Consider the following 72,089-nt stretch of genomic DNA (forward strand, 5'->3'; position numbering starts at 1 on the left):
TTTCTATGAGAGTACCAGATGTTTACAATTATTTTTCCTTGTGCTTGTAAAGGAATTCTCAATTAAAAATGTAATTATTTCAGGGAAAATCCCACTTGATGGTAATAAAACCTTTTTGGGTAAACCAAAATCTATTAAATCATTTATATAAAAGTTGAACATCTGAAGGAAGATGAGCTTCATAAGCTGTCACCTGTGTTCCTAGAATATGATACTGTAAGGCTGTAAGGAAAGAAAACAGAAGTATGAAGTATTCTGTAAATTCTTGTATCTCATGTTCTCTGTCTTAGCATACTAGGCATACTAGCAAATTTTATAATATTTTTATTAGAGAATAGATGAGAGCCTCCTCTCAGCACCTTCCCTCTCTCTGCTCCTTCCCCCACCACATACACAAAAAGAAAGTTACAATTGAAAGTCTCTACTGCCATTTATTGAGGTTACAAAAGAGGAGGTTGGGCAATGAGGTGCTGGGGCCTGTTTATACTGGTTTGTGAGAGCCTATTGTGCACATTTCTTCCCAACTCGGTCCAGTGACATCAGATTGGAAGCCTGAAATTGGGCCATGATAGAAGCATTTACACCACAGAAATCAGCAAATGCTACAAATCAGGACCCAACCCCACGGAGATCGGAGATCAGGTGGGTAAACATTTCCAAGCACACCATGTCTCTGCACATATTCCAGGGGTTTCCAACCACAGAATTTTAAGTTGGATTGTCTTCAAACTTTGGATTGTTCAAGTCACCATAAGAAACATTAGAGGGAAATATACGCCTTTACATATTCTTCAAATAGATGCTTAATTAACCAATCTAATGTTCCTTAGAGGCCAAGAGCAAGACTTAACTTTAATCAAGAGACTTCAGAGAAGTAATCAGGACAATGAAATAATTTAATTTAATTTACAGAGGCCCTGGCACAAATATATGTGAATGTCAGATAGTGAATACATGGAAAAGCTTTATTTTTATTTATTATGTATTAACTACCAATTATTTTCATGTATAAAACTTCATCACTGCTGTGTTTAATCTCCATGTGGTTCATCTTCTTATAAAACAGGTGAGTATTTAAAAAATGTTTACAAACATTTTACTCTAATGGGGTCAGACATTCTATCATTTAGTGATTGGATTTATGAAATCACTATGAAATTTTTCTCTTTCTCATGAAGAGTTCATACATTTATGACTGTCATTCAAGGTTTGAAAATGAAGGCATACACATTATGTTACCTTGCTAATGTGTGTTGACACCATCGCGTTACCCATATATCCAGACACACTAAAACATGGCTGGTCAATGATTTCTTCCCTTCTCTTCCAACAGAAAAGCAGTGTAAGGGAATGTCTCCTTTCCCATATAAAAGAATCATCGATTTGCTAAGAGCAGATTACAATTCAGTGGAGACCGGTTCAAACATTATTATGCCCAGAAAAATAAGACATGTTTACAGCACTTCTTAGTTTTCAGGCCAGTGCTCTATGTATGGTTTATAAAGTGACTATATAACCCACAAATAAAGTGTTCACTTTAGTGATAATAAACAGGGTCCCATGACTTGTGATTTTAGCAGTTTTTAATCTTTTTCCTTTTAATCTACAATGTTATTGCAATATAGATAAGATTTTATTATATATGTCAATACATTTAGTCTGATGAGGGACTTATGTCATCTGCAAACTCAAACAAACCAAATTGAAGGAATTTATTTTGTTAAAATACTCCTCTAATTCTATCTTGCTCTTAACACGATCCTTGTCTAAGAGATGTGCATAATTCTTTTCTAATATTATTTTATTGTCCTATTCATTTTTCTGACAATGCTGGTGTCTGTACATGTTTAGTTGAGGAAATAATTACAAATCAGAAGAATCTGAGGGCTGAGGAAAACAGGTGTGGAAATACTGGAAAAAGTGAAACTAGTTTTCCTGAATTATCCATTTTGACTGCCTATATGGTTTAAATTCACAGAAAAACAGCTCAAATCTCTAATTTTTTAATCTCATATTTGCTTAGCTCAAAACTGAATTGTAAAAACAGATGAAAAGTGACTTTGACTAAAATGCTTTTTACTTGTTTAATGAGGTGAAAATGTGGTGTTTATTATCATTTCTCAAAAACTATCCATCCGTAGTCACTGCCAAGGTCAGAAATTGTTCAATTAATCCAGCATCTTTTATTGAAAGGACTATACACTTCTCACAGTACAGCAGTGCCAATTTTTTAATAAATTAGATTTTCATAAATGTATAGATCTGTTTCTGGACGTGCTATTCTAGTTTATTATACTATTTTTCTATTCATGCTTCAGTAATGTTCTGTCTTAATTACTATACCTTTATAAATCTTGCTTTCTGGTAGTGCAATTTTTCTTTTTCAACATTGTCTTGATTATTCTTGGTTCTTTGAGTTTCTATATACATCACAGAATAAATTTTCCATTTTCCCAAAGAGGAAAATCTCTGTTGGATTTTAATTGGGACTGTAATAAATTTAAAGATCAATTGGGAAAGGATTGACATAATTTCAAAATTAGATTGAAAGACTGATTCTATGATGTATAGGAATGCAAAGGACCAAGAAGAATCCAGACAATGTTGACAAAGAAGAACTTACAGTACCAAATAGGAGTTTGAAGGACTTATTCCATGTCAGTTATTTTGTTTTTGCTCTTTTTATGGTAATCCATCTTATATTTTTTTCCCCTGGGACTTTAAATTTTTTTCTTTTTGTCTTTGGTCTTTAACAGTTGTAACATTGTGTGAATATGTAAAGATTTCCTTTATTTATCCTACTTGAGGTTCCTAGGTCCTGTTGAATCTGCAGTTTTATGCCAGTCTTGCAAAATTCTTAGTCATTGTCTTTTAAGTATTGTTTCTCCTCCATTATTGCTCTCCTTGCCTTGGACACTTCAATTAGATATTCTTTATTTTTATTGATGATGCTACCCATGTCCTGTATCATTTCTTTTTTCTTTTTTTTTTTTCTATGTTGGTGGCTTTAGTCTAGATATTTTTTTGATATATCTTCCAATTCACTAGTTCTCTAACTGTTAAGACCATCTATTGAAATTTTCATGTAGATTATTGATTTTTTTTCAGCTCTGGACATTCTGGAAGGAACAAGTAAATTAAAATGAAGACATAATAATGTTACGAGTTTCAATATAACAATTTAGTTTAAAAAGTAATTGCAAATATATATATGATGAATATGAGAATATCTTCATGAAAAACATAAATCCAAGCAAAAAGATATTGTTTTACCCCAACAGAATCATTGCAAATTTGGTTTTCATAGAACTCTCCTTTATGTTAAATTCCACAGGTCTAAGAGATCACACACTGCATTTCATAAAAAAAAAAACAAAAATTAGTATCACTGTGATTTGATAGCTTAAGTTCAGTTAAGTTCATGGATTATGGGGGAAGGCTGTCAAAATTATTATTACATTAATGTTTTATGGTCACTTGAAAGTATGCTCCTACGGTAGGAGCATGAAATTTTTGTCTTCTGTATACCTACATATTTTAATTTTTTATAGTGAAGCTTTGTTTTTAATATGCAAAGTTATTTTTAATTCAATATAAAATAAAAATACTCTTCAATTGTAACAAACTGAAGTTATGGGCCATTTAAATTAAGAGTAGACAATGCTCTTTGAAAAGACACTTAATTATACCAGAAGTTCTTTCTGAACCACTATATCTTCAAAGATATTTCTTTGAATCCCCAAAATATAATATATAAAAACAAAAACTTATCTTGCTATTTGAGGTTTCAGAAGAATCACTTTCTTTGGCACATTTAAGAGGGGCAATGTGAATTCTTATGTCAACAAAATATAAGATAATTTTAAATGATTATGATGGTTTAGTGGTAAAAGATAACTTTAGCCACATTATACAGTTAAAAAAAAAAAAAAAACGCTTAATAGGAACATTAAAAAGTGTAACCTTAAAAAAAAAAAAAAAGAAATCTGAAGGATTGTTACCACCACACATACTGCCACAGATAAAAAATATTCTCTTGGAAGCTGAGATGATAGAGAATTGTAGTCTTTGTAAGTAAGAGCACTCTGAGATAGTATAATTCATCCACTTTTATTGCATACCTTGCTACAATGTGCTATTTTATTCTAAATTAATTTTTAAATCATTATCATATTTTATTTCATGATTGAATGCTCCAATATTTTATCTACAAGGCTATTTTCACCACTTGTCTGGATTAATTTTTTTATCTGAAAACAGAGTCCCTCTAGTCTTCTGATTTAAATTTATTATTGCTACCAATGTCCTTGATGGCTGGAGTAAGTTTGGCCTTGCCAAAAAACAGACAGACAAACACACACAAAACCCCAAACACAAAACTTGGCCACCAAAGGAAGAGATGATAAAGCAGCCTTCTTCTATATATTGAAAAACTATTTTAAAAATCTGTAGTTATGAGGTCCATAAAAGATGTAAAATGTATTCTGAAATTTTCCATTTAGAAAATCTCTGGAAACCAAAACTTTATTATAAGTTACTATAATGTTTAAACTTAATAGGTTTTACTCTGAGGAAAAAAATTGCAGTTTGATAATAGAAATTTATAAAACCACTCAATAAGTCTCCTTGCTTTATTCTCTGACACTGTTGCTAAAACTTTCAACAGCTTAAATTTTGTTTTAACTCTTCCTTGTAAAAAAAATATGAGAATATGAAAACTGGGATATCATAACTGTCTATATTTAATTTATTTTTTTAAGGATTAAAATATTTGAACATAAAATCTTGTGTGTTTTTCAGGAGTTGTTTAAAACAAGGTCCACAAATTTGGGTTTGTATTTAACTCTATATTATATTTTTAAATATCTGGTTATAAGAAATTCATGTAATAAGCATACATTTTAAAACCTGTAGTTTTATTCACCTAATAATAAGTAAATATTTTATGTACTGAAGTTATCTCTTTACACACAAAAGGATCAATAGTCTTCAACTTAAATGAATATAAGAATAGGCCAGGGAGTTAATTAAAAATAAAATTCTCCATCCCAACCCCCAATATTCTAATTCAGTACATCTGGAATAAGACTTAGAAACTGTATGTTTAATAAATACTTCAATATGTCTCATGCAGGAACTCTGCAAATCATACTTGGTGATATACTAATCAAAATATTTTTGCCAAAGCTTTTAGATCTTAATATTTTTACCAATGTGAAAATGATCAATCAGCAAATTTATTATTTAAATTTAAATATTTGTGTTTAATGTTGTAATCTATTTTTCTATTAAAATCCCAGCCTTGATATCAGACCCTGGTAATCATGAACTTATTTGAGAATAACTGGAAACCTGAATAAAACATAAATTATCAGTATGACCACATTGGATGCTACCCAGACAGTAATGATATGAGGGGTCAAGATCTCAAGGGAAAGGAAGAACACAAAGACTAACATTTTGCAGACCTTTTACTCTAAAGTTGGTGGCTGAGAGGCTGAGCATCCAAGCAGAATTTTCAGTGTTATTATGGATCATGATGGGAGTGGGGAAATTGGAGTTCCAGGCCCATAGAAGCAAAAGCCTTGGTGAATACCTCTGGCTTTCATTTGAAAACCGCAAAGGTCTACCTCTGAGGAACCAGAAATGGAACGGCCCTTATTAAAGACTGAAACACAGCTTCACATTAATTTTTTTCCCTATTTGGATGAGAGTGTTTTACCTCCATCCTAAAAGTTAATCATCTCTGGGCAAAGATAACACCCAGAACATCAAAATAGCTCTACACACTTCCATATGCAATATATAGCATTGAAAATAATAGCATAGCATGCATGAAGATAATGATTGGCCTACAACTGTGAGGATAAAAAGACTCCACAATAGATACAGATACTGGAATTATCATAGACATTAAAATAACTATGCTTAGTATGTATAATACATGTAATGGCAAGATGGAAAATTTCAGCAGAAAACTAACAATTATTGAAAATGGAAAATTTAGAACTGGAAAATCCAACAACTAAAATTTAGAACAAGAAAAAAGTATTTACTTGCTTAGATATTGCTAAAGAAACAATTAGAGAATGGAAAAGGAGTCATAAGAAAATATCCAGACCAAAGCCTGGAGAGAAAAGCATGTAAGAGGCATAAGGGACATTCTGACAAATGATGACATGTATATAATTGCCTTACCAGAAGGAAAGGATAGAGAAATTGGGATGGATGCCATATTGAAAATATAATGACTGAAGAATTTTCCAAATCTGACAAGAGGTACCAAGCTAATGGATTAAGATTACTACAAATTTCATTAAGGTAAGTAAAAATAAAACCATGCTTAGGAAAACCAAAGTAAAACTTCTGAAAAACAGGGCAAATTATTAAAAGCTACAGAGAAAAAAAAGGCACATTGCTTTCAAAAAAAAAAAAAACAACAAAAATAACTGCTAAATGACCAACAGAAGTAATGGAAGTTCAAAGAACACAGAATTATATCTTCAAAGTGTGGAAAGAAAAGTAACTACCAAAATAAAATTCTATAATCAAGGACACTGTTCTCTGGAAATGGATGCAAAAGATGTTTTCAGACAAAAACTAATAAATTTTATTACTTGCCAACACATATAAAAAAGGGAGGTCTTCAGAGAGAAGGAAATTTATCTTGGAATACAAAGTAAATCAATTCATAGGTGCATATATGCGCGCACACATCAATACTGGAGGGAATAAAGAGAAATAATCTGTGGGTAAATATAAATTAAAATGAATTATTTAGATAAAATATTTCTAAGGGGTTTAAAATATGTATGACATTAAAACAACCTTAGCAAAAAGGTAAGACTAGGGCAAATGGGGTTAAAGTGCTAAGGTACTTGTATGCTCTGAGAGAAGTAGTAGAAGTACTAATTTATATGAGACTAACAAGTCAGGAATGCATTTGGTAATCATTAGATTTATAAGAATTATAATGATAACACTATTCAAAGAGAAAATTGTATACTAAAAAAAAAAAAGAAAGCTAATCCAAACAAGCAAGAAAGGAGGAGGGAAAACAGAAGATGGAAAGAATAGAAAACAAGTAAAAAATGACAAATTTAAGTATAACTGTAATTAAATTGAATGTAAACATATCAGAGTCTCACATTAAACACAGCTTTCCTAAACTATGTAATAAAAACACAAATATATATTGCTTACAAAAGACATGTCTTTAATATGAGGGAATAGAAGAGTTGAAAGCAGTAAAATGAAGGATGAATGTAGTTATAGTAGCTAAGGTAGTATCACACTAACTGGACTTTAAGGTAAGAAGCATTACATGATGTGTGTGTGTGTGTGTGTGTGTGTATGTGTTTATGTGACATATTAAAACTTATGGGAAACTATTCCAATTGTTTTAGACATTTATGCCTGCCTTTTATACAAAACTTACAACGTAAAATGTACGATGCTTGTTTTGTCCCAGGTGATTTTTTTCCCTTTGTTATATAATGCTAGACATATGCTGACTTGAACAGAATAAATCCAGTCCTATTGCTTGCTTTCCCCTCATGTAAATTTCAGTTAACCATATATTTACTGAGTGCCTATTATGTGTAAGGAGTTGTTATGATCCCTGCCCTAGTAGATTTACTATGTAGGGGACAGAAGATTGTTTCTGTTGATAAATGTATTCCCTTGATTCTTTCTATTCTTGCAATACAAAGTGAGAGGTGGAGACATCTAAAGATATCTACAACTATCTATATTTACAAACATGTATATATAGTATATATTTTTATGTTATATCCCTATATTTCTATCTGTCTCTATCATTATCAGTCTCTTTATTATGTTTAATGATACAACATATAATGATTAATAATAATAATACAATCCAGGCCAAACTGGATTTAAGTCACAGCCCTAAAACTTACTGTGTGTTTTGTGATCAGTTTCCTAATATTTTTTGTCAATTATTTTTTTCATTTGTTCATTCATTTGGTAAATACTTAATGTATGCCTACTATGTTCCAGAGTTTAGTGTCTGTTTTAAAGAACACTGCCTTCCCCATTGTATGTTGTGAGGATTATAATTAGAATATTTTAACTACCTTTCACAGTGACTGGTATATAATAGTACTCAACAAATATATGCTGACTAAAAGAATATATCAAAGCAGAAGTAACAGACTTCTAATGGGAATCTCTTTTCACCTCATATGTTTTCATCTGTCTTATAAAGAAATCTCGATGTTATATACGTTACTGTGGCCTAAATTTAATTTTCACAATATAATTTTAAAGAAATTGGCAATAGTTAATAATTTCATTTTACACATGAAAACAAAAAGTAATGCAAAGGGAGCTGACAGGTTCATGATGCTTGCCCCAAATCTTATAACTTTCTCATAGTCAAATTTTTTTTTGTTTGTTTGTTTTTGTTTTAGGCAAGATTCTTGACATGTTCTTATGAAAGTTTATCTATCCTGTGTAACATTCTTAAAAATTCAGGACAAAATTCATATTAAACCAAGGCTAGGCTGTCCAGCATCTAGATTGCAATGATTCATGTGATTATTTGACTACTGGAATTCTGTGTAATGAAAATTCTTAGTTAAATACAAAAGAAAATTTTAGTGTTTGCTAAGTATGTATAAATATTTCACATCAGAATAGCAAAAGTTTATAATAGATTCTAAAATAATGAATTTTAGGAATGAATAAAATTGATTTCATTCCGAAAACCTTTTATAAGAAAACCATATGAATACCCTTCCTATCATAAAGTGCCCTTATAAGTGTAAGGTAAAAATAAATTAATAATGAGGAGTACTGAGACTTAAAAAAAAATCCTTCTATTTCTCTTAGAAACTTTGCTTACTTGGAATCCCCTTGCCAGCACCCTCCAGTAACAGAATACTGCATCTGCACTTTTATTCATCTTTAACTCATAAATAGAGAATTACCTTCATTTTCTTGGCAGGAATGGTTTTTTGACTTTAAATTGCAACATGTTTTTTAATAATAAAGTTTTAGAAAAGTTTTAGCTACCCTGCATTTTTTCATTCACATATTCATCCTTTTTTTTCAATATTGGGAAGTACATGATAATTTGTGGCTAAGAATCTCAGAGTCTGTTGGGGGCTGGCGTCTGGATAGAGTTGAGTACTAGAGTTCATATCCAAGAGAAAGTGCTGAGTCTTTGATAATCAGGACAAGAAGACCTCAACTCCTAAGAAACTTCTGTGTGTCTATATATCTAGTTTTAAAATCAATGGAAGAAATTTAAGGGCTGATGAAAACAGATTCAAAATTTTGCAACATACTGAAAACTTTCTGTACTGATCTGTATTTGAAAAGGCATTAACAGAAAGCAAAACTGAGCAGCTTGCCTGGCTGTTTGGTGTTCTCCAGGTTCCAGTTTCCCATTTTTTTTTCCCCAAGAATTATAGAATATGCATTATAGTGCTAGTTTGCTGATGAACTTTTTGTTTGTCTGATTGACGGTACTTGACCACCTAAATATCATGGTCTAGGTGCTGGTCATATAATATCACCAAGGCGTAACCAGTTCCGACACAGAGTAGATATCCAATAAAATGTGTTGAGTGGTGTATTGATTTGGAATTCAGTATAATTAACACTCAAGAACAAGGGCTTTTTTACTTAAATTATATGAACCCATGTCCATAGCTAAATTTTAGGAGGTTTGTGAACCCCTTGAAATGTATACAGAAATTTCTATGTGTTTACAAGTATGTTTGTGGCCAGGAGGGCAAAAGTCCTTAGAATGTATTGAAGATGATCTTTTGGGGCATGTGAAAATATTAGAAATTCTTTGTATATTTATTTTATCCCTCATAAATTTCCATTCTGGGGGTACATTTTATTATTTATCCTTTCTAAAATTCTATAATTCTAGCCATCCTGAGGAAAGCATCTGAAGCAATATGCACTCACTAAATTAAACAAACCAAAGCACAAATTGTACAAATAATAACGGTGTGATTACATACCTCTGATAAATAAGGTTTGTAGACACCATGCCATACATCCAAACAAAACTGAATGAAAGCATTTAAAAAATAATACTGATACTTTTCTACATATTTGGGCATCTAACATTTTGATAAAACACATAGTAGTCTGACTGGAAATTTTTATGGTATGTTAGCATCATGCTCACTTGAGATCTAAGTGCATTTGCCTGGGAGTAATAAGCAGTAGGAATATTAGCTAGCTATTACCAGGAAAATCATTTCCACTTCATCAGTATGAGAGATAATATTTTAACTATATTTGTCCAACACTGAAATGGTCATTCATAAATACATCTCACAGGTCAGATCAATCAGCTTTTCAGGAGATTTGGTAGGTAATTTCTTCTTGTTGGATGACCATAATGCATTAATAAATACGACTTAGATTTTTTCTTCGTTTTCAATAACTAGTAAGTCATTTTTGCTATCATATCCTGTGGTCTGTGGTCCAGCATCCACCAAATGCTTGTGATGATGCCTGGAATTTGCCATGCTTTATGAACCTATTCATTAACTTTTCTTGCCAGGATTTGTGTAATCATCTCTGGTCTCCTCCAACATGATTCCGGTTTCCTCTATTTTCTAAATAAATGTGGAAACACACATGCAAAAAACTCACTGTAAATGTAATTATCCAAGATATAAATTCAGTTTAACCATAATTTGATGAGGTCTTTCTACCCACTACCTTAGAGAATTCTATTTATTTAAACATTTTTCAAATCATGTTTTTACGTTTGTATCATCTGAATAACTGGAAATTACACTAGGTAGGCTACTTCTACTGTGTCATGATCAGTTCTGTTTAGAGGAAGTGTCTCCAAATTACAAGGAATGCATTAAAGAACTTCCCACTCACAGTGAAGCTATCCTGACCTCCCAGTGCTCAAGACAGTCGGAAAGGCACTCAGTGCAGCACGTTCTTCCTCTGCCTTGTGAGCGATCCTGGGGCTTTCCCCATATGGCCCTGAATGGTGTGCTGTGCTTTCCCCAGGGGACTGAGTATAATAAATCTTTAATACTCATCCTGTCTCTCTCTCTTGATCTGCTTTGGGCGTTTCTACACACAGGGTAGTATGAGCAAAACATGGGCCAAGATATAAAATATTTCTAACACTCCGGAGGACTCCCTCATACCCTTTCCTAGTCAATATTGTTCACCATCCACCCCCTGAACACTCTTGTAACCACTATTTTAATTTTTCTCACCATAGGTTAGATTTGCTTCTTCCTGAAATTCATGTAAATGGAATCACAAAATACACCCTTTTGTGTCTGCCTTCTTTCCGTTAACATATTTTCTGTGAGATTCTCCAAAACAGCATTATCTTAACGTATAACAAATAATGCATTTTTTTGTAAGATGCATTTGCTGCTGGAAAAGGAGAGGACTAAGTACCAAGGCCAACACTCTGTTACCTTTGCCATAACCAGACTAAGAAACACCATGTGATTGTGCAATTCTTCCACCATTTTGTTTTTATCTGTTTGAATTACTCCAAAATCTTCACTGGACAAAGCACAGAGAGAACTTTTTAAATATTGCCATGTATATGATCCACATAATGCTTCTATGTATTTTTTTAAGATTATAATTATCACAAAGTACAAAATTAAAAATTTTAACAGATCGTTTCTAGGACTATGAAATCTGTGGACCCCAATTTGGGATATGACTTAAGAGGAGGAATTATCTAAGGTCTAATCATATAAGCCTTGACAGATATCTGAGTAAATGCCTGCCCAGATGGGCTTTAATTGGGAAGCTCTTTTGGGAAAAGAGAAGTAAAACATCTCTTTTACTACTTCACAACTTATCTGAAGGCTGGTGCTGATAGTAGAAGACATTTGTGTTTTAGCTAATGGGTTTTCTTTTTCAGCTTACTTGGACAAAATTTGAGTTTATTTATTAATGCTGACAATACTTGCAAGTTCTTCAGAAACTGCATCTGTGTTCAGCTCAGTATTTCAGAGAAAGTTGCAATGGGGGCACTGCAAATAACTAGAACAATACCCATAATGTCAGGATAATGTTCTTCTTTTGTAACCAAGTGAATTGATAAAAAGGATTGACATTAGCCCAGCTTTGCTCTCAGGAGGACTGTTAGGAAGGCTATGTAATGAAATTGGGGACAATAAAAGGACCCTGTCATGCCATTTGTAAAATACTTTATAGGAGCACTTGAAATTAAATGCATTCTTTATAGCTATGCTTATATTGTAGTTTTATTCAGGTAGTTATTTTGAGATCTTTGGGGAAGAGAGTTCTTACAGGCATAGAGAAAGTTCTAAAAGTGAGGTGAAAGTAGAAATAAATAAATGGTGGTGCTGAAACTATTCCATCATTCTAGAAAGCTCCAATAGAGCCAATAGGCCAATGATTAATAATTTGTCAGTTAGAAAATAATCATTTCCTGTATTTATTTGTATAACCATACTCTTTTCATCAGAAAGAAAACAGAGGGGTTTTAAAAAATCAGACTATTGGAGGAAAGTACCTGTGCATAAAACACATTCTAGTGTTTTTCAACACTGGTTACAATAATTTCATCACTTACTGGAAAGTTCTAATGTACCATAAATCATAAAAACCAGATGGATAGTTTTTATTACTTTAATCCCAAATGGACATTGTGGTGGCTTGGAGTTGTATACCCCAGATAAACATGTTCTCAAACTTAATCCATTCCTTTGGGTGTGAACCCGTTGTAAAGAGGACCTCTTTTTGATGAGGTTACTTCTATTAAGGTATGACCCAACTGAATCAAGATGGCTCTTAATCCTATTACTGGAGGCCTTATAGAGAAGGCCACGGAGAGAGAAGCCATGGAGAGCAGCCAGAAGCCAGATGTTACAGGACTTAGAAGAGAAAGGAGACGACACCACTATATGTACTGTCATGTGATGGAAAAGCCATGGACCAAGGTTGGCCAGCAGCCAGCCCCAGAATGTCACAGTCTTTGGGGAGAAAGCATTACCTTGCTGACCAATTGATTTTGGACTTCTCCTAGCCTCAAAACTGAGTCAATAAATTCCTTTTGTTAAGCCAACCATTGTATGGTACCTGTTTTAACAGCTGAGAAACTGAAACAGTTTTAATAACGGAAAGTGGGGTGCTTCCAAGACAAATACCTAAAAATGTGGAAACAGCTTTGAATTGGGTAATGGGTAGAGGTGGAAGAATTTCGAGGTGCTGGGACTTTTCTAAGTGCTATAATATAAAATGTTAGCCAATAAAATAAAAGCTCTGATTGCTTCTTTAGAATGCCTTAGCTTACTTCTTAGGTAGACACCTTTGGCTCCTCCAGGGAAAGATCTCTTACCACACCATTCATTATTTTATGGTTTCCTAAGTTTGGGGTAATACCTTAATCAAATATAATCACCCTACCAACCAATCCACCATAAAACCCAACCAACCAACCTACAAACATAATTTGGGTCTAAACTCTCCTTCCATGAAGAATAGTAAATATGTTTTTTTTAGATGTCTATAGAAGTCAGGAAGATATTTTGATTATTTTTAATTCAACGAATTGTTCTTTGGGGTGTTCATTTTCCTCATTTAAAGAGGATATTGTTAATAAGAACTTTAAGAGAAAAGCATAAAAACTTATTTTAAGTAAATTCTTATATTATTTTGTTTCTGTCTTACACATGGAAGATGACCAGAGAGTGAGAGAATCTATAAACTCCTATGTTATTGTGTGAAATGATTTATTGTGGTCTTAATGGCCTCTGTGGAAAATTCAGAGACTGCTGATTGTAATTGTTAAGAAGAAAGAACATACTCATGCTAAATAATTCAATTTGTCTGCCACTAAAATTTTCCATTCAATACCAACAGAAAAGATTGTACGCATTAACTCTGTTGCAACAAACAGAATCAAGACAAAAAGATGGATTGTAAAGCTAATTCAAGAATGATTCAGTATTTTCCACAGGCTTGTTTCACATCATCCAACAAAGAAAAATAGCAATGCTTGTAGAATATTTACTAATTTTCCTAAGTGCTTTAATATAAAAAGTTGACTAATTCTCTTCACAACATTATTAGGTAGGTATTACTATAATCCTATTTTATAATGAGGAAACTGAGGTGCAGAGAGGTTAAATGACTTGCTCAAGGTCCATGGCTAGCAAGTGAAGATGCCAAGAATCAAGCTGACATAATGGGGCTTCTGGGCCCCTAATTCTTCTGCTCTGCTCTGCTTTTCTTAGAAAGAGGGCAGCAAATTAGAGGAATGCAGGCATAAGGTCCGAGTTTGATTTCCAATAAAGATGACTGGGTCTTTTTTTTGTTTGTTTTTAAAATTGCAAAATACTATTAAGATTGCAAAATCAATTTTTAAAAGGAAAAGAAGTCATATTTTATCTTCAAAACCTATGTGGTTAAACTATTTTTATTTTTCCTTGGTATTCTAGAGTTTATTCAAATGCATACAGAATTTTCATATGGTTGTAACTTTAATACAACATATAATTTTATGTATTATATAGATAATTATAGACATTAAGTTATATATCCACTTAAGTAAATTTTATATTCCTATGCAGTTTTTAATAATTATATATTTTTAATGACTAATATTCCAAAGAATTGAAATACCATAATTTACTACATTATTTCCTGCTATTGGCCATTTAATTTGCTCTTATTTCCTTTTATGAATAATGCTGCAGTGGCTTTTTCTTAGATTATATCATGAATCTACTTATAATTCATGAATTATATTGCCAAATTATGTCCTAATTTATTTTGTCATGAGAATGTATACATGCAATAACATTACCATAACTTTTCCAGCACTTGGAACTATAGTTATTTTAGATTTTGTTAGTTTAGAAACTATTCTAATTGTTTTCTTTGATGCAGTGGGGTCATAAATTCATGCCTTATGCACTGATGTGCTTAAAAAAAGAGTAGCATCTTTATTTCTTATGGTGATCTTATCTTCTTTTTGTGCCAGTTCTTACAGTGTCTCTTTCTGTGTAAATATTAAGTTTATTCAAACTTGAAATCTCTATCAGAGCTGGTTTTGTTTTTCAGAATTGCTCAGTGTCTTTAGAGGAATTCTCAGTCTTTCCCTCCTCCCCCTTTCTGTATTGGCGCCTGGAAATCTAAGAGGGACTCTCCTGTCTTTATGGTACAACTGCAGGAGGGGACTTTAGATATTTGCCTATCTCCTAGATACTCAATAGTTCCTGCTGGAGAATGGCTGATTTCGTTCTGCTTTTGGTACCCATAAATGATAAAGTATGACAGGTGCCCTCTGGCTTTGGGAGCAACAGTTGTCCCCCATGATGGAAGATCTGAATCACCCCCACCTCCCACAGCAGACACTTTGTCCTGACCTGAGGCTTCTGCTTGCTGTCTCCTGACCACCCCCACTCCCACCCCAACAACTCATTACTGGGGCATGTGGGAACTTATGGTTTCTGGTGCATACTGCGCAGACTATGGGGAACCTGGAGGGTTGCCTATCTCAGGTCATTTGTCTGACCATCTTCACCAGCCAGTGCTGTACAACTATCTTGTGCCATACTAATATCATGTGAAGGGATTCTCCTAGAGGATTTAAGTTGCCTAAACATGCCAGGGAGAGATTGCCAGCAGCACTTACATCATCCCAATAGTCTTGGGCTCTCTAAATCTACCTTAATATATTGTAGTAGACAGTCCTTCTTGGAGAGCCAGAAGGAGAGGATGATAACAAGGACAGGTACTATACATAATCCCTCCTACTCCTGCTTTTCTTCTTTTTGAAATCTACCAGGGCAAGAAGGAACAAAATTTTACTTTTGTTAAGTTCCTACCCAATTTGTTAATGTTATTTCTCATTTCTTCCAGTGTTTTTCATCTTGCCTCCTTGGACCATCTGCGGTCCAGTGGTAAGCAGAATATGAGTGGCGGGAGGGAGGGAATGCCAGAGAGGAAACACAAACATTTTAAAATTGAAGTGTAATATACATGCTGTAAAATGGACAAATCTCAAGTTCTATGAATTTTTACACAGTGAAAATACATTTATAACCATCCTCTGGGTCAAGATATAGAATATTACAGTATTACAGACATTTCCCCTCATGATACCTCCCATTCATTACTCATTCCTCCAAAAGCATGTATAGATGGGACCTTCTTCTTTATTCCTCTCTCCCTGTCTTCTTTCTCCTTTCCCTCCCTCCCGCCTATCTGTTTTTCTTTTGTTTGTTTGTTTTTCTCTGCTTGATGTATGAAGGGTTTCTTGAAACTTTGGCTTGATGTTTTCCATAAGCTTTGTAAAATTCTTGACTAGAATTCTTTTTTTTTTTTTTAACTTTTCATTTTGAAACCATTTCAAACCTATAGAATAGTTGCAAAACAACACAAACCCTATACAGAGAACTCCAATATATCCCAAATCCCCAGACACCCAGATCCACCAATTTAACATTTGGCGACTTTTGCTTTATCACTCCATCTATCCATCTACCATCCATCCATCTAGCTACCTTCCAAACATTTCAGAACAGGTTACATGCATCATAATCCTTGAACACATAACACAACATGCACATTTCCTATGAAAAAGGGCACCCACTCACAACCATTATCAGTGCAGCCTTCAAGTTAAAAAATTCAACACTGACACAAAACCCACACTCCATATTCCAATCCTTTCCTATGCCCCAAAATGTCCCACTGATCCCTCGTCTCTATTCCCAAATCACATCCAGTATCATGTATTGCATTTAACTGTCATTATCTCTTTAGTTTATCTTTTTTTTTTTTTTAACTGTGGAAACATACATACAACACAGATCTTCCTATCCCAACCCCTCCCAGTCATACCATTCAGTAAGATCAATTGCATTCACTAGTTACAGTACCATCACCACCTCCAATACTTGAACTTTCCCTTCACTCCAAACAGAAACCCTATACACATTTCATATTAACTCCCCATTGCCCACCCTCTGCCTCTGGTAACCTGTACTCTACTCTCTGTCTCATAGAGTTTGCATTTTCTCTATTTTTTGTGTGTGTGGTTACCAGGCAGCTTAATTTAACATTCTAAATCTATAACAATCTTGTTTGCTTTGATACCAACTTAACTACAATAGCATACATAAATTACATTCTTATACCCTTCTATCCCCCCACCTTTATGTAGTTCTTGGCACAAATTATGTATTTACACATTATGAGTCCCAAGCCATTGATTTCTCATTATGTTTTATGTCTTTTAGAGCCCAAAGGAAGTAAAAAGTAGAGGTACAAACCAAAAATACAATGCTACTGGCATTTATATTTACCCATGTCATTATCTTTAATGGAGATCTTTATTTCTTCTTGTGGTTTCAGTCAAATGTCTATTGTCCTTTCCTTTCCTTTTTTTTTTTTTTTTTTTTTTTTTTTTTTTTTTTTTTTTTTGTTAAAGAAGAAAAGTTCATAGCTTTATTCTAATGTAGTAGAAAAATTATAGTGGACTCATAAAAAAGAAAAAATTGAATAATTTGCTTCTACTTGTGGCATGCAGACATTTTAGAAAAATAACTTATTAGACTAAGAATAACTACCTAGATTCCTACAAATGACAGGTTCAGATCCTAGCAAAAGGTTAACATAGACCTCTGCATACTAATTACCACACAGAGTTCACTCTGTATTTCAGAACATTTGGGCAATCAGGGGACACACCTCAATTCCCAGCTGCAGAAAGTCTTCTGTGCCTTTCAGAATATCATTCTAATGCCCTTGGTCATGGATTTCACTCCTTTGTACCTTGCCCTTGAAAATATTGCATGCTTTGCCTCAGCTTGCTCCAAATTCTCTCTTCTAAGTGTGGCAGAGGCAAATAGTGGGGCCAGGGTTCAAGAAGTGCTTCTTAGGGCTGGGAGCCAGATTCAAGACACTGTAGGATCTGATAATTAGTACTCACTGGTATGACTCTGAAATTCCTCTTCTTGTCCTCCCCACTTCCACCCTCAAAGCAATTTGCATTCCTTGAAAGGAAGTTCTGAATATTTGTCCTGATCTACTTCATTTTCAAGCCCTCTTTAAGACTGCTGTCCAAATTTTCAAAGTAAAGTCAGCCATGTATCTTTCCTCTGAATTCTACCACAGCAGCCTCTGTCAGGTAGAAGTGGTTCAGTGAAGAACTTCCATTCTCTTGGAAGGTAAAATCCTCAGGGCCCCCTTCACTCTTCTCATTCTCAGGAGACATGGTGGTCATATCATTCTCAAAAGCTATGTGTGCCAAAGATACGATTACTTCTGGTTCAGAATGTAGTAGTGATGCTGCCTAGTAATTTACAAAGATAATGTCTTTCCCTTCTTATTTTGTGCATGCCACACTGAGTTTGGGAGATCTTATTTTGAGTTTAAAAAATAATAGGTAGAAGACAATTCTTTGAAATACTGGGGAAACCATAATTCCTTTTCCTTCTTTGGCTATATTATGAACTCATTGGTCACTTCAAAAACATTTCAGAGGATCTAAGAAGGTGACATAGAGAGGAGTGGAAGCTAAGTAGTCCCCCTGGAACAACTGAAAAAAGCAAGAAACAGCTAGTAAATAATCTGGAATAACTGCAAGGGGACAAATGTGACTGTCTACTCATCATACACCAACCTGAATTCGGAGGAATGCCTGAGATCACAGCATAAAATCTGTACGTAAAAATTGAGAATCCAAGCCGGGAGACCCCCTCCCCCCACAGCCAGAGCTGCAAAGCCTCATGGTGCCAGAGAGACGCTCTCTCCCAGTAAGTGAATATAGCTCAGCTGAGCTCCAACTGGGGTTTTAATTAGCAAGTGTGAACTGCCCACTATGAGCTATGAATCCTCAACAAGCAGACAGAGGCTTTGGGTGATGACTGGCCTTGGAGAGCCAGAGGGTCACTGCAGACTAGCCCTGAAAGGGACTTTCTGTCCCTTTTCTGACTCAGGGGAGAAAGCCTTAGCCATTTTCAGTTCCCAGCACTCTGACCCAGATAAGGGTGGAGATAGCACAGGCAGAAAGAGACCATTGAAATGCTAATGACCTCCCCATAGGGGGTCTGTCTTCTCTAAGAGGAAAGGGGTGGGTCCCCGCTCTACAACCTGCCTTCCATTCAGAACCAGACCCCAGAGTCTGGGGGAAAACAGCCACGGGCCACACATCCTTACACCAGTCTGGAATTACAGGCTGACAGGTGCCACCTGCTAGGCAGAAAAGCACAGTGACTTGAGGCATTACAAGGGTGTACCTATTTTCTAAGACACACCCTCAGGGAAACTGGATACTGAATATTTCTTCCTTCTGGGACCTGAGCCTGTTCTGTTCTGGGAAAACGTGATTGGGGTAACCCAAGAAACCATGCCTAGACAACAGAAAACTACAAGCTACACTAAGAGAAATGAAGTTATGGCCCAGTCAAAGGAACAAACTTACACTTCACCTGAGATACAGGAAATTAATCAACTAATAATAAGTCAAATCAAAAAGTTTAGGGAAGATATGGCAAAAGTGCTGAACTGTATAATGAAAACACTGGATGTATGTAAGGTAGAAATTGAAAGTTTGAAAAACCGACTGGCAGAATCTATGGAAATAAAAGGCACAACACAAGAGATGAAAGACACAATGGAGACATACAATAGCAGATCTCAAGAGGCAGTAGAAAACACTCAGGAACTGGAGATCAAGGCACCTGAAAGCCTACACACAGAAGAATGGAAAAATATGAGCAATGTCTCCGGAAACTTAAGACAACATGAAAAGCAAGAATGTACATGTCATTGGTGTCCCAGAAGGAGAAGAGAAGGAAAAAGGGACAGAAGCAATAATAGAAGAAATAATCAATGAAAATTCCCCATCTCTTATGAAAGACATAAAATTATGTATCCAAGAAGTGCAGCGTACCCCAAACAGAATAGATCTCAATAGGCCTATGCCAGGACACTTAGTAATCAGATTATCAAACATCAAAGATAAAGAGAGAATCCTGAAAGCAGCAAAAGAAAAGTGATCTATCACATACATTGGAAGCTTGATAAGACTATGTGCAGATTTCTCAATAGAAACCATGGAGGCAAGAAGGAAGTGGGGTGATATAGTTAAGATATTGAAAGAGAAAAACCACCAACCAAGAATCTTACATCCGGCAAAACTATCCTTCAAATATGAGGGAGAGCTTAAAATATTCTCTGACAAACAGACAATGACAGAGTTTGTGAACAAGATAACTGCTCTACAGAAAACACTAAAGGAAGCACTGCAGACAGAAAGGAAAAGACAGGAGTGAGAGGTTTGGAAAACAATTTCGAGAGATAGTAACACAGCAATGTAAGTACACTGAACAAAGATGACTGTGAATATGGTTGAAAGAGGAAGGCTGGGACCATGTGGGACACCAGAACAAAAGATGAACAATAAAGACTGGGACTGTGTAACTCAGGGAAACCTAGGGTGCTCAATGATTGTAATAAAAGGTACAAATATGTTTTTACATGAGGTAGAACAAATGAATGTCAACATTGCAAGGTGTTAAAAATAGGGTGGGATTGGGAGGAAAATACAATCAATGCAAACTAGAGACTATAATTGACAGAAACATTGTATTTTGCTTCCTTTAATATAAAAAAGGCAATATACCAAAGCTAAATGCATATGGGAGGGTGGAATAGGGGAAGGGTATGGGACTCCTGGCATTGGTGACGTTGTCTGACTCTTCTTCTTTAGGTTAATGCTATCTTTCCTTTTGTCACTTTCTAGCTGTCAAGTTTTTGTTTGTTTTTTTCTCTCCTTCTCTTTTCTTTTTCTTTTGCCTCTCTGCCTTCTTTGACTCTTCCTCTGTCTTTGTGGAAGAAATGGAGATGTCCTTATATAGAGAGTGGAGATGGTGCTCAATACATAAATACATGACTATACAGGGAACCAATGATTGTTTACTTAGGACAGGATGTATGGTGTGTGAACAAAACCATCTTAAGAGAAATGGGTTGATGAAGAAACATTGAGGGCACTATATTGAGTGAAATAAGACAGACACATAAAGGCAAATATTGCAGGGTCTCACTGATATGAGCTATTTAAAATATGCAAACTCATAGATATGAAATATGTTACCAGGATGTAAAATGAGGCTAAAGAATGGGGAGTGGTTGCTTATTATGAGCAGAATCTTAAACTAGGGTGAACTTAAATGATTGGAAATGGACAGGGGAGTTGGTAGCATGTTGTGAGAATAAATAACAGTGCTGAAAGATGTGTGAAGATGGTGGAAAGGGTAAGCTCAGAGTGACATATGTCACCAGAAGGAAAGTTGGAGGTTAAAAGATGGGAATGTATACAACAGTGAATCTTATGGTGGACAATGTCCTTGATTAACTATACAAATATTAGAAATCTTTCTCACAAACTAGAACAAATGTATGACACTGTAACTAGAAATTAATAATAGAGAGGCATATATGGAAAAAATGTATACCTATTGCAAACTATATACTACAGTTAGTAGTATTTTAACATTCTTTCATCAACAGTAACAAATGTACTATACCAAAACTATGAATCAATAATGGATGGGGGCATGGTTAGGGATATGGGAGGATTTGAGTTTCCTTTTTTTTGTCTCTATTTCTTTTCTGGAGTAGTGAAAATGTTCTAAAAATTGAAAAAAAATAATTGTGTTGGATGCACAGCTGTATGGTGATGCCATGGGCAATTGATTGTATACCTTGGATCTTTGGATAGTTGTATGGTATGTGAACAATCACAATAAAAAATATATATATAATAAAAAAACACAAAAATATTTCAAAAACACTTAAACCATGCCAAGTTAAAGAAACAACACAAGCTACCACAGCAGGCTGAGGTGTGGTCAGAAAAATCAAGACTGTTCAAAATGAAAACTTTTTTTATTACTCTTTAACCAAAGTACATACATCCCTTTTTCTTTAAGAAAGAGAAGGGCTGGGGGACCATTTTTCACAACCCTGAATGTCTAGCTACAAACTATTATACTCACAGGCTGGTTCTTGTTCACATTTTCCTCACAGCTGCCCTGTGCTACCCTCAGACCCTGAAACTTTGGTATCACCTTCAATATGATGGGCTTTGTGCATATTCTTAGACTGCCATGCGCATACTAAGGCAACACATCAGAGAAGTTGGCAGCAATGCTATCAGCAAAAATTTGGCTTCAGAATCGGGAATGATTCATCATACATTCTAGCAGCAGAGAAGGAACACACTGCAGTTTTAAATCCCTTGGTACTATAAAAAATTGAACAAACAAAAAACCCCAGTAAAATATAATTAAGCAAAAACAATGAAAAAGCATATCTGCTGTAACATTTGAAAAGACATTATTCACTTATTTTTAAGAGTTTTCAACAAAAGTTACTTAGGAAACAAAAGATGACTTACCCGTCTTCATAATATTTACTTTAGTGACAAATGAAGTTTTCACTTAATACAGTTTCAAGGGAAAATACACCAAATTTCTGCAAAGCAGTGTACTGAAATTCTGAATTTAGCAAAACAAATTTCTCATTTGCTTTACAGTAAATGAAATTCCTCTTGGTGTTTCAAAAGTAATACACTTATTTAATCTTCTGTCTCCATTTTGAGATAGCTCTGAAGTCTAGGTGAGTATTCCGGTTTGCTAATGCTGCCATCATGCAAAATACCAGAAAGGGATTGGCTTTTATAAAGGGGATTTATTTAGTTACAAATTTACAGTCTGAAGGCCATAAAAATGTCCAGATGAAGGCATCAACACGAGTATACCTTCACTGAAGGAAGGCTAATGGCATCCAGAAAACCTCTGTTAGTTGGGAAGGTACGTGATGGGTATCTGCTGATCCTGGATTTTGTTCCTCTCTCAGCTCCTGTGCTTTCTTCAAAATGTTGCTCTTGGGGCATTTTGTCCTCTCTTAGCTTCTCTGGAGCAAACACTGGGCTAGCGTCCCAAAGTGTCAGCAAAAGTCTGCTCTCAGCAGCCATCTCCAAAATGTCTCTGTCAGCTGCTTTTAGGTCCTTCTGCTTGTGAGCTCTTTTATAGGACCCAGTGATTAAATCAAGACCCACCCTGAAAGGTGGATTTCTCCATGGAAAAATCCAATCAACGTTTCACTCATAATTGATTGAGTCACATCCCATGGAAACACTCAATCAAAGGAGTCCAGCCTAATCAACACTAATACATCTGCCCCCACAAGATTGCATTAAAGAAAATGGCATTTTGAGGAATAAATACATCCAAACTGGCACAGTGAGTGAGCGTGCTACAGTTTGTGTTACAACCAAATACAAAAACCTAAGAATATGGGTGATCTTTTTTCAGGATACTTTAACCCTTTTCAAACACCTCTTCATTCTCCCTTCATTTCTATTTTCTGGGTCTCCAATTCACTCAAATCCATTTTGAGACCTCGGTGCTGCACAAGCCTGCATTCTGTCCCAGCCTGGTGCTCCCTCTGCAGCTGTTTGCCCTGTGGTAGGTGACCACAGAGGTGGGGGCACCAAAGCCCACACCCCAATGCCTGCCCGGCACAGGCCCTGTTCTTTCCCTTCAACCTGCAGAACTCTGTTTAGCATTTCTTATAAGGCCGGTCTAGTGGTGAAGAAGTCCCTAGCTATTGTTTATCTGGGAATGTCTTACTGTCTTTCTCATTTTTGAAAGACAATTTTGCAGGATATAGAATTCTTGGTTGGCAATTTTTTTGCTCCAGCACTTTAAATATGCCTTTCCATTGCCTTCTTACCTCTATGGTTTCTGATGAGTAATTGGTGCTCAATCTTATTAAGCCTCCCTTGTACATGACATGTTACTTCTTTTGTGGCTTTCAAAATTTCCTCTTTAGTAATTGGCATTTGATGGTTTGATTATGCTATGCCACAACATAGCTGTATCTAGTTTGTCCTGTTAGGAGTTCATTGAGCATCTTGGATGTGTATATTCATCTTGCTGTAAATTTGGGAAGATTTCAGCCATTATTTTTTCAACTATTCTCTCTGCCCCTTTCTCTCCTCCTTCTCCAGGACTACCACAATGCATATATTGGTTTGCTTGATTCCCTAGTTCCCTGATACTTTCTTCTGTTGGCTCCAAATTGCTGTCGAACCCCCTAGGGAATTTTAAATTCCTGTTACTGTGGTCTTCAACTCTGTTTAGTTCCTTTTCATAATTGCCATCTCTCTATTGATATTCTCTTTATGTTTATCTATCATTTTCCTGATTTCCTTACTCTTTGAGCATATTTAGGATGATTTTTAAAAGTCATTGTCTGGAATGTCCCAGGTCTGATCCTCCTCACTGACAGTTTCTAATGCTTTAATGTTCTCCTTTACCTGGCCCATTGCTTCCTGTTTCTTTGTATGATTTTTAATCTTTTCCTGAAACCTGAACCTTTTGATATTTTAATGTATTATTGCTTGAATTTATACTATGAGGCATCTGTTCTTTAACCTCATATCTAGCTAGTGTTATGACTGAGCTTTCTTTGAATGTGAGGAGCTAACTTTGGGCAAGGTTAATTTACTAAAATCCTTTCTCACCATTTGGTTGCAGATAGTGGGAGAGTTCACATACTCCTGTGGCAGTACAGTGAAGGTATACTGTATGCCTTGCCATGGAAAGCAAATTGATCCTGGTCCTCCTCTAGAGTGGGGTGATGAAAAAAGCTGTTTGCCAACAACAAATACCAAATGCTAGTGAAGGCTACAAAGGTTTTCATTAGAATCACAATGCCTGGGACCATAGGTGCCAAAGAGTGCAATTCTGCATTCAAGCACTGACAGTCTATAGTTAGCTGCCATGCTCCAGTTGCCCTTTTCACCATGACTTTTTCACCAGTTACTATAGGCAGAGATAGTGGAGCAGAGGACACCTGTAGATAGAAGGTCCTTTATGTGTTCGGTAATGTCATTTCCCCAACAGAGAGGAACATTGGACAATGCAGTGAGAATATGGGAGCACTGGGGTTGTGGAGTCTGCTATTCACTCAATCGTGATGGCCAGAATTTGTTGGGAAGAGGGAATGTATACTGTTTCCTTGCAATCTCTGCCACAGTATGCCACGGTGCAGGACTATCAATTCCTATAATGCATTCCCTAGCAGGAAACACAACCACAGGGGTGGCCAAAGGGCTGAAGGGATCAACTTGGCTCCATACCCATGTGGAATGCCTAAAACTTTCCAATGCTATTCATCAGCTCTCCCTTCTGTATCTCCTGGAATGATAGTGACCTGGGCATCTGCATCTAAAAGGACCATAAAGATATGTTCACTGCTCCAAAATAGTACAAACACTAGGACATATAGCCTTCGGTTCCTGGGGGGTGGATGGGACCCTTGGTCTCGCTCTTAGGCCATTTTCATCTTAGTCAAGTCTGGGTAAAGAGGTCCCTCCCAGGGGCCAGGTTCCTTGGCTGGAGCTTAAGGGAGAGTCAAGAGATCTTCAGGATCCTCCTCTTCTACCACCTGTATCTGGGGATTGTGGGGAACAGGTCAGGCAGAGGCAGATTGTCTCTGTTGAGCCTGTAGCCCTCCTTCTAATTTATATTTTGCTAAATTTCTCATTGGAGATCTCATTAATGGTGTCCTGTGGGATCCTCTGTGAAACTATGGTACTATAACCATAACAACTTTGGAAATTTCCTATATAACTACTTGTTAAAGCGTACTTTTAAAGATATTGTCTTTTTTATATACATGTTATACTTCACCGTAAGGAAATAACTGAAACTGTGGAACTGTAACCTACAATATTCTTTGAAATTTGTTCTCTAAATACTTGTTAAATTTCACTTGGAAATTTATCACTTCTATGTATGTTATATTCTACAATAAAAAAAATGATAAAACAAAAAAAAAAAGAAATCATACGCCAGGGTAGTGTACACCAGGCAATGGAAGCCTGAACCTCATTGATCACAGTGTGGAACAAGCTAGCCAACTCCCTGGCATTCATGGGGGAACTCTCAAAATCCCACTTATCACCATCCTTGCCCCAAAGGACGTAGACAGCATGCCTTAGGTCTCCCAGCCACAGGTTGGTATCTCTATCCTGCCTGGTAAGGCATGGGCAATTCTTAAATTTAACCCACAGAGCCATGAGTTCTGTGTTGCCCAAGAAGCTCCAGACAGCATGTAACAAAAGGCATGTAAGAGTGATAAAAAGGACCATCATAAATCAACCCACTCCACACTTCTCTGTGCACCCTGCTTGCTTAGCCAGAACCTGTGGAGTGAGTTGCTATATGGTGTGTTGTGGGAACTCAGGCTCAGCATAACAGATACATCCAGCAAATGGCCACTTTGTTGTTTGCACAGCACAAAGGGTCCAAAAAAAGCAGGGGAAAAAATCCCAGCTTGGCCAATCACCTGGGAAGGCCAACTGCTTGACAGTTCCACATGCCTCTCTTGCCTGACCTGACAGACACCTGCATTAACTGAGGAATGAGCCTTCATACACTCCATGGGGAAGGGACTCTGCCATTGAGTAAATTTTGTGTGCTGGCAAGCAGCTGGGACTGGTTAAGATCTAACATTCTTCCCATCCCCACTCTACCCCCACCCAGCAGTCTCTTTTGAAATAGAAACAAACATCTGCATGCAAACAAACAGGAGAGGAAACATAACAAACACCTGCACACAAACAAGCAAGAGGGGAAAAGGAGGGGATAGGTGAGGGCTAGGAGAAGGCCATGGGTATGACCTTGTCTTCCCAAACAGCAGTCCCTTGACTGCTCTCCCACAACCAGAATCACTTTCTTTTATGTGTGTCTCTTGGAAACGTCTAGGGTTGGTTTTGTATTATGATCTAATTTGAATAAATTTCTTAATAGGTGAGTTGAACTCATTTACATTTAATGCCATGGGTTTTAGTTCTGTCATATCATATTATATGTTTCCTTCATATGTCTTTTCTTAAAAGTCTTTTACTGGCATTCATATCCCAAGTCCTGGCCTCTCGCCTTACTCCCCAGACAACATGAGCTTCACCACCTGCTCCACCACCTTCTCCACCAGCTACTGATCCCTGGGCTTGGTCCAGTTGCCCAGCCACCAGGTCTGGCTGGCCAGCAGTGTGGCCAGTGTCTATGCGGGCACCGGGGGCTCAAGCTTCCAGATCTCCATGTCCCACTCCTCTAGCTCCGAGGGCGGCTGGGGGTCCGGGACCCTGGTTGGCGTGATGGCCAGGAGTCTGGCGGGAATGGGAGGACATCCAGGGTGAGAAAGAGGCCATGCAAGCCCTGAACGACCGCCTAGCCTCCTACCTGGACAGGGTGAGGAGCCTGGAGACTGAGAATCAGAGACTGGAGGGCAAAATTTGGGAACATCTGGAGAAGAAGGGACCCCAGGTCAGGGACTAGAGCCACTACTTCAAGATCATCAAGGAACTGAGGGCTCAGATCTTTGAAATTTCTGTGGACAATGCCTGCCTCGTTCTGCAGATTGACGATGCCCAGCTAGCTGCTGATGACTTCAGGGTCAAGTACGAGACTGAGCTGGCCATGCACCAGTCTGCAGAGAGCAACATCCATGGGCTCTGCAAGGTCATTGAGACACCAATGTCACTCGGCTGCAGCTGGAGATGGAGATTGAGGCTCTCAAGGAGGAGCTGGTCTTCATGAAGAAGAACCATGAATAGGAATTAAAGGGTCTACAAATCCCAGATTGCCAGCTCTGGGCTGACCATGGAGGTGGACGCCCCCAAGTCTCAGGACCTCAGCAAGATCATGGCAGACATCCGAGCCCAGTATGACGAGTTGGCTCAGAAGAACCTAAAGAAGCTGGACAAGTACTGGTCTCAGCAGATTGAAGAGAGCACCACAGTGGTCACCTCTCAGTCTGCTGAGATAGGAGCTGCTGAGATGACACTCACGGAGCTGAGACGTACTGTCCAGTCCTTGGAAATCAACCTGGACTTCATGAGAAATCTGAAAGCCAGCTTGGAAACAGCCTGCGGGAGGTGGAAGCCCGCTATGCCCTGCAGATGGAGCAGCTCAATGGGGTCCTGCTGCACCTGGAGTCAGAGCTGGCACAGACCCGGGCAGAGGGGCAGTGCCAGGCCCAGGAGTAGGAGGCCCTGCTGAACATCCAGGTCAAGCTGGAGACTGAGATTGCCACCTGTCGCCACCTGCTAGAAGACAGAGAGGACTTCAGTCTCAGTGACGTCCTGGACAGCAGCAACTCCATGCTAGCCATCCACAAGACTACCACCCGCAGGATCGTGGACGGCAAAGTGGTATCTGAGACCAATGACACCAAAGTTCTGTAGCATTGAGGTAGCAGAAGCAGGGTGCCCTTTGGGGAACTGGTGCCGAATAAAAATTTTGGCATCTTCAAAAAAAAACAGTCTTTTACTTTATGCTCTGCTTTATTTTATTGTTAGAATTTTTTATTCTTATTAGAGAGGAAATTTTCTATTTTTTCTCTTCTCCCTTCACTTTGTTCCACTAAGTCTAATTAATAGTATTCTTTCTTAATGTTTAGTTTTTTTGCTCTTAAATATGTAAACATGCTTATTACTTAATTTATTTTTAATGTTTTTATTGCCTCCTAGCTCTGATAAAATGTTAACCGGCAATCATATTCTATGTCCTAACTTTTTTCCCTCTGCTTTCAAAATTTTGAAAACTATTTTATTCTGACATAAAAAAGTTATATTCTTTTGTCACCACTTTCTCCCATTGGTTTTTGTGTTCTGCAGTTAAATATATTAAATGCTCATTTCTAGTCTTTTTGCTGGATTTCTCTAGTCATAATGTAGTTGGTAGAAGTTATATATCCAGTGATTCCTTCAAGAAAAAGTCTTGAGAAAAATATTACCAAAGTTCTTGCATGTTGAAAACTGTTTATATGCAGTGTTTATAACAGAGGTTTGTAGAATTTGGTTGGATATAAATTTCTAGGCTCAAACTTTTTAACTTAATGTGTTGTAAATGTTGTTCAATTACCTTCTGAGACTGAATGTCACTACAAAAAATTTGACTTTCCTTTACACAGAGAGTGATTTTATAATATATCTTAAAAAATGAGATACTTTTGATACATAATAGAGCAATAGCCACTCAGTGTGCTGGGAAAACAGGTACAACCCAGGACTCTCCTCATTAACTTGGGATGTAGGGGTTCCTAACTCATCAGTGTGCTTTCATTTGTGGAGAACTGAGTTTGTTTTCTTCAGACAACTTGAATTATGGGAATGTTGGATGTCTTTTGAAGATGTATATTTCAATTATTTTATCTCCAATATATCAAACATTTTGAGAATTTCCATTTCATTTTCTTCTCAACAACCCTTACTGTGCTTTCCAGTGCTTAGTCTCCTTATTACCCTTTCCAATTTTGTCTTCATTTCTTTTATGTGTGTGTGTGATTTTTGTATGTTTTTTTTGTGAGTTCTACCAGCTCATGTTTCATGCCCAATTATTTTTATATAAACAGTAAAAGAGGGTATTCCTACCAATCAGAGTTAGAATCTACATTAAAACAAACACCATAGTATTTAAATAAATATTTCACCAACTGTTGGAGACATAATGATAAACTCAGAAAAATAGTCATACATAGAGTCACCATATATCCCTACAAAGAGATCTATTTCCCAATGCCAGGAATTTGACTTGTTTTTAAGTTTCCAGATATCACTTACTAAAGTTTAGTACACATTAGATGATGAGGAAAAGTTCAATAAGAATAAAATACAAAATGATCCAAACCTCTTTTCTGACCATAATGTAATAAACTGGAATTAATAACTAAAATAAACACAAAGTCCTGGCAATTAAAAAACTGTGTCTTAAATGGCTCTTGGGTATAATAGAAAATTATAATTGCAATTAAAACATAGAAAATAACAATAATTAGTACATTCTTTATTAAAACTCATGAGGTATAACCAAAATTTTACTCAGATGAAAATTCATAGTCTTAAAAGTCTCTGTTATTAAATGAAAATGAAAATAAAGCAACACAACTTTTAGAACAGAAAGTTAGAGAAAGAACATGAAAGTTATCTAAGAGAATATAAAAGGTACAATTATACTTGAAATCAGAATCAATACATTGGACTATCAAAATAAATAAGACAATGAAAATGCTGGGTTGATTCTTTGAAGTGCAAAATAAATTGTCAAATTACACATTTTTTAAAGGACAGATAATTTCTATACTTTAAAATTTTTTCTAGAGTATTACAGAAGGTGAGAATATCATTAGCTGAATTTCGTCTAATTATGTATAATAATGAGGCCAACCCTGAGCACCCTTTAAGAAAAACAGAATCATCTCCCCAGCACTTCTCTCTCTTATTTTGCTATTTCTATAATCCTTAAAAACTTTTAACACACTATAGATTTTATTTATTTAAAATTTTTATTGTTTATTTTCTCTTCCCCAGCCTCAACTAAAACAAAGTCCATAAGGGTAGGGATTTTGTCTAGTTATTCACTAGAACAGTTCCTAGCATATTGCAGGTGCTAAATAAATTTTTGCTGACTAAATGAATAAAAGTAATTTGGCCTTTGCAGTGACAGTAACAAGTAAATAAAATATATAGAAATGCTCAAAAAATGAAATCATTTTATTGTTTAGTCCTACCCTATTTACAATGAGGAGACAGAGAGAAGTGGAATTAAAGTGATTCTCTAAAATCCCAGAGTCATATAGATGAAAGAAGAACTATAGTTTTTAGGTTCCTAGTCCATTTGCTTTTTCACTATACACATGGCATTTCTTGTTCCAAAACTGAGCAACTGATCTTATAATTTTCATCTGACTGGCACATCAGATTCAAAATCTGTCCACACATAATATAAAAATTCCAAAGCACAGGAAAATGAATATGCCAGCAATATTTTCATAGCTAGTTAGTAGTGGAGCTGCTGACTCCACCCTCATCTGCTGGGCCCCCACTCCCTTTACACACAGAGCCATAAACCATAACAATAATCAATGTTCATTCACCACTGTATTTTACCTTTTAATTATAAAGTCTTCTAAAGGCCTCAAATCACAAGCCTTTTTGCTAAAGTTTTATTAGTTATCTCTTTTTGGCTAGAGTTCATCCTCTAGTAGTTTCCTCAAAAGGGCTCATGTGAACAATGCTTTCTAACTCTTGCTTGTTCAAAACTGTTTGTAGCTGTTCTATTTAAAGGAAAGTTTGACAACTTTGTTCCCTTGTATGTCATACTTGTTTCTTCAGTGTCTTCTGGCATTGAATGTCCCTGTGAAGAAGTCTGATGCCAAACTGATTTTCTTCCTTTTTAAGTGACTTAATCTCTTTGTATATCTGATAATAAATAATTGGCATCATGTATCTTTAAATCCATATGTTTATAGCACATGTGCTAGTGTTGACTTTGGGCTATTTTTTCTCTATATTTTAAATTTCTGCTTCATTGGTTTTGACTTTCTTCTTAGGAGTCTCCAATTATGGTATGATATATGCCTATCATCTATATTTACATTTTCCCCCAATACTCCCTCTCTCTGCCTTCATTTACATTTTATTTTCTTCATCCTCATTTCTATCCATGTAACTCTTATTGGGCTCTCCATGGTGTCTAGTCTCCATTGAGTTTTCATAATTTTGTCTTCATTTCTGAAATGATTTGATGTTTACCTTTTTTCTTGAATTGTGCAAGTTCCTGCTTCCAGAGCCTCTTTTTTGTGAGTATCATTCCGTGATATTTTATTTCTGCTCTACTATCTTTCTTCATCTCTATAATTTTTCACTAAGTATGTTGTGTTACAATTTTCATCTACTTTGTGGTGACTATTTTTTTCTGGTGAGTTTTCCTCATCCATGGAAATGTTTTCTCTTTTTTCACTTTTTTTCTTATTTTTGCCTTTGTATGCATGCTGTGTTTATTTCCTATTTTGTTAATAATAGTGGAATACATTGTATTTTCTTGGAGAATTAATAGGCACTTATCACAGATTGTAAAATGGGGCCAGAGTAGCTTTCCAGATATCACTATGGAAAAGCTCCCTCCCTTCAGAGTGATGGAGTCTTTCTTTGTAGGTACACCTCCCTTGATTCTCAGAAATTAACCTGTTTTCAGATGATCTCTGCCTCCAACCCTAGGCATTCCCAGTTTTCCACCCAGGGACATGGGCCTTGCTTTCCACAGTGATACACTCATACCACCCCCCCCCCACACACACACACCACCCCCACACCTTTCTTTTCTTAACACCGTCTTCAGTCTTTAATAACTTATAGTCAAATGCTAAAAAAAATTCTCAATAACAATAACACAGTAGATATTCACACTTATAAAAAGGGTTGGGATCTACAGACAAAGGACAGGTTCTTGGCACTTTTACACAGACTCAAAAATAAGATTATTATGACTGGTATCTCCAGAAAAACAGCCTGGGGAGACCCCCCAATCTCCAGGGAAGAAAGAGATCCCAAATACATTTCCTAAGCAACTTTCCATCTCCCTCCAAAATTCAATTAAAATGCCAGAGAAGAAAAAGGAGAAACAGGGTCTAATAAAGACACACCTTTAGGTCTACATAATCCTGCAGCCCCTACTTCTACAGAGGAAAGGATGAGGCACAAAACGAAGCACCAAAACAGGACTCCCAGGGCACTCCTCAGTCTTTCGTTAACGTGGACAGGTCTTAAATCCCAAATGCCGCCTAGATGCCCAACTGTGCAGACCCCACGAGGTGGGGAGGCAGCGGCCTGGGTCACTGTCTCTTCTTGTGTGCTCAGGCCTCCGTCCTCTCAAGGTTCATTTCCCACAGGCTCTTGAGGCCCTGCAGCAGGCCCAGCCCATTGACGGCGCTGCAGCCCTGCACCTGGGTGAGCGCGGCGGCCGGCATCTTGCAAAGCACCAGCCTCTCCTCCACCTCGGCGTTGCTCAGTGCCCACCGCTGCTCTCGCTTGTTGACCAGCATCAGCGTGAACACATCCTGGTTGTCCGTCGCCCAGCTGATCCGCTGTAGCTCTTCCTTGTTCCTTGGCCTGCTCGAGCTGTTCGGCCTAGCCTATCCGCTGCGTGTAGGAGCTCCACAGCAGTTGCAGGTGGAAGATGATGCCGTAGGGGTCCCTCCAGGGGCACCGGATCTTTTCTGTGTTGAAGCCGTGGATAGGGATGCACTAGACAAATTCTTTGAACTTGAGGCAGTAAGGGAAGGAATCTTTATAGCCCAGTCCATCCGGATGGCCACGACGTGCAGGACCTGAAGGTAGGGCAAGAAGACAGAGGTGGTGGGCACCTTCTCAGTCAACTGGTTCCCCAGGGTGCGCTCCGGGGAAGTCACTCGGGGTCTTGGGGCTCCTGGGGCTCCCGGTAGAGGCTTGAAATGGTAGTTCCTGGGACCATAGCTGGGTTACCTTCTGTCAGCTGCTCTCTGCCTGTATCTCTCTAGGCCAGCGACAGGAGCCGCCAAGCGAATGCCTCTGGATGCACACACTTTTTTTTTTTTTTTTTTTTTTTTTTAAGATTTATCTTTTTTTAAGATTTCCTAGATTTGTCATCTCCCTTCCCTACCCTCCTTTCCATGGACTGCAAACTCTGCTTCTCCCTGTGCTGGGGACCTATTCCTGCCAACTGCACGGAGCATTCTCCTGGGAGTGGACGTCTGATGGCATGAATGAGCCCTGCCACTATCGTGTTTGTGTTCTTTACTGCAGGCAACATTCTCAGTCTCCTGTGCATATCTCTGCTTGTCCATTTAGTTTCAGTTGCCAGTGGCCATGCGCACATGAGTTTGTGGGTATGCTCTATTTCTGTGTTTTAGTAACTATGTGCTTAAGGTTTTTAATCTTTCTCCTTCATTTGCCCTGTGTGTTTTCCAGTAGGACCATTCGGAATTAAGCCACCATATTCCTAGTAAAAGAAAATGTCTCTTCCCTGAGTTTCACATTTCTGCTTTATAGTCTTCCTTAATATTTGCTACAATTTATATTATATATTAATCATATAAATATTAATTCTTGGTAGACCTTTTATAAGAGTTTCTGTCTATTTTGTTGTAACTTTTTCTGTTTTTTTTTTTTTTTTGTCCTGATGGTCTTTCATGTTTATCCAAAAATTTCCCCACACATTTTATTGACATTCTACCTCTTTTTTCTTTGTTTCTTTTTTTTTTTTAATATCTTACAGTAGGAAAGTGAGTTTTCTTGGAAGAACCTTTTTAAGGATATTCTTGCATCTGGGGGAAAATAGTAGTTTCCAGGCATTGTAATTATAAGGTTCCTTCTTTGTTGCTACAGAGATGCATACGCTCTTTTTTCAGATATGATGCCTCCGTGTAGTTCTCTGGGCCAGTCTGCCTCCTCTGTTTTCCCAACTAAACCACATCCAGAAGGGTTTCTGCCATCACCCAATTTCTCCCCTTTCCTGTGCTGACTGCTACAGTCAAGGCACACAGTCTTGGTGCTCTGAGGTGAGCCCTTCACTTTCAGTAAATCAATAATTGCTTGTGAATTCTGAGATCTGCTGCTTGTGTCTTTCTCCACCTACCCCCAAGCTTTCTGCTCTGGTTGATCTCAGCCTGGCTCAGAGGTCCACCTGAAGTTGTAGTACACAAGCACTAAGTGTTGTGCTTTATCTTCAGGATAAAGCTGCCCGTTTGGAAAATCTGCATTCACACTTTGCATTGTGTTATCTCTATGACTTTTGTCAGTTCTCAGATCTTTTAGAAGCTTTATGTGTATTTTAAATTTGATGTATTATTCTTTCCCTTAATTTCATTGAAAATGAAATTTGTGTGTATGCTTCTTTTATTTTCCATGTTACTTTGTATGTTTTGTAGGAAGAGAAGGGGAAAATTCTGATCCAAGTGGTCAATATGTTCATCTTGAATTGTAATCCTATGTTCAATTCGTTCAAAACATTTCAGAATTAATATCTCTCCCTAGGCATTCTCTTGGTGGTGAAAAATTATTATGCTTTTGAAACTGTTACATCTAAGTACTCTGAATTTCTGTTGTTTTTCATTACAAAGTAAGTTTTATTTTCTTTCAATATAGAATATTATTTTTGGTTATCTTTATGTGATTTATAATAACTAATTTTTAATATCTATACTTTCTCTGTAGAAGAAATCAAAGGACTGCCTGCTGGGGACATTTCTGTTGTTTTGAATGAAACATTAGATCTGTACTATATTGTCCTTCTAACCTCAATTAAAGGAAACAAAGATATTTCAGAAAATATGTGTTGATATGCTATTCCTTGAGGATGTAAGTTGTAAACAAGAATTATTTTTGGAAAGAGATTTAAATCTCCTCTTTTTTTTTTTCTTTTTAATTGAAAAGTATCAAGAAATTAATCTAAATCATGAGTCTGTATGATTATCAGTGATTACATCAAGAATAAGTATTACAACTCTAGACTGGAAATCAAACAAGAAAGACTTGGAATTCATCACATTTCAGTTACCAAACTTTCATCAGCAAGAGAGAATTGACCTTCCATAAACCATTATCCCTTTAGCAGATACAGGTTGAAAAGAAGGAAGCCTGCTATGGCTGGGGAAAAATTTACTAATTGTCTGATCATGAACAAGTTATCTAACTTCTCAGAACCTCCCTTACCTCATCTGTAAAATATGATTTAGAATACACCACTTGGAGTTGTTTTGAGGATTAAATAAAACAATTTATTTACATTGTAAAGCAGAGTTGAGTCTTTTAAAATAGCAACTGTTCTTTTGTAGAAAGTGATGAAGAGAACACTACTTGCTACCTGTAAGACGAAGGGCTATATGTAGAGGATGCTGTGGTGTGCTGTCCAGATTTCCTCTTTAGTGGAAAATCCTCCAACCGCTGGGAGTTTGGGCTGCTGACCGATCACAGCTAAGCCCAGCGACTAGTTGGTGAGCTGTCCAAAGGCCCAGCCCCTTGCCTCAATGTGGACACCTCTAAAGGGCCATCCTGGCTTTGAGCTCCCTGTGGGGTTGCAGTTTGGCTTCTCCGTCTGCTCAGTCCTGCTTTCCTCACTTCCTCACAGGTGCTGCATCTCAATAAACTTCTATCTCTGTCTTCTGCCTCCGAGTTCAGAATTGTGTCCAGGGAACCTGACCCTTGGCAGTGCTATTTGAGGAATGCTGAAATTTCTCCCCACTGACCTACCCGAAGTGTCATTTATGTGTCAGTCATCATGCATTCAGCACCTACTTCTATTTGTTGAGCACGTGCTACATGTCAGGCACTGTGCCTCCATTTTAGATTTTTCTTAAATGTGTCTTTTCCACCTGGAATGAATCATAGCTTTTAAACAGGGGCCAAACATTCTAATGTGTTGGCAGCTGTAAGATTTTTTTGATTGCCTGATACCAGTGTCACTTAATAGGGAGCTTCCTGTCAGGTTTATTAGAAAACATTTGCTAGGTAAAAGAACTATACCTTGGATTTATGTTGAGAAAATAATGCAACAGCATGAATAAATTATGAAAATATGCTATTATAACACAGCTGGTACGTTAGAATAACAGATGCAAACTTGTTTTGTGAATTATGAGGTTGTTCTCAAGTTATGTATGATTTTATTCTCAAGCTGTTTGTTGTACTTTTCTCCTGTTTCATTTGATTTGAAAGCATGTTTTTTGAAATGGGGACTGGTTTATGCTCTACAATTAGAGGCAGCAGGGTGAAATGAGAAAGTGCATGGGTTTTGGTGTAAAGAAGATTTGGGGCTGCATTTCTTCTTTGACATTTCATAACTTTGACATTGGGGAAAATAAGCTGATCTTTGGCTTTCTGATAAATTATGTGAGGATGCTACCATCTGCTCATAGGACTTTTAAGAGAATTAAATGAGAGAATACTTATGAAAGCACAATGTCACGTAACAATAATTATTATTTATTGAGTTCTTTTTATTACAGTTTCTGTGTTTATATATGATGTTCATCATATGGTGGACCTCATTTTACAGTTAAGTGCATTACTAATATATGGGAATTCAAAATCTCCTAAGATGAGCATTTGATCTGAGAGGTCATATAACAGAAAACTGTTGTCTGAAACAACTAGTTCATGTTTGTGAGGAAAAAATAAGTTGATATAGGTATAAGCATTCGAAATTGCAAAGCACATGATGGATATGAGTTTTTATAGTTGTTAATAAGCATATCCTTTAATAAAAATTTATTAAGCACATAGGTACTAGGATATTTGTTGAAATAAATAAGCATTTTGTTCTATTGTTAAAATTATTCCCGTGTTTCAGGTTACAATAGCAAGGGTCTTACAATTTTTAGCCATTTAAAAGGAAAAGCAGTCTGCTCTTAAAAAAAAATTCACCAAAATAAAACTTTAAATAAATAGAAATGTAGTTCATATATTTTCTATGACCTTACAGCAACCAATACTTCCTTCAAGCTTTCACAGTTTATAGAAAAGCTTTCTTGAATATACTTAAGCTGGATCCAGACCAAATGCCTTGGAATAGGCCATGACTGGGACTTAGTTCATTTTCAAGCATCAGGTGAAAGACCATGTTTCTTTCTAGTGATCTGCTTTCCTTGGAAATTTTTGAGATATTTCTTACAACATTGTTTCTAGAAAATAAAACTGAGGGCAAGAACTTGGTGCACTTTGACATAGTTGCAATAGCCAAAGAATTGAAATCAACTTTCCAGATATGTGGCTTCATGCCAAAATAATTATCTTGAAATGTATAACACATATATGAGTTTATTAACAACAGATATTCATGTATCTTTATTTCCTGATACTTAAAAACACTGTTGTGACCGTGATGACATGGAAAGTAAATAAATTTGTAGTAATTGTATGTGAGAATTTTTCTATTTTTTTTTTAATTAATTTTATTTACATACACTCCCTATCCATCAAAAATGCGCTCCCCTTTACTCCCTAAGCCCGTCACCTGGTAACCTATAATTTACTTTGTGTATTTCCAGACATGTCTTATAAGTGACATCATATGATATTTGTCCTTTTGTGTCTTGCTTATTTCACTGAGCTTAATATTTTTAAGGTTCTTCCATGTTGCAGCATGTCTCAAAACATCATTCTTCTTGTGACTGAATAATATTCCATTGTGTATTTGCTGCATTTTGTTTATCCATTCATTTGTTGATGGACTCTTGGGTTGTTTCCACCTTTTGGCCGTTATGAATAATGCTGCTATAAACATTGGTGTACAAGTATCTGTTTGAGACTCCATTTTCACTTTCTTTGGGTGTATACTAGAAGTGGGATTGCTACGTTATTTGGTAATTCTGTATTTAACTTTATGAGGAACACCATATTGTTTCGCAGAGTGGCTGCACCATTTTACATTCCCACCAACAATGCACAAGAATTCTGATTTTTCTGCATCCTTTCCAACATTAGTTATTTTCTGTTTTTAAAATAATTAGCCATCCTTGTGGATGTGATGTGCTTTTGATTTGCAGTTCCCTGATGCCTAATGATGTTGATCATCTTTTTTATATGCTTATTGTCCATTTGTGTATCTTTGGAAAAACACCTATTCCTTTCCTTTTCCCGTTTTTTGTGGTTGTGTTGTAAAAGTTTATATATTCTGGACATTAAACTCTTATCCAGTGTATGGTTTGCAGCTATTTTTTTCCATTCTGTAAGTTGCCTTTTCGCTTCATTGATAATGTCCTTTGATGTACAAAAGTTTTAAATTTTGATGGAAATGAATTTATCTGTTGTTTATGTTGTTGCTTGTGCTCTTGGTGTCATATGTAAGAATCTATTACTGAATAACAGGTGTTAGGGATCCAGTTCTGTCTCTCCACAAAAAGCATGTTCAGGTCCCAATCGCTGGTCCTGTGTTTGTGAACCGATTTGTAAATAGGACTTCTGAACATGTTATTGGTTAAGGTGTGCCCAAACTAAATAAGGGTGGGCCTTAATCCGGTATGGCTAAAGTCTTTATAAGCAGAGGAAATTGAACACAGAAAGAAAAGCCATGGGAAGAGCAAGAAGCTGGAGGTCAGTGGAACCTGGAAGAAGAAGGAAAATGATGCCCTCATATGCATTGCCATGTGATGGAAAAGCCAAGGAACCTTGAGATTGCTGGCCAGCCAAAAGAAACTGACCCCACCAGGAAGCAAGCCTTCAAGCCTCTGAAACCAGGAGCCAATAAGTTCTTGTTGTTAAGTCAACCCATTGCATGGTATTTATTTTAGCAGCCAGGAAATTAAACCAGTTTTTGGTACTGGAAAGTGGGGAGCTGCTATTATAAATACCCAAAAAGCTGGAAATGGCTTTGGAATTGGATAATGGGTAGAGTTTGGAAGAAATGTGAGGCTCTTGATAGAAAATGTCAAAATTGCTTTGAAGAGTCTGATAGTAGAAATATGGACATTAAAGCTGCTTCTGATTAGGCCTTAGAAGGAAATGATGAATGTGTTATTAAATTGGAAGAAAGGTGGTCCTTGTTATAAAATGGTAGAGAACTTGGCAAAATTGTGTTCTGATGTTGGATTGAAAGTGAACCTTGTAAGTGATGAACTTGGATATTTAGCTGAGGAGATTTCCAAGCTAAGTGTGGAAAGTGTAGCCTGACTTCTTGCAGCTTATAATAAAAGTGAGAGGAAAGAGATAAGCTAAGAAGTGAACTCTTAAGCATGAGGAAACCCACAGTTGATGATTTGAAAACTTCCTAGCCTATCCAGAAACCTCCCTGAGCTTTCAAGAAGTGAGCTCTCAGAGGACAGCATTCTGTGTGAGGGTTTAACTGAAAAACTATTTGCTAAAGAGGGAATAGTTGAATATGAATACAGTTAGACATTTCAGTGGGTGTCAAAATTGGAAATGCAGTAATCCAGGAAAGATCTGTGAAATTTCTGTTGTCTAATGGTTGGACCCCCTGAAACTGAATGCAAAGCCACCAAGGTTTCTGTGAAAATTATATGAACAGAAGCGATGTCTGAAAGGGATGGAAGGGACAAATAGAAGGGACAAATTGAAGGGAGAATGACTTCAGGGGCAGAACCATGGAAGCTAAGGTCTGAATCAAAGATATCTTCTTGGGCCAAGAGAGTGGGCAACACATGTGTGTGGAAAGGACAGGTCTGCCTCTGTGCTTGGAGGGGCAGACCATCTGCCTTATACACTTAGAAAGGGTGAGCCTTGCACCCCATTGTCCAGGAAGATTGCCTTCATACTCCCATCTCAAAGCTCAGAGAGGGTAGGACCTGTGTCCTGTCATTCCTTGAGAGCCTGGTCACCATTCTGATACTTGGAGTGGGAGAGGCCTACATTCCAGTGTTCTGGCGAGTATGGCTACTACACCAGTGCTTGGAGGGGGTGGGGCTGCTGTTTCATCAGGCATAGAGGACAAAGAATCAAGCCACAGGTGACTTTCAGACCTTGATTTCTAATGAAGGGTTTCTGCTGGGTTTTGGACTGCTTTGGGACCCATGACTCCTCCTAATTTCTCATTTCTGAAATGGGAATGTTTATCCTATGCCTGTTCCACCATTGTATATTGGAAGAAAATACTTTGTTTTGCAACTTTTATAGGTCCATTAGATGGAGCAGTATTGCCCCAGGATGGACCACACCCATAGCCAATTTTTATAAGGCTTTGTACTTAGGATTGTTACTGCAATGACATTCCCGCCAACAATGCACAGGTTGGAAGAACACGTCTTTTTGAGGTCCATAGGACTATTGGGATTGAATCATGTTGCCCACAAAAGGCTTGTTCAGGTCCCAACCCCTGGTCCTGTTGGTGAACCCATTTGCAAATAGAAACTTTGAAGAGGTCATTAGTTAAGGTGTGCCCAAACTGAAAGGAGGTCGGCCTTAATCCAATATGGCTGAAGTCCTTATAAGCAAAGGAATTGAACTCAGGAAGAGGAAACACAGAGAAGCAAGAAGTTGGAAATCAACAGCACCTGGAAGAGAAAATAAAATATGAATTCATATGGATTGCCATGTTATGGAAAAACCAAGGAATCCCAAAGATTTCCAGCCAGCCAGAAGATACTGATCCTATGAGTAAGCAAGCATTCTGGCTTCTGAAATCATGAACCAATAAATCCTGTTGAAAAGCCAACCAATTGCATGGTATTTGTTTTAGCAGCCAAGAATTAAAACACCAGGTCATGAAGATTTTCTTCTATGTTACCGTCTAAGATTTGCCCCTATCTTAACTTCTTAGAGTTTTATAGTTTTAGGTCTTATATTTAGGTCTTTCATTCATTTTGAGTTAATTTTTGTATATGGTGTGAGGTAGGGGTCTAACATCATTATTTTGCATGTGGATATCCAGTTTTTCCAACATCATTTGTTGAAGACTATTCTATCCCTATTGCAAGTACTTAGTACCTTTGCCAATAGTCAGTTGGCCATAGATGTGTAGATCTATTTCTGTATTTTCAATTCTGTGCCATTGGTTTATGTCTCTCTTTATGCAAGTACCACATGTTTTTATTGCTTTAACATTTTATATAATTTGAAATGGGGAAGTATGAGTCCTCCAACTTTGTTCTTTTTCAAAATTGTTTTGGCTATTTGGGGCCCCTTTCAGTTGCATATGAGTTTGAGGACTGGCTTTTCCATTTCTACAAACAAGGCTGTTAGGATTTTGATAGGGATTGCATTAGAGTTTGTAGATCATTTTTGGTAATAGTTCTTACTGGTATTAAGTTTCCCAATCCATGAATATGGCATGTCTTGCCATTTATTTAGGCCTTCTCTAATCTCTTTCAGCAGTGTTTTTGTAGTTTTCAATATACAAGTCTTATACCTTTGGTTAAATTTATTCATAGATATTTTATTCTTTTAGATACTATTGCAAATGAAATCATTTTCTTAATTTCCTCTTTAGATTTTTCATTGCTAATGTGTAGAAACACACTTGATTTTTCTGTGTTTATTTGTACCCTTCCAGTTGTTGAAATCATTTATTGACTTTAGCAGTTTTATTGTTGATTCCTTTGGATTTTCTATATATGATGTCATGTCATCTGAATAGAGATGGTTTTACTTCTTGCTTTCCAATTTGGATACCTTTTATTTATTTATTTTGACAATTTCTGGCTAGGACTTCTAGTACAATATTAATATCAGTGATGAAAGTAGACATCCTTGTTTTGTTCCTGATCTTAGGGGGAAGGCTTTAAGTCTTTCACCATTGAATGTAATGTTGTGGGTATTTTTAGAAATTTGCTTTATAATGGTGAGATAATTCCCTACTAGATTTCTGAGTGTTTTTTTGAGGAAAGGATGCTGGCCTTTGTCAAGTGCCTTTTCTGCATCTACTGAGGTAATCATGTGTTTTTATTTTCTTTGTTCTATTTATGTGGTGTATTACATTACCTGATTTTTGGATGTTGAACCACTCTTGAATTTCTGGGAGAAGTCCCACTTGGTCAATAATTATTTTAATATGCTGTTCGATTTTGTTTGCTATTATTTTGGATTTGGTTTGTTATTATTTAGTTAAGGATTTTTGCATTCATACTCATAATAGAAATTGGTCTGTAATTTTCTTTTTTTGTGATTTCTTTATCAGGCTTTGGTATCAGGGAAAACTTGGACTCATTGAATGATTCAGGAAGTATTCCCTCCTCTTCAATTTTTTGAAAGAATTTGAGAAGAGTTTATATTATTTCCTCTTTAAATGTTTGGTAAAATTCACTAGTGAAGCCTTCTGATCATAGACTTTTCCTTGGTGTTATTTATTCTCTCTCCGTACTTACTATGTTTGTTTAGGTTTTCTCTTTCTTCTTGAGGCTGACAATTCATGTATTTCTAAGAATTTTTCCATTTTATCTAGATTTTCTAATTTGTTGGTGTATAGTTCATGGTATTCTCATACTTTTTATTTCTCTAAGGACAATTGAGTTATCACTTTTTCATTTCTGATTTTAGTTGGAGTCTTTTCTCTTTGTTTTTCTGTCAGTCTGGCTAAAGTCTTGTGAATTTTACTGCTTTTTATTTTGAAGAATCAATTTTTGTTTTGTTGATTCTCTCAACTGTTTTTCTGTCATCTATTTCACTTATCGTTTCTGTAATCATAATTATTTCCTTCCTTCCACTAACTTTGGGTTTTCTTTTTCTGTTTTCTCAAGATATGAAGTTAAGTTATTAGTTTGAGATCTTTCTTTTTTAATATAGGTATTCATATTCATAAAATTCTATCTGAGCACTCCCTTCACTGCCTCCCCTAAATTTTGGTAAGGTGTATCTTCATTTTCATTTGTCTCTCAGTGTTTTCTAATTCCCCTTATAATTTTTAAAAATCCATTTGTTGTATAAGAGTGTGCTGTTTAATTTCCATATATTTGTAAATTTTGCAGTTTTCTTTATGTTGTTAGTTTCTAGCTTCACTCCATTGTGATCAGAGATGTTACTTTGCATGATTTCAATATTAAAAAATTTTCAGTAAAAAATAGAGATTTATTAGGGCAATGTGTCATAGTGGCATAAATCATCAATTAGGGCATCCATTCCAAAGTAAGCACCAGGGTACAATTATGCAGTTTTCTCACTAATGCTTGTTATCAATGCCTACTTAATCCAATCATAAAGACTGAACAGAATATGTCTTTATCAACACAATAAACACTTCATTTAACTGTAGAAGCTTTTATAAATGCACCTCTCTCTTCTGGCAGTGAGTTTATTAAGACTTAAAATTTATTAAGACTTTTCTTGTGCCCTAAAATATGGTCTATTCTGGAGAATATCCATGTGCACTTGAAAAGAATGTGTGATCTGCTGTTCCTGGGTGGATTATTCTATATATGTTGTTTGGTTTAGAGTATTATTAGGTTCTGTATTTCTTTGGTGATCTTCTGTCTAGATGTTCTGTCTAGTATAGAAAGCTTTGTTTTGAAATATCTCCAATTATTATTGTAGAACTCTGTATTTCTCCCTTCAATTCTGTCAATGTTTGCTTCCAATATTTTGGGACCCTGTTGTTAGGTGCATGTATGTTGATAATTGTTAACTCTTCTTGTTGAATTGACCCTTTTATTGATATATAATGTCCTTCTTTGTCTCTTTTAATAATTTTTAATTAAAGTCTATTTTGTCTGATATTAGTATAGCTACTCAAATCTATTTTGATTACTATTTTCATGGAATACTTTTTTACATTCTTTCACATTCAACCTGTTTGAGTCTTTGGAATTAAGATGAGTCTTTTGCAAACAGCATATAGTCAGTCATGCTTCTTTCTCCATTCTGACAATTTTGTACCTCCCTTCCTCCATTACTGCTTTCCTTTTTTATTTAGATGTTCTTTCATAATGAGACATTTTGAATAGATTCTTATTCCATTTTATGTTAATTTTTTGATATTTTCTTTATGGGAACCACAGGAATTACACTGAACATGCTAAATTTATTACAATTTAGATTATATTGATACCAACTTAATTTCATAAGCCTACACATATTCTGTTCCTTTGTCCCTCTGACCCTCCTCTTTCAGTGGCTCATGTTGCAAATTTTTATGAATCGTGTGCCCAGTAATAAGGCTTGTCAGCTTTTAGTTACTGTCCAGTGTCCTGTCCTTTCAACATGAAGAACTTCCTTTAGTATTTCTTGGAAGGCAGATCTAGAGGTAATGAACTCCTCATTTGTTCATTTGGAAATGTCTTAATTTCTCCATCAATTTTGTAGGACACCTTTGCTGAATATGTTATTCTTGGATAACAATTTTTTTTTCTTTCAGCATTTTGAATATGACCTCATACTGTCTCCTGGTCTCCATGGTTTCTAATGAGAAATTGGATGTTAGTCTTATTAAGGATTGCTCGTATGTGATGCATCACTTCTCTCTTGCTGTTTTCAAGTCTGTCCTTCAACAGTTTTATTATAGTGTGTCCTGGTTAGATATCTGTGGGTTCATACTGCTTGGCATTCATTGAGTTTCTTGAAATATATGAATATGCCAATCCATCAGATTTGGGATTATTTCCTAAAATAATTTTTTACTCCTTTATCTCTCCTTTTTCCTTCCATGACTCCTCTGATGCATATATGCAAGACTTGATGGTGTCCCACAGTTCCCTCAGCCTCTGCTGTATTTTTTCATTATTTTTTCTTTCTGCTTTTCAGACTGGACAATTTCAGTTGTCTTATCTTTGAGTTCACTAATCCTTTCTTCTATCTCCTCCAATCTGCTGTTGAACTCTTTTTGAATTTTTCACTTCAGTTATTATACTTTACAGCTTCAGAATTTCCATTTGGTTCTTCCTTATAATTTCTATCTCATTATTGAAATTTTCATTTTGTTCCTATATTTTTATCCTGATTTCTTTAGTTCTTTTCCTATGTTTTCCTTTATTTCATTACTCTTGTTTAAGAGTATTGATCTAAGATCTTTGATTAGTAATTCCACAGATGGAGATTCCTCTTGGGTAATTCCGTCAAATTATTTTTTCCTGTGACTGGGCCATAGCTTTCCATTTCCTTGTATGTTTTCTAATTTTTTTTGAGCATTGAACCTTCTGAGTATTATGTTGTGGTAGTTCTGAAAATCTAATTTTCCCACTGCTCAGTCTACCAGGCCAAGGACAAGAAAAATAAAAGAGAAATAAAAAATAAAAACAAGAAAGGAATGAAAAAGAGTAAAATAAAACAAGAAAAATGATACCAAATTGCATACAGAAAACCCCTCCCTCCCCCCAAAAAGGGTGTACTGCCTCTCCAAGTCTCTTGGTAGATATCTGTGGGAAGCTAGAAGCATCTGTGCTAGTTCATTAGGGATCTGTCAGACTACAAAAAGAAGATAAAGAAAGGAAACAATCAAAAAAGAAAAGTCCAGTGGTTCTATGTGCTGGTAGATACTGATGTGAGGCCTGCAGCTACTGTTGCCAAGATAGCCAAAACTGAAGCTAGCATCTTTGCTTGTCCCTCAGGAATCTGTTAGGCCAAGCAATATAAGCAAGGTAAATAAAGAAACCTATGTTCCCCACCCTCTTTTCTCCCCTATTCTAAAAGATGCTCTGGTTGTTTACTTCCTGGTGGATGCTGGTGGGAGGCTGGATGTTGCTGCTGCCCAGAGGGCCAAAAGTTGCCCAGCCTAACTTGACACTCATCCCCAACTTTTGGACAACAAGATTTACTCTGCCAATCCTGACCCCAACCAGCAGCTGGTGGGGGTGGGGGGGACACTTGGGAGTGTGAGTAGAAAGTGGAATCCTGGCAGTGATTCCTAGCCACTGCCATTTCCCTAGCTGCTGCCACAGCTGAGGAATGGGGGCTGGTTGTTGGTTGTGTTTTCACTTACAAAATCCGAACTCTTGGTAGCCTCACTCTTTGTCTGGCACTCCTATGATTCTAAATATCCAGTCTAGTTCCAGAGTTACCACCTGGTCGATTCCAGTCTTTTATTTGGGCTCATTCATTTTTCTGGTGGAAGGAGCAATCTCTAAAATTTCTACGCCATCATTTTGAGTCTGTGCAATCTGAGAATTTCTTGTTTTATGTGACCTATGTTTGCAATGGTTCTCAAAGAAGAAAAAAAACTTTAATGATTGAATTGTTTGTATGATGTTTTTAGTTTCCAACTTTTAAGCTTATCTAGTGACTATTACAGTGAAGATTAGGTTACAGCAAAGTAATGAATCATCGGTGGAAAGTATGCCCACTCTGGCCTCAAGGAGTGTGAGGAGTTTAAGGGCAGGTGAGGGGCCTGTGCATGCCACTAGGGCTCTGTCCATGGGGTAGCCGAGCTGGGGAAATGACAGTGAGGCTCCGCAGCAGGAATGCCATGCAGTCACAATGCTTTAGGCTTTATTTACTTGTGCAAATGATTTTCTCTGGTAAGATCAGAGTCATAGAGAAGGGAGATAAATGTGAGTATTGCAGCTTTGTTATAAGGGATATGAACTAATTAGCTGTGTTCCTTTAGGGAAGTTACTGTAAGTATTAATGACTCCTCTACAAAGTGGGAGGTAATATAGTTAAATGGATTTTGAAAAGCATAAAGTGCTACATAAACATAAGTTATTACCATTATAATTTAATTCATTTTTAGTAGCTTTTAAATGTCAAAGATATTTAAATGTTTAATTTTCTAAGTTTCTAGTTTCTAATTACTGTGTTCCCAGACTAAGGACAGAGGAGGGTTCCTTTTCTAATCCCAGAATTTTTCTGAACAAGTGAAAATCTAAATGTGCTGCTAAAATCTGAAAGAAAACTTTTTCATGAATAACTCAAAAGGGAATAATTGGCATTTGTGGCAAATGTTGATGGTTGCCTAGTAGCCAATCTCTAAACTTCTTTGTCTTGGATGATAGAAGAAATATCCATCCACAGAAGTGAAAATTCAGACACTCCCTTTCTTAGCCAGCTTTGCAATTAATACATGGACATAGAATGCAATTTTGATTAATGTGATCTGAATCTTAGTTTCTGAGGTCTTATAGAAAAGATTCCCTTTTTAAAAATAAATAAAAATATACAGAGAGAGAGAAGCCTCTCCCTTTCTTCTTACATAGGGAAATGTCAGAGTGGACCTAATGCTTGAAGGTGCTGCAGCCATCTTGTGATCATGAAGACAAGGACAAGAGAATCACTGGGAAGCTGATCTACAGCTATAAGTTGACTGAGCAGATGCTGGAATAACCTACCTATAGATATATTATTTTTGAGAAAATACTTGACAAATGATTATTTGTATTCAAAAGGGAAAGGAAGTTGATGATGGCAATACATTGTGAAGCCTGGATAACTGGGAGAATGGTGAAGCTATTTGCAGGATGGTATATGGTCCTAGGTGAAGTCTAGGTCAAAGAAAAAAATAGTTGAGGATTTAAGAAAATGAATATTTTAGGGACCTCAGATACTGAAAGCAGAAAGACTGTTTTTACAACAGGGCATTGGCTTAAAGATGTATATACTGAACATTGACAACTTTGGCCTTTTTGTCCTACTTGGTTCAGCAGAACCACCTCTAATGGAGGTAAGAAATGAGAAGATTCATTCTTAAAGGCTCTGATCGGACATATGGGTATTGACATATTTTTATTTTATAATTTTTTTTGCAGTTTCTATAATGTAAATATGAAATATAATGTAATACAGAAACATGATAACTTTCAAAGTATGTTTTAACAAGTAGTTAGCAAATTTCAAAGAATCTTATGGGTTACAGTTGCACCATTTCAGTTATTTCCTTATTGTGAAATATAACATATATACAGAAATGTGGTAACTTTCAAAGTACAATTTAACAAGTACCTATAGAGCAAATTTTGAAGCATGTTATATGTTACAGTTTTACCATCTTGGTTATTTCCTTCTAGCTATTCTAGTACCCTATTCTAGTACCCTGGAAACTAAAAACAAGTATATTTATATAAACATTCAGTATTCACAATCTTTTGTAAAATCCTGTCTTGTCGGGTGCTACTGCTCTCTCTCATTTGGTCACTTTCTCAGTCTTCAGGGATATCTGGGCAGTGACCAGCCTAACTTGTTCATATTGAAAAGGGGTGTCAGCCTTATGGGGAGAGGGGCTGCATCTGGTTGATGTTCTTAGAGAGGCTGTTACCTCTGGGTTTTGGGGACTTATCTGACATAGGAACACTCTGGAGGATGTAAGTTTCTGACAAGTAAACTTAGTAAAACTTTTATAGAGTCTCAGATAGGGACTTAGATAGTTTTTAGTATTTTGGGGATTACTGCTGATTAGGGCCTTTGGAATATCTATCTGTAGCTTGCATAAGAGTAACCTCCATGATCGCCTCTCAACTCTATTTGAAATCTCTTAGCCACTGAAACCTTATTTTCTTACTTTTATTTTCCTCTTTTTGGTCAGAAAGGCATTCTCAATCCCTCAATATCAGGGCCAGGCTCATTCCTGAGTGTCATGACCCATGTCACCAAGGAGATCGACTCCCCTGGGAGTCATGTTCCATGTAAGAGGGAGGGTAATGAATTAATTTGCAGAGTGGGCCCAGAGAAAGGCCACATCTCTGGAGGTGACTCCTAGGCATAATTTTAGGTAGCCTTAGCCTCCATTTTACAACCATAAGTTTTACTAGAGCAAGCCTCAAGATTGAGAGCTTGACTTATTAAGTAGGGGTTTCCTAATTTCACATAACATACATTCTGTCCAAGATAAACAATCAATGTCTCACATTATCTTCATTTAGTTGTACAATCTTCATCACTCTCAATTTTAAAAAATTATCATAACCCCAAACACCCCAAAGCTCTTATCAGCCCCTAATTATTTATTCCTAGTATTATTGTGGTACTGGTAAGGTATTCCTATTAAATATAGTCTATAATATACAATAGGTAGTTTTTCCCTTATACCATTCTGATGTTAACTCTTTGTACCAGTGTCATGCCTTAGAAGTAGATCACGCAAACAGTTATTTATATTTGTAGTGCTAATCTGTGGGATAAAAACCTTTAAGCAAACCCTTTCAATCATATTCACCTTCAGTGTGGGCACTGATATTTATAATCCCATTAACAAACTGTCATGACCTCTGTCCATTCCTATACCATTAAGTTCACCCTCATTAACATGTCTGTATATATTAGGTAATCATTCCCCCTTCACTAGCTTCTGTCTATCCCTAGTTCCACTGTATTCTACATTATAAGGCAATGGTTTTACATTGTTCAGGGAGTTCATATTAGTGATAACATGCAATATCCCTCCTTTTGTGTCTGACTTATTTCACTCGGCATTATGTCTTCAAGGTTCATCCATGCTGTCACATGTTATAGTACCTTGTTCCTTCTTACTGCTGCATAGTATTCCATCATATGTATATACAACATTTTGTTTATCCACTCATCTGTTGAAGGACATTTGGGTTGTTTCTACCTCTTGGAAATTGTGAACAATGCTGCTATGACCATCGGTGTGCAAATGTCTGTTCATGTCACTGCTTTCAGATCTTCTGGATGTAGACCAAGAAGTGAAATTGCAAGATAGTAGGGAGCTATTATAGTTTTCTGAGGAACCACCAACTGTCTTCCACAGCAGCTATACTATTATACATTCACACTGGTAATAAATTAGAGTTCCAATTTCTCCACAACCTCTCCAGCATTTGCAGTTTCCTGTTTGTTTAATGGTAGCCATTCTTATTGGCATGAGATGTTATCTCATTGTGGTTTTGCTTTGCATTTCCCTAATAGCTAGTTAAGATGTACATTTTTTCATGTTTTTTTTTAGCCATTTGTATTTCCTCTTTGGAAAAATGTCTTTTCATATCTTTTGCCCATTTTATAACTGGTTGTTTGTAATACTGTCATTGAGTTGTAGGATTTCTTTATATATACTGGGCATCAGTTTCTTACAGGTATATGGTTTCCAAATATTTTCTCCCATTGTGTTGACTGCCTCTTCACTTTTTTGACAAATTCCTTTGAGACAGAGAATCTTTCAATTTTGAGGAATTTCCATTTATCTATTTTTTTCTTCCATTGCTGTGTTTTGGGTGTAAAGTCTAAGAAGCTATTACTAGATCTTGAAGATGTTTCCTTATATTATCTTCCAGGAGTTTCATGGTACTGTCTCTTATATTGAGGCCTTTGATCCACTGTGAGGTAATTTTTGCATAGCGTTTGAGATAGGGTCCTCTTTTGTTCTTTTATATATGGATATCCAGTTCTCCCAGCTCCATTTCTTGAAGAGAATGTTCTGTCCCAGTTCAGTGGATTTGGGGGATCTTATCAAAAATCAGTCAACCATAGATCCAGGGGTCTATTTCCAAACTCGTGATTTGATTCCGTTGATCAATATGTCTATCTCTGCACCAGTACCATGCTGTTTTGACCACTGTGGCTTTATAGTAGGCTTTAAATTCAGTAAGGGTAGGTCTTCCCACTTCATTCTTCTTTTTTAGGATGTTATTGGCAACCTGAGGCCCCTTTCTCTTCCAAATAAATTTGATAACTAGCTTTTCCAAGTCTGAAAATTAGATTGTTGGAATTTTGATTGGAATTGTGTTGAATCTGAAGATCAGTTTGGGTAGAATTGACATCTTAATAACATTTAGCTTTCCTATCAATGAACACAGAATATCGTGTTGTAATTTTCTGTGTAGAGGTCTTTTATGTCTGTATTAGTTAGGATTCTCTAGGGAGATAGAACCAACGTATCTGTAAATATGAGATTTTATAAAAAGTGTCTCATGCAACTGCAGGGATGCATGAGTCCAAATTCCATAGGGCAGGATGCATGAGTCCAAATTCCATAGGGCAGGCAGTGAGCTGGCATCTCTGATGAAGGTCTTTGATAAATTCCCCAGGGGAGGCTGGGTGGCTGAAGAAGTGACAGTTCTTGCTCTTCTCCCTTAAAAGTCTTCAACTGATTGGATTAAATCCAGCTGATTGAATTCTCTCATTGCAGAAGATACTCCCTTCTTGTTGTAATCAGCCATAAATGCAGTAAGTTGACTGATGATTTAATAAACCAGCCTTCTAGTTTAATAACCAGCCACAAATGTCCTTGAAATAATGGTTAGGCCAGTGCTTTCTTGACCAGACATCTGGGCACCATCATCTGGCTAAGTTGGAATGTGAACATAACCATCACAACATCCTTGGTTTTTCCTAGGTACTTGATTTTTTTAGTTGCTATTGTGAATGGAAATTTTTCTTGGGTATCCCTTCAGGGAGGTCATTTCTAGTGTCTAGGAACATTACCAACTTTTATGCATTAATCTTGTATCTCACTGCTTTGCTGAATTTTTTATTAGCTTTTATGCCTGTTTGTATATATTAGGCCCCCCCAGAAAAAGCCATATGCTTTAATGTGGTCTTGTGGGGGCAGATTTGTTAACCTTTCTGATTAGGGTGTGATTTCTTGATTGAATGTTTTTGTGGAGATTTGACTCTGCCCATTCAGTGTGGATCTTAATTAAATCAGTAGAATCCTGTAAGAGCTTACAGACAGAAGGAGATCAGTGCTGCAGCTATGAGAGACAGGCCCAGAGATATTTTCCCAAAAGCCATTTTGAAACCAGAACCCCAGAGCAGACGCCAGCCACATGCCTTCCTAGCTAACAGTAGTTTTCCGGACAGCATTGGTTCTTCAGTGGAGGTATCTTCTTTTTGATTCTTTAGTTGGACACTTTTAGGCTCTACAACTGTAAATGTGTAGTCAAACAAACCTCCTTTATAAAACCAATCCATTCCTGGTATTTTGCATAACAGAAGCTCTAGCCAACCAGAACATATTTTGGTACCAGGAGTAGGGTGCTGCTGTGTTTGCAAATACCAAACATGTTGGAATGGCTTTTTAAATGGATAAGGGGAAGATTCTGGAAGAATTGTGAGAAGCATGATAGAAAAGGACTAGACTGCTTTGAAGAGAGTGTAGAAATATGGACTCTAAAGATACTTTTGAAGAGGCCTTTGACAGAAATGTTGGATGTGTCATTGCAATCTGGTGGAAAGGTGATCCTTGTTTTAACGTGGCAGAGAGTTTGGCAAAATTGCGTCCTTGAAAGTGACAAGCTGGGATACTTAGCTGAGGAGATTTCAAAATTAAAATTTGAAAATGTAGCTTGTTTTCTCCTTGTAGTTTATAGTAAAATGCCAGAGGAAAGAGATAAGCTGATAAATGAACTCTTAGGTTCAAAGAAACCAGAAATTCATGGTCTGAAAAACTTTGGGTTTCCAGAAAGTGAAACCCCAGAGGCCATAGCCCCATGTAGGATTTAAGAAAACCTGGAACTAGCCAGCCAGTTCAGTACAAGCCGGGATTGGAGATGGAGTTATCAAAAAAGAATTTGTGAAAGTCCTGTTGTCTGATGGTTTTGACCCCTGTATGCTTCATTCCAAGCCAACAAATTTTTTGCAAGACCTGTATAAATGGAGCCACTGCCAGTCTGGACTGGAGGGGATGGAGAAGGAACAAACTGAAGGAAAAATTTATTCAAAGACAGAACCATGGGAATTGAGGTCTGGAGTAAAGAAATCTTAGGCAAGAGGAGCAGAGCAACCCATGCATGTGGAAAGGGTGAGTTTGCCGCAGAGGCAGAAGGCAGGCCTTCCACCTTGAAGCTCAGGAAAAATGCTGCCACCCCAGGCCTCACAGAGGGTGGAGCACATTCCCTTGGATTGGGGGGAGTCTGTCTACCACTCTGCTGTTTTGAGAGATGAAATCCTTTGCCCCACAGATGCAGAGTTTGGGTGGCACCCCAATGCTTGAGGAGGGTGGGGCTGAGAAGAAGGTGGTCTCCCCAGTGTGTTGATATGTTGGAGCACTCACCCCAGCATTTGAAGAGAAAAGGGCTGCTGTGAAGGCCCTTGGAAAGGGTTAGACTCCTGCTCTCTCAAGCCCCAAGGCTACAATGTCATTTGATAAATGACTCTCAGACTTTGAAATCTAATAGAGTTTGCCCTGCAGGTTTTCAGAACTGTTTTGGTCCCGTGAACTCTGTTTTCCTTTCAGTTTCTCCCTATGACAATGGGAACATTTATCCTATGACTGCCCGTCCTTTGTATATTAGCAGCAGATAACTTTTACTAAATTTCACAGGTCCACAGCTAGAGGGAAATTTTTCCTTAGTTCAGACCATGCCTGTAACTGATTTTGATAAGATCTTATACTTACCTACTATTACTGAAATGATTTAAGTTTTTGTGATATTGTGATGGGTTGAATGTATTTTGTTTTTGGAAAGAATGTCTTTTTGTGGTCCTGGGAGTGGAATGTGCCAGTTTATATGCATTATTTCCCCCAGAAAAAGCCTATTCTTTAATGTAGTCTTGTGGGGGCAGATTTATTAATCTTTCTGATTAGGATGTGACCTCTTGATTGAATGTTTGCATGAATATTTGACCGTGCCCATTCAGTGTGGGCCTTAATTAAATCAGTGGAGTCACATAAGAGCTCACAGACAGAAGGAGCTCAGTGCTGCAGCTGAGAGATACTTCTGGACAGATGCTTAGGAGCTGACTGCTTTGGAGATGCTAGCTCGGAATTTGCTCCAGAGAAGCTAAGAGCGACAGTCCCAGAGACATTTTTCGAAAGCCATTTTGAAACCAGAACCCTGGAACATATGCCAGCCACATGCCTTCCCAGCTAACAGTGGTTTTCTGGATGGCATCAGACATTCTTCAGTGAAGGTATCTTCTTGTTGATGCTTTAGTTGGACACTTTTATGGCTGTAAAACTACAAATTTGTAACCAAGTAAACCCCCTTTATAACAGTTAATCCATTTCTGGTATTTTGCATAATGGCATGTGTAGCAAACCTGAACATTATTAGCTCAAGTGGCTTTGTCAAAGATTTCTCAGGATTTTCCAAATACAAGATCATATCATCTACAAATAATGACAGTTTTACTTCTTCCTTTCCAATCTGGATGCCTTTTATTTCTTTGTCTTGCCGTATTACTCTGGCTAGAACTTCTAGCAGAATGTTGAATGATAGTGGTGACAGTGAGCATCATTGTCTGGTTCCAGATCTTAGGATGAAGGCTTTCAGTCTCTCACTGTTGAGTACTACGCTAGCTATGGGGGTTTCATATATGCCCTTTATCATATTGAGAAAGTTTCCTTCATTTCCTACCTTTGAAGTGATTTTATCAGAAAAGGATGCTGAATTTTGTCAAATGCTCTTTCAGCATCTATTGAGAGGATCATTTGATTTTTCCTTCTTTTGCTTTGTAAATGTGTTGTATTACATTAATTGATTTTCTTATGTTGAACTACTGTTGCATGCCTGGAATGAACACTACTTGGTCATGGTATATGATTCTTTTAATATATCTTTGGATTCAATTTGCAAGTATCTTGTTGAGAATTTTTGCATCTGTATTCATTAGGGAGATTGACATGTAGTTTTCCTTTTTTGTAGTATCTTTATCTGGTTTTGGTATTAGAGTGATGTTAGCTTCATAAAATGAGTTAGGTAGTGTTCCTTTTTCTTCAATTTTTTTGAAAGAGTTTGATCAGGAATTATATCAATTCTTTTTGGAAATATTGGTAAAATTCCCCTGTGAAGCCATATGTCCCTGGGCTTTTCTTTGTAGAAAGCTTTTTGATGACTGATTGTATCTCTTTACTTGTCATTGGTTTGTTGAGATCTTGTTTCTTCTTGGGTCAGTGTAGGTTGTTCATGTATTTCCAGGAAATTATCCATTTCCTCTCAATTGTCTAGTTTGTTGGTTTACAGTTATTCATAGTTTCTTATTATGAATTTTTGAAGTTCCTTGGGATCCACAGTAATGTTCCCCTACTCATTTATGAATTTATTTATTTGGGTTTTCTTTCTTTTTGACTTTGTCATTCCTAGCTAAGTGTTTGTCAATCTTGTTGATCTTCTCAAAGAACCAACTTTTGGTTTTATTTATTTTCTCTATTGTTTTTTTGTCTTCATATCATTTATTTCTATTTTAATCCTTGTTTCTTTTCTTCTCCTTACTTTAGGGTTAGTTTGCTGATCCTTCTACAGCTTCTTCAGTTGTTCAGTCAGGTCCTTGGTTTTAGCTTTTTTTTTTCCTTTTTAATGTATGCATTTAGAGCTATATATTTCCCCCTCACCATCTCCTTTGCCTCCTCCCATAGGTTTTGATATGTTGTTCTCATTTTCATTAGTCCCTAGATATTTACTGATTTCTCTTGCAATTTCTTCTTTGACCCACTGATTATTTTGGAGTGTGTTGTTTAACCTCCACACATTTGTAAGTATTCTCATTCTTGGTGGGTATTGATTTCTAGTTGCATTTCATTGTGGTCAGAGAATGTGATTTGAATAATTTCAATCTTTTAAAATTTATTGAGACATATTTTGTGCCCCAGCATGTAATCTATTCTGGAGAATATTCCACGAGTGCTAGAGAAGAATGTATATCCTGGTATTGTGGGATATAATGCTGTAACACAATATTTATGTCTGTTAAGTCTAATTCATTTATCACATTGTTTAGGTTCTCAGTTTTCTTATTGATCGTCTGTCTGGTTGTTCTATCCATAGAAGAGGGTGATGTATTGGAGTCTTCCAGTATTACTGTAGAAACATCTGTTGCTCCTTTCAATTTTGTCAATGTTTGTCTCATGTACTTTGGAGCATGGGATTTGGTGCATAAACATTTATGATTATTTCTTCTTGGTGAATTGCTCCTTTTATTAATATATGGTTTCCTTCTTTGTCTCTTATGACATCTTTGCATTTAAAGTCTTTTTGTCTGATACTAGTATTGCTACCTTTACTTTCTTTTGGCTGCAGTTTGCTTGGAATATTTTTTTTCCATCCTTTCACTTTCAATCTCTTTGTGTCTGTGGGTCTAAGATAAGTCTCTTGTAAACAGCGTATCTATGGATCATACTTTTTAATCCAGTCTGCCAATCTGTATCTTTTAACTGGGGAGTTTAATCCATTCACATTGAAAGTTATTACTTTGAAGACAATTCTTGAGCCAACCATCTTATCCTTTGCTTTTTATTGTCATCTTATCCTTTGGTTTTTTCCTTTAAGTTATCCTTACTAATACTCTTTGGTTCTGTGCCCTTCTCCAGACCTCACTCTCCTTTTTTTTTTTCTCATCCAGTAGAACCTCCTTCAATATTTCTTCCAGGGTAGGTTTCTTGTTAACAGTGTCTCTCAGCATTTGTTTGTGAAAATTTTAAACTCTGTATCAATTTTGAAGGAGAGCTTGCTCGATACAGAATTCTTGGCTGCTAATTTTTCTCTTTGAATCTTAAATATGTCATACATTTTTAAGATGCCTTCATGCCTCCATGGTGCCCACTGAGTCATCAGTATTTAGTCTTATTTGGTTCCCTCAAATGTGGTAAATTGCCTCTCTCTTGCTGCTTTCAGGACTTTCTCCTTTTCAGCATTTGACATTCTGATTAGTATATGTCTCAGAGTCAGTTTATTCGGATGTATTATATTTGGAGTTTGTTGGGCATCTTTTATTTGCATATTTATGTCATTTAGAAGGGTTGGGAAGTTTTCCCCAAGTATGTCTTCGAATACTTTTCCTAACCCTTTACTCTTCTCCTTCTGGGACCCCAGTGATTCTTATATTTGTGTGCTTCATGTTTTCCTTCATTTCCCTGAGCTCCATTTCAAGTTTTTAAATTTTTTTTTTTTTTGCAATTTGTTCATGCATTCACATTCAATTGCTATGTCATCTAGTTCATTTATTCTTTCTTCTGCCTCTTCATATCTGCTGATGTGTGTCTCTAGTATATTTTTCATTTGATTAGCAGTATCTTTTAGTTCCATAAGATCTGCTATTTTTAAATTTACACTTTCAAATTTCTCTATACTATCTAGAGCTTCTTGATGTCCTTTTTGTCTTTAGCCAAGCCATTGAAGTTTTCCTGGAATTTTGTGTGGACCTCTTTGATTAATTGCTCCAAGTTCTGTGTCTCCTCCAGCTTTTTAATTTGCTTATTTGGTTTGTGCATATCTTCTTGGGTCTTCATGTGCTTTGTGATTTTCAGTTGATGTTGGGTTATTTGCTTATCTTGATAAGGTTATTTTCAGAAATGCAAACTGCAGGATTACTTGAACATTTGTGTATATTTTTTGGTAGAGCCACAGCTTTCCAGTGTGCACTTACCCTGTCTTCCCAGCAAATGGTGCTCCTGAGTACCATCTTACTCTCAAGCCAGCTTTCCCCCAACTTTATGTGCTAGGCAGGGTCCAAGTCAGGTGGAAATCCAATCAGTGTATCAGTTCTCCATGTGCACTGGGGATGCCAGCCCTTGTGATGTGCTGTGGGCCCTGTGTAGTTTGGTAGTGAGTCTGCTTAAGGGCTCTGTGAGTCTGGTCATTCTCAGATCTTAGAGTGGATCACTCCTGAGCTTTTGGGCTGTGCATCTCACCCTCTAGCTCACATGTGCCCCACTCCCTGTCTGCCATGTACCTGTGAGCCTCTGGTGTCTTGGGAATGGCTGCTGGTGCTTCTGTGTGGCTCCCTTCCTTATCACCATCTCTCAACCATGCACAGCACGGACTTCCATGGAGGTAGAGTAAGTGTGGTCAACCCTGGTCCTCTCTTTCCAGGGTTCCCTCACAGGAGCTCATGGCCATGTGGCTGAGGAGGATTATCTCCCCAGCTAATTGCTGAGGTGAGTGTGCAAGAGTGGAGAACTGCTTTTTCCCCTACTCAGTGGCTGTATCACTGCTGCCAGCCCCCAGTGGCAATCCTGGCTGAATCAACTCACCCCATCCTTTGAGACTCAATTTCTCCACTTTTTCATCCAAGTCCCCACCACATATTATAGAAGTCTCTCTCTGGCTGCTCACACCCTGAACTGCTGTCCTGGGTATTTTCTGCCTTTTCTCTAGTTTCTGTCATGGAGAAGTTTGCTCTGACTTGCCTATTCTGCCATCTTCCTGGAAGTTCCTCCATTTATTTTTATTTTCAGATTAACTTTGAGAATTCCATTAATTTTGCTGTAGAGACCTTATGTGTTAGGTTCCCTGCTGAATCTCCAGGATCTGGACTATTTCCAAAGTCACATTTACTGTCGCCATCTTGCATCAGTGTGGATATTGATATTTTAGGGTGGTACCTACAGAAAGGGTGAGATCCTTTCTTGATATCTCTACAGTGCAGCCCACCACAAACAAGCACACATTGATTCCAATAAACTTTTATAGTAATTTACCCCTAAAAATCATAGTATAACAAAAGAGCACCTTATATTTTGGGCATCTAACAGAAAAACAAACAAACCAACAAAAACCAGAGACCAAAAACAAGAAAACAACAAAACAATCTCAGAGAAAGCAGGTTGAATACAAGCAGCAGAAGACCACTGGATGCCTATAGATTTTTTTCTTTATCATTGAGTTCAATAGTTAACTAGGATATTGTAGTATTGAACATTTTCTATCTTTTATTCTTGGAAGCGGGGCATGACTTGTCAATATGATTGTTTAGTTATTTCTTCCTTTCAATGAAATCTTCTATAATTTTGAATACTTCTTTTGCACTTATTTGTCATTGAGTGAGGAAAACAAAACAGAACAAAACAAACAAATTAAAACCCTCCAGTAGAATTAAGCATTTGTCATTAGGCTCTTTGTTGCTTGGAGCAGAATAAATATTTTCCTAGTACAACTAGACTCAATTTATATTAGTGTCTGGGTTACTATTTTCAAAATACCATCTAAGACCAGCCAATTAAACTTGTTGATTACTAAATGATTCTGTTTCGGTTTGCTAAAGCTACTGGAATGCAATATACCAGAAATGGGTTGGCTTTTACAATGGGGATTTATTTAGTTACAAATTGACAGTTCGAAATCTAAAGCCATGAAAATGACCCAGTTAGGGCATCAGCAGGACTCTACCTTCTCTGAAGAAAGGCTGATGCCATCCGGGGTTCCTCTGTCACATGGGAAGTCACATGACAATGTCTGCTGATCCTTTTCTCCTGGATCTTGGCTTCAAAATGGCTCTCTCAGTTTCTGTGGGTCCTTCTTGCTTCTCCTGGGGCATTTTCTTTGTCAGCTTCTATGAGCTCTCTGAATTTCATCTGTCTTTTATCTTCTCATTAAGTACTCTGGCAAGAGGATTAAGACCCACCATGAGTGGGCTGGGTCATATCTCCATAGAAACAACCTAATCAAAAGGTCCCACCCAACAATAGGTCTGCACCCACCAGGATGGAGTAAAAGAACACAGGCTTTTCTGGGGTACATAAAGGATTCAAACCAGCACAGATACATACCATAGAAAACAATGGTAAGTGAATTGGAAAATGGCTTTGTTTCAGGAAAGCCCCACTGGACATGTCCCCCTGCTTTGAAGGCTTCTGCCTGGCTACTAGACATTCAGTCTAAGTTTAGCTAATGTTCTGAGTCCCTGCATGATAATAGATGCTTAAAATAAATTATTTCTTTATTTATTCTAAATATATATGTATGTATCAGTTTTTCAGAAAATATTTTGTTAGGTTTTTGCACAGCATTGTACTACCTTTGTAAAACAAATTTGAAAACAGTTCATCTTTTTCTGTATTTTGGGAACCATTCATATAGAATGGGAATAATCCAAGTTTGAGGAAACTTCTCTGTAAATATTTTGGAGCCCTATATTTTTCTTAGAGTGATTTCTTTTAGAACTTTTCCCATTTTTTTAATGTTTATTGGTCTGATTAGTTTTCAACTTCTCTTCCTTAAGACAATTTGATATCTTGGATTTTATATTTAGAAATTATTAATTTTATCATTTTAAAACCTTATTAATAGATATAATTCAGTTTCATTTTAAAAGTAAAAGTTCACACAACTTACACAATTCTTATGCTGCTTTTCCTCGTTGTATTTGATTTTTATGACTTGGTTGTCAGATATTTATAAAGCTAAATATACTAGTTAAAGATTTCATTTGGCTTTTAGAGGTAGAGACTAGAGATAACAGAGACTTAAACAAAGTTTATAAGCTCTAATAGGAAACAAGTTCAGATGTAAGCAGTCCAAGGGTTATGATGTAAATTTACTCTCATCAGGTATTCTACTTCCTTCAAGCTTTCTGCTCTCCTATAGTACATAACTTCCATTCCAAGGTTGTCTCTACCTAAAATGGTTTCTGGAAATCTAGCCATCACAGCTGTGTTCAAGGCAGAAAGCAGAAACAAGGGGGTGGTGCATAAAAGTTAAGATCCCACTGGAAATCTCCTTACGTTTCATTGGCCACTTGTATTTGGAAGGGTTTCTGGGAAATGTAGTTTTCAGCTGGGTCTATTTCCCAATACTTAGTGTCTGCCACATTAAATATACAGAAATCTTGTGTTAGAATTGTCATAGAGTCCAAGTCATGGGATAATCCATTAAGAAAAATACTCATAATAGTTTATTACTGGTTCTTTGGTTTTAAAAAATCAAATTGCTTGCTCAAGAGTGATTAACTAAATTCTATTCTACTAAATGCTGTTAAAACTTTCCAGTGTAGAGTAGCAATGGTAGCCTGAAGAACAAATGCTGTTATTTTTGTTTCTTTTTTGTTCTGTAGGTACATATTAAAAAATCAATTTTTCTTGATCACAGAGCTAGCTATATTTTAGTCTTTGTTTTTATTTCCAGTTATGCATTTTCACACAAGTTGATGTCATGTTTCTTGCAAATGTTAAAACAATTTAAGTTCCAGTAACACTCCCAATATAGTATGTCAGAATAGAAAAGTAGAATATGGGCACCCTAAGTTGATTGCAATAGTACATCATAAAGCAGACACTAAATAACTGGAAACATTTATCAATATACAGTTGATATATTTTCAGTCAACTAATGGCTATTGTTACTGCCAGCATATATACACATATGCTCAGAGGCCAAATTCTTAGTTAACTTTTGCTAAAACAATTAACCTAGGTTAGATAAATTCTTGTTGGAATTGAGCCCTATTCTAAGTGTGTCTTGCTTAAGTAAAATTGCTTGTCTGAAGCATTGCAGTAAAACATTTCATTCCAAACTGGATAGGGGGTAAGTTGATGAGTGTCTTGTTATGTTCCCTTATGTTGATTAAGTAAATAAACTTACCATAATATTTCTAAGTGACTTATTTAAATAACTGCCTGGTACAGTCATGTTAAACATTCTTTATATCTTGTGACACCTCAAAATAAACTATAAGAAAAAAATTATTCTTTGTTAACCTGTGATTCAAATTTGTTGAAATGAATTTATTGTATTTGCTTTATATACTAACTTATGTAAGGAATACGTGATATACCATACATATGTGCATGCATTCCATGTATTTGGCCATTCCATTTCTGTCACTTAATAGTGGTACATCCTTGGGTAACCTCTGTGGCTCTGCTACCTAATTTCTAAAGTACTATTCATACCTACTTCATAAGTTTCTTGTGAGAATTAGATAAATGAACATAAATGAAAGCCTTTAGAAGAATGCCTGGCTTATAGTAAATGCTAAAACAATACATAACTGGAAAAAAAATTGTTTGTGAGCTCACAATACACATCCATTTCCAGAGAAGTCTTGGAAACATCCAACATGCTAAGTATTGCTTACTTTTTTTCACCTAAACCCACATCAATTTATTTTCCCCTTATAATTGTATATAATGAGTAGACACTTTTAAAAATAAATTCTGTTTGTGCTTTTAATTTGGATGTTTAAGATTTCTTAAAATCTGGTGATCACACTGAAGGCAGCCCACAAAGGCCCAGAGGGAGAATAAATACATGTTAACGTGGGAAAATATAGGCAGGATGCACATTAAAATTGCCCGAGTCTTTAAAAAATCCTGGTGTTTGAACCCCATTCCCAAAGATTCAGATTTAGTTGGTCTAGGGAAAGGCTATGCCTTGCTGTTTTTTTTGTTTGTTTGTTTGTTTGTTTTAACTTTTAGGTGATTCAAATAGGCAGCCAGGGTAAGAAGCACTGGCTAAAGCTTTTGGGGAAGAATAACATGCCATTAATACTCACATAGTCTGAGGAATTACAGGCCTACATTGCTATTCTCATTTTAGAGTCATGTTTATCAAATCTCAGTAAGCACAGAATCTGCTTAGTTGCTTAAGGAATCTTTATTTTGACAGGCATACCCAGTGATTGTGATGCAGAAGGAGCTTGGATTACATGATGAGAAGCACAGCTTTAGAGAACAGTCAGAGATGCCAACTTGTCAAGCTTGTGATGATATGTGAGATAAGTAAGTGAAAGAACTTTGACTCCCATAAAATGCTATATAAATGTAAAGCATTTTGTATTTGTTAGATTCAGAATTCTTGGGTAAATGGGTTTGAATTGGGCGAAGTATCTTATGAGATGATGGTTACAATATGGTTGCTAGTAGCAAAGATAGTACACCTACATGAATGAGGTCTGGAGAGGAATAATGCACCTTATCCATTTCCTCCTTAGTAATGATGGATGGTGACACCATCCCTTTTCTAGCTGTGACTGTATAAATTTAGACAGGGAGGGAAAGTTCCACTTTACAGACAATGGCAATGACGTTTTTGATGGCTGTGTCTCCTAAAGGGTCTTCTAGGGTGCTGTTTATTACTGTGGTAAATTTAAAATGGTCCAGTTTTGGTTTCCAGCTTTTGTATACCTAGAAACCTTAGTTTGTGTGAAAGCACATGTGATTCTTGGGTGTTTTATTTTTATTAAACAAAGTAACTGATATAAACAAATAAAAATACCAATGTATTAATTCAAAATGAAAAAGAAATTATTACTACACAGAGCAGAATACTCATGTTCCCTAGATTAATGCCTTTTATCCCTGTAGAACTATGCATATGAGAAGCCAAACATAACTGAAGGTTGCTTACTAGACATGAAATCAGAATAAAGAGAGTAGTTAGGTTAATGAACTGGTGCTATTACTGAAGCATTCATATCACAGTAGAGATGGTCTTACAATGGGCCAGAACACTTGCAGTCCAATGCCTAGGTTTCCTTTCCCCTGGTTATAGCTGAGATGGGCACTGCCAGCATTTCCTTCTGTGACTTTTCCTTCCATTTTGATTCTATGGCAAATAACCCACTTTCTATTTGCATATTCTTTCTCTAAATACGGTAGTGTATTCAGTTGAGTTTTAGTCTTCTATTAGCACTGGCTGCAAAGAGCAGCCATTCTCAGATTTCCACAGGTAATGAAGAATGCAAGTTTATTGTAAATGTTCAAAGACGGAATAACATTGTAGTTGATTTCAATCAGTTGTGGAAAGGTTGTATCTATTTCAGGATACAGTAAGAAATCTACTGACATTATAGCAACTCTAGGAGTCCAGCAACAGTTCTGTTGACTAATATTATGGATGTACACTCAGAAGAGATCTTCTATTATACCTAATTCTAGTATCATTAATATAGTAGTGGCTCATCTTCTCTTAAATCTCTCTTCTCTTGCCTTTGGTTATCTCTGAGTATCTCACAAGCAACATCTCCAAGAGAAGATATGATTTGTTCTCTTTATCACTAATAGTAAACATTCATGTTGGGTAGGGTTTCCAGGTCAACTGGGAACCCATGAGCCATTTGTCTTTTCTATGTTCAGTTTAGCATTCTAAGCTAAAGCTAATCTGTGGCCTCACTGTGAAAGGCATGGATACTTGTGAATGAATGAACTCCTTTTGGCAGTTCTTCTCACAATGGGACTGTGGACCTGTTAGACACTTAGGCCTTCACATCCTTTATAGCACATAGAAAATCTTGCAGACCTAGGAGCAACTTCTATTTTTCTAAGGTGCTTCAAAACTTGTCTCTAATCAATTATGTATTGATTTTAAAGTTTAAATCTCAGAGAACAATCTTATTCCCTTTATTTATAAGTTCTTGGGGAATGTCCTCTTAATGCCACAGCAGCATTATGAAAAAATCTGGAAAAAAAATTTTGGACAAGATAGTTTTAAACAGTTGATAGATATAGCAAAAAAGATCAGACATGAAATCTGATCAAAAATGATCAGGAGAATCAAAAAGAAACTACAAAATAATATCTCCCCTAAATCCAAGATACTTAATAGAATATTTAATATCACATTTAGTATTATAGTTATAACTTAGATGAGTTTTCTTATAGAAACAATATAAAATCAGGTTTTTATATCTTAGGGCAAAATAGGAATTACTTTATACAAAATAGTAATGTATAAAATTTTATTCATTAAAAGAAATTAATGAATCACTATTATGAACTAAAATGTCCTTCCTATTCTTTGAACTGCACCAATTTCAAAGAAACTAAGATCTGTATGAACATAAAATTGGTCCATGTTCTATATTTATACAATTATATAAGTATTAAATATTGAATCCCAAGTCAAATGCTGTATGTAATAATCCTCAATAAATTCTTTATAAATGTGTCAACTAAACTTTTAAAAGAGATAAATATTAATATCATGTATTTATTGTTATTTGAATTTCTTCAAATTACTTATTAATTACTCTTCTGAGAGATTTAATTTTTACCCAGTATATTTTATGGAATATATGTTACATTCGACAGAAAAATCTTATATTTATGGTTTTTTTCTTAATTAGAGAAGTTGTGGGTTGACAGACCAATCATGGATAAAAGCAGGATTCCAATATACTACCCTATTAACACCTTGCATTTTTTATGTCTATTTTTAAGGATAGAAGTACCAGATACTTGTAACTTTAACATTTGTCGTCATTATAGGAAAAAGTCCAGATGCTTCCTTCAGTATTACATATCTCCGAGAGTAAATGGAAATAAGAAGTAAAAAGTAAATTCCAAGTTAAATTTGACTAAATTTTATGATTTACAATGCTTTCTTTCAAATATTTCACATCTAAATGCTTCATGTTGCTTTATTATATGGTTATAAATGTCAGTGTAAGTAAATATTAAATGTGTTAATTTAAATCTGGTTTGTTGTACATGCATATTATTGAGGATATGGTGACATTGAGATAAATGATTTTGAAAATAGTTGCTTTTCCTCCCAGAAAGGAAGAGAAAAAAATCTCAATGATTCACTTATGGTTTCGCTTCTTTCTTAAACTAAAAAATGTACAAGCATGTATAACTTTTAAAGTAACTTTGTAATATTTTACAAAGTACTCTGCTACATAACTGTATTAAGTGTATCTATTTTGTTTAACAATCTTTTGAAATTATTCTCCACCACATAAGGAGACAAAATCTTTAAGGTCAAGGGTAGAGAAAATCTTAGATCACATATAAACATCTTTTAAGTTTCACAGTATGCATAGTGTTAATAGTGCATTTCACATAAAATGCAGCGACCTTACTATATATAAATCCATTTAACCTATCTACTATCCTGTGTGCAATTGTCATGTTAAAGCTACACCCCACATTACAATGTTATGTTATTTCTTTAAACTGTAATGTATATTTTAATTAAATAAAGAGGAAGAAATAGTTTTTAAACTTTACCTATATCCATGTTATTTCCAGTGCTCTTCATTTTTTCCTTCAAGATTTAACTTTCCATGTGATATCCTTTTTTTTCAGTTTATTGTACTTATATTATCATTTCTTGTGCAATAGGTCTGCTGGTGAAAAATTATCACAGTTTCTTTTTTAACCTAAAAATGTCTGTCTTTCCTTCATTCTTGATGAATAGTTTTGTGGGATATAGACTTCTGGGTTGATGATATTTTTTTCCAGAAGTTTGGCCTCAAAATTTTATAAACTAGAGCATATTCAGTGCACAGTTTTAAAGAGACCTTGGTTTGTAAACAGTAACATTCTAAGATAGATAATTTAAAGTGCATAGACCTATTTTTAAAAAAAATTTTTGGAATGAAATACATTCTTAAGACAAAGAGGTAGAAAATAATATTTTCATTTGTCTTTAATTTAAAAGTAATCCACAAGAAATCAAACAGGACCTAAAAAAAAAAAAAAGGAAAAACATACTGTGTTCATGGATTGAAAGACTAAATATGGTTAAGATGTCAATCCTAACTAAACTGATTTATAGATTCAACGCAATACTAATTAAAATCCCAACAACTTACTTTGCAGAAATAGGAAAACCAATAAACAAATTTATTTGGAAGAGCAGTGTGCCCTGAATAGATAAAAATATCTTGAGAAAGAGGAACAAAGTAGAAGATCTCATACTACCTGACTTTAAAGCATACTACAAAGTTATAGTGGTCAAAACAGCAGGGCACTGGCATAAAGATAGATATACCAACCAATGGAATCGAATTGAGTGTTCAGAAATAGACCCTCTCATCTGTGGACAATTGATGTTTGATAAGGCAGTCAAGTCAATGCAACTGGGACAGAGCAGCCTCTTCAATAAATGATGTTTGGAGAAATGGATAGCCATATCCAAAAGAATGAAAAAGTACTCCTATCTCACACCTTATACAAAAATTAACTTGAAATGGATCAAAGACCTAAACATTAGCACTAAGACCATTAAACTTTTAGAAAAAAAAAATGTAGGGAAATATCTTAAGGGTCTACCTTGTGATAGGAGGTAGTTTCCTAGAACTTATACCCAAAGCACAAGCAGTGAAAGAAGAAATAGATAAATGGGATCTTCTCAAAATTAAACACTTTTGTACATCAAAGGACTTTATCAGAAAAGCAAAAAGGCACCCTACACAATGGGAGACAATATTTGGAAACTACATATCAGATAAGGATTTAATATCCCGAATATATAGAGAGATCCTACAACTCAACAACAGAAAGACAAACAACCCAATTAAAAAATGGGCAAAAGACATGGATAGATACTTTTCTGAAGAGGAAATACAAATGGCTCAAAACATATGAAAAGATACTCAATTTCACTGGCTATCAGGGAAATGCAAATTAAAACCCAATGAGATATTATCTCACACCTCTAGAATGGCGATTATCAAAAAAAAAAAAAAAAAAAAAAAAGAAACACAAATTAAAAGTTCTGGAGAGGATGTGGAGAAAGAGGCACAGTTATTTACTGTAGGTGGGAATGTAGAAAAGTGCAGCCACTCTGGTAGGCATTGTGGCAGTTCCTTAGGAAGCTAAGTATAGAATTGCCATATGATCCAGCAATTCCATTACTATGTATATACTCAGAGGAACTAAAAGCTAAGACATGAACAGACATTTATAAACCGATGTTTATAGTGTCATTATTCACGATTCCCGTGAGATGGAAATAGCCCAAATGTCCATCAACAGACATGTGGATTAGCAAACTGTGGTATATACACATGATGGAATGTTACACTGCTGTAAGATAGAACAAAGTCATGGAACATTTAACAACATGGATGAACCTTGAGGATGTTAGGTTGAGTGAAGTTAGCCAGAAACAAAAGGACAAATACTGTATGGTCTCATTAATAGGAGCTAACATTAATGAGCAAACTTAGAGAGTTAAAGCTGAGAACACAAGTTATCAGGAGATAGAAAGAGGGTAGAGGTTGGGCATTTGATGCTGAAGGAATATAGAATATTCAACAGGATTGATTGTATAGATCCAGAAATGGATAGTACAATACTGTGTGATGGAAGCATAATGTTGTAAGTACACTGAACAAAGATGTCTGTGAGTAAAGTTCAAACAGGAGGGCTAGGGGCATGTATGACACCAAAAGGAAAGATAGACGATAAAGACTGGGACTGTAGAATCTAGTAAAATCTAGAGTAGTCAATGATGATGACTAAATGTACAAATATAAAAATGTTTTTACATGTGAGAGAATAAATGAATGTCAACCTTGCAAAGTGTTGATAAAGGGGTGGTATTGGGGAAAAAATATAATCAGTGCAAACTGGAGCCTATGGTTAACAGTGACATTATAATATGCTTCCATTAAATGTAACAAAGGCAGTATACCAAAGCTAAATGTCTATGAGAGGGGGATATAAGGGGGGGGTATGAGATTCTTGGTAGTGGTGGTGGTGTCTGACCTTGTTATTGTATTGTATTGTAATTTATATATATATTTTTTATTCTTTTTTAAAAACTTTTTTTGGAATAATGAATATGTTCAAGTGTTGATTGTGATAATGAATGGACAATTATATGGTAATACTGTGAACAATTGATTGTATACTGTGGATGATTGTATGGTATGTGAACATATCTCTATAAAATTGCAGGGAAAAATATAAAGAGGGATACAAGTGCTGAAGGAATCATGGAGAGAGGGATATACCTATTTACTGTTGGTGGGGAAGTAGAATGGTGTAGCCTATCTGGAGGACAGTGTGGTGGTTCCACAAAAAGCTAAGTATGTGGGTGCTAAAAGGTCCTGTAACCTCATTAGGGGGTATATACTTGGAAGAACTGAAAGAAGGGACACTAATGGACATTTGCACACTGGTGTTTATGGCAGTAGTATTCATGATCTGCAATGGATGGAGGTGGCCTAAGGGTACACTGACTGATGAACAGAATAGTGAACTGTTGGCTATGCATACAATAGAATATTGAGCAGCTGCAAGAAGGAATGAAGCTGTGAGACATGCAACTAGGTGAATGGATCTTGAGGACAGCATTGTGAGTGAAGTACACCAGAAACGAAAAGACAAACATTTTAATGCCTCACTGATATGGACTAACTATAATGTGTAAACTATGAGAATTGAATCTCAGAGCACAGCTTATCAGGCAAATGCTTATTGTAATGGTCCCTAGATTGCAAGCTCTTACAGCAGTCACATCTATTCCTGAGTTGTAATGGTTATCTCCAGACTCTGAGATGCTGAGCTCTTTGTGTATAACCTGGTCGGTCTCTGGAACTTTGGGTATCTGTGTGGCACCTGAAACTCAGAGCTAGAGCTTGGCAGATATGAATGTCAGTATTACCTCATACAGCAACTGTTAAAAAAGCTGAAAAAAAGTTCAGACTTCAATTAGAGACATGAATGAAGCAGACCTAAGGCCAAAGGGAAAAGGATGATGTTGACTGTATTTTAAAACTTTAACTTCTATGTGAGACCAAAGGAAGAGATGTTTATTTGGTGCAGGATCTATATTTTCCGTAGCACACTAAAGAATTTAACTTGTGCGGTCAGTTTATTCAAACACCATAATTACATGGAACTTTGAATAGGAAGTGAGATCTGGTAGGTTTGTACAGGTTAGTGTGAAATCCCAATACATCCCAAAGTAATTTGGGTAGAGAATAAAAATGTATTTGCAGGGCGCCCTTGAGGAACTGAGGGAAAATGCGGAAATGTTGGACTTCCCCACCTGGGTTATTACTGATATTCTCACAAACATTGAGAACTACCAATTTAGTAGGCTGAACTCGCGATCTTGGGACTTGCCCTCATAAAGCTTGTTACTGCAAAAGAGAGGTTAAGCCTACTTATAATTGTGCCTAAGAGAACCAATTTGTTGCTCAGATGTGGCCCACCTCTCTCTCCCTAAGCCCACTTTGCAGGTACACTCACTGCCCTCCCTGGTATGTGGGACATGACTCCCAGGAGTGTAAATCTTCCTGGCAATGTGGTATATGGCTCCCAGGGATGAGCCTGGGCCTGGCATTTTGGGATTGAGAAAATCTTCCTGACCAAAAGGGGTAAGAAAAATGGAACAAAATGAAGTTTCAGTGGTGGAGAGATTTCAAACTGTGTAGATCACTGTGGAGGGCATTCTTATGCACTATATAGATACCCTTTTTTAGCTTTTAACATATTGGAAGAGCTGGAAGGAAATAACTGAATCTGTTTGACTTAACTTATAAATACAGAGTAACTTCACTTTTGTGTAAATGATAAAATAAGTCAAAACATCATCTATTAAGTTTAATCCATTTTCAAACTGAAAATGCTTTTTCCCTCTTCACTGTCCATCCATATTTCCCCTTAGGTGCTAGTGTTTTTCACATAAAATTAAATTATTTCTTCACCTGTCTAAACTTCTTCTTTTCTAGCCTGTGTCAATCCTTTTTATGTAGGATTCATGTCTGATTCATTTCTGCATCTATATATCCACCTTAGCACTTATAAGTTCTGTTTTTGTTGTGTAAGAGATTTCTTAAAACTCCCTTTGTGATTTTTTTCTTATGAGGAAAGAACAAGTTGTCAGCATGTTTGTTAGTTAGGTATTTTTGAAGGATATTATTATGATCTTTTCTTGGTAAAAGAGGAAAGTAATATTCAGGTTGAAGGTGTTTATATTTAGATGTTATGCATATTTTGCATAGATGTTTGAGAGAAAGTGAATTACAGCTCATTTTGGTACAGTTTAGTAAGACTTGGTCATAAAGATAGTTTAATTTTAATGCTTTATTAAATGGTTATCTGAAACCAAATCAGGCAGCTGAGCTGATAATAAAACTATTAATAATGGAAGTAGGTCTAATAAAATAATGAAAAATATGCTCACGTTTCTGATATAACAAAATTGATGGGAGACTAGGTCCTGAATCAGTGAGGGTTAGGTGTGTTTTGATTGAATGATGGACAGGCACAGACATGGAGGGGACTATGAAAGCTTGAGGTTGAGGGCAAGCCTGCAGCCAGGCAGATAAAATCAATATTTATTTGAATGATTTTCTGAGACCCAATGCTACCTCTTAGGCCTTCTCAACAAGAAATTGGAGAGGATCTAGGAGTCAAGTAGCAGGTCCAGAAAGCGCTATTAATACCACAAGAGTAGCCATTAATATCTATCCCGAGTGTGTAATGACTCACTGTGAGATCATCATGCCATAGGATGGAGACGTTGGGAACTTCATGCCTATGATCATTTTACAGGTAACTTTTGTTAAGTGACTAGACTAGTGAGGTCACTGGAGGATTTAAATAGGCTGTTTTTGTTTCATCTAGCTAATGTGTAAACCATCTATAATACTAATATGAATGATCAATAAATGAAAACTTCCAACATTAAATATTTGCTACAGTTTGCTAAAGTTATCCCAAAACAACTGTATCAGTTAGGATGTCTTTGGCTACAAGTAAAAGAAACCTTGACTATAATGGTATTTATTATCTCACAGAGAAGGAAGTCCAGAGGTAGGACAGGATCCTGACCTAATGCCATCAGGGTTCTAGTCCTGTTTCTCTGCCCTCTCTCAGCTCTTTGGTCCTCTGGGTGTTGGCTTTGACTTTGTTCTCTGTCAGAAGATGGCTGCTAGCACCTACTGGGCAATATGTATCTTAGAATTTAAGTCCTCATCTTCAGTCTGAGTGGTCCATATGACCTCTCCCGAACCAATAATAATCTCTGGAACAATACTACGTATCAGTTGGCTTAACTCTGTGTTTCTGAAAATGCCTTGGCAAAGATTAATATGATTGGCTTACATTAATCAGAATAAAAAGAAGGAAGGAGGGAATGGATGCTGATTGGGCAACCTCAAGGTTTATTGAAAGAGTTCACTCTATTGGTAGTATAATAAACTTAGAAGTAGAGATGTGAAAGACAAGAAGATATGACAAATAATTCATTGTTTTATTCTATTTTTCTGTATTGAAATACCATTTCATTTCACATTACTGATTGTATTTGCCCATCAAAACAGAAAATTAGGGTCATAAATTTTGAAGATTTATTCAAATTATGATAAAATCTGAAGGTTAATATTGGCAATCTTTTTCTAGTTCTTAGAGGAAGCATACGCAAACTCTTAACTTACAATAAAATTATTTGAAGGAGTTCTACTTTTAGTTTGAGATAGTAGAGATTATATATGAAAATTTCGATGTGTTTATTTAAAATTAGTTTAAACATAATATGCCAGTATTTCCCTTAATTCATATATCCAG

General features: G+C 36.3%; 2 pseudogenes; one reads left to right on the forward strand and one right to left on the reverse strand.

Moving 5' to 3' along the window:
* Window positions 1-27,604: 27,604 nt before the first annotated feature.
* Window positions 27,605-28,093, forward strand: LOC119540652 (annotated as a pseudogene).
* Window positions 28,094-32,718: 4,625 nt separating this feature from the next.
* On the reverse strand, window positions 32,719-33,674 carry LOC119540653 (annotated as a pseudogene).
* Between the last annotated feature and the right edge of the window lie 38,415 nt (window positions 33,675-72,089).

Source organism: Choloepus didactylus, chromosome 7 (assembly GCF_015220235.1).
Source record: "Choloepus didactylus isolate mChoDid1 chromosome 7, mChoDid1.pri, whole genome shotgun sequence".
Lineage (NCBI taxonomy): Eukaryota > Metazoa > Chordata > Mammalia > Pilosa > Megalonychidae > Choloepus > Choloepus didactylus.